At 40.9% G+C, this 72,089-nt stretch overlaps 1 protein-coding gene and 1 pseudogene across 3 annotated transcripts, besides 2 other annotated features; both read left to right on the top strand.

Annotated features, from left to right (window-relative positions):
* Window positions 1-11,699: 11,699 nt before the first annotated feature.
* On the top strand, window positions 11,700-21,360 carry CCDC160 (coiled-coil domain containing 160). Of its 3 annotated transcripts, none has more exons than NM_001353453.3 (3): window positions 11,700-11,861; window positions 13,268-13,358; window positions 19,295-21,360. In NM_001353453.3, the coding sequence occupies exon 3, from the start codon at window positions 19,319-19,321 to the stop codon at window positions 20,294-20,296; it is 978 nt and encodes a 325-aa protein (NP_001340382.1). In that variant the 5' UTR covers window positions 11,700-11,861; window positions 13,268-13,358; window positions 19,295-19,318; the 3' UTR covers window positions 20,297-21,360. The 3 variants fall into 3 exon arrangements, with proteins under 3 accessions (NP_001340382.1, NP_001380925.1, NP_001094827.1); NM_001393996.1 differs by having other exon boundaries at window positions 13,297-13,358; window positions 19,295-20,725; NM_001101357.3 differs by lacking the exon at window positions 13,268-13,358 and having other exon boundaries at window positions 19,295-20,725.
* Window positions 14,556-15,175: an enhancer, noted in NCBI's record as "NANOG hESC enhancer chrX:133374068-133374687 (GRCh37/hg19 assembly coordinates)". NCBI's record gives its function as "activates a minimal SCP1, AML or CMV promoter by ChIP-STARR-seq in primed H9 embryonic stem cells {active_cell/tissue: H9 hESC(primed)}" and the evidence as "EXISTENCE:reporter gene assay evidence [ECO:0000049][PMID:30033119]".
* Window positions 21,806-22,005: a silencer, noted in NCBI's record as "fragment chrX:133381318-133381517 (GRCh37/hg19 assembly coordinates)". NCBI's record gives its function as "represses an EF-1alpha promoter that drives an FKBP-Casp9 reporter gene in an ReSE screen in K562 erythroleukemia cells {active_cell/tissue: K562}" and the evidence as "EXISTENCE:reporter gene assay evidence [ECO:0000049][PMID:32094911]".
* Window positions 46,757-48,279, top strand: NT5DC1P2 (NT5DC1 pseudogene 2; annotated as a pseudogene).

Consider the following 72,089-nt stretch of genomic DNA (forward strand, 5'->3'; position numbering starts at 1 on the left):
ACAAAAATTAGCTGGGCGTGGTGGCACACACCTGTAATCCCAGCTCCTCGGGAGGCTGAGGCACGAGAATCACTTGAACTCTGGAGGTGGAGGCTGCAGTGAGCCAAGATCATGCCACAGGTCTCCAGCCTGGGCTACAGAGAGAGACTCCGTCTTAAAAAAAAAAAAAAAAGGAGATATCACTACATGACTAGCAAAATGACTAAAATAAAAAATAGTGCCAATACCAAATGCTGAAAATGATGCAGATAAACTGGATCACTCATTCATTGCTGTTGAGAATGCAAAATGGTACAGCCACTCTGAAAAATAGTTTGACAGTTTCTTAAAAACACTAAACATGCAATCATGCAATCACCATATGACCCAGCAACTGCACTACTGGGCATTTATGCCAGACAAATGAAAACTTGTATTCATACAAAAACCGCTACACAAATATTTGTAGCAGCTTTCTTTGTAGTAGCCCCAAATGTTAAACAACCCAAATGTCCTCCAAAAGGTAAATGGGTAAACAAACTGTGGTATATATCATGGAATACTACTCAGCAATAAAAAGAAACAAACTATCCACACATGCAACAACCTGGATGAATTACCAGAGAATTATGATGAGTGAATAAAGCCAATCTCAATAGGTTACATACTTTATGATTTCATGTGCATAACTTTCTGGAAATGACAACATTATAGAAATGGAGAACAGATTAGTGATTATCAGGAGTGAAGGGGGTGTGGGAGGAAAATGAGTGTAACTATAAAAAAGCAACAGGAGGGATTCTTGTGGTGATGGAAACTGGTGGGAACTGGGTAAAGGGTACATGGGGCCAGAGGAGGTGGCTCACACCTGTAATCCCAGCACTTTAGGAGGCCAAGGCAGGTGGATCACCTAAGGTCAGGAGTTTGAGACCAGCCTGACCAACATGATGAAATCCCATCTCTACTAAAAATACAGAAATTAGCTGGGTGTGTTGGCCCATGCCTGTAATCCCAGCTACTCAGGAGGCTGAGGCAGGAGAATCACTTGAACCTGGAAGGCGGAGGTTGCAGTGAGCTGAGATCGCACCATTGCATTCCAGCCTGGGTGACAAGAGTGAAACTCCATCTCAAAAAAAAAAAAAAAAAGACACACAGGATCACTCTATGTTATTTCTTACAACTGCATGTAAATGTGCAGTTATCTCAGAATTTAAAAGTTTAATTAAGAAAAACATCAAAATTGTTTGAAGAGTAAGGACTTCTCATTGTATGACTATCTGAAGCAAGCATTTTTTCTACGCCTTGGCGAATTGTCATGGTCATTTATTTATTTATTTATTATTTTGAGACAAGGTCTTGCTCTGCTGCCCAGGCTACAGTGCAGTGGCACAATCATAGCTCACTGCAGCCTTGAACTCCTGGGCTCCAGTGAACCTCCCACTTCAGCCTTCCAAGTAGCTAGGACTACAGGCATGCGGTACCATGCCTGGGTAATATTTTTTTTAATTTTTAAAAAAATTTTTGTAGAGACAGGGTCTTGCTCTGTCGCCCAGGCTGGAGTGCAGTGGCACAATCACAGTTCTCTGCAGCCTCAACCTTGTGGGTTCAAGAGATCCTCCTGCCTCAGCCTCCTGACTAGCTGGGACTACAGGTGCATGCCATCACACCTGGCTAATTTTGAAAATTTTTTTGTAAAGACAAGGTCTATGTTACCCAGGCTGCTCTTGAACTCTTGGGCTCAAGCAATCCTCCTGCCTCAGTCTCCCAAAGTGTTGGGATTACAGGCATGAGCCATCACACCCAGCCATCATGGTCCTTTCTAAGTTTGAATCCACTTTCAACATTTTATCCTCCGTGCTTTCGATATCACTAAATGTCTCCAAAAGTTCCTTTAATGTGGAGGGATTTTTCCCCCTGGCATTACTTCTTCTTGAGCATCTTCATTCCTTTCTCCACAATCACTTTCCTCATTTATGTTGATGAGTTTTTCTTCTTTAGGTTCATCTGGTTGCATATCTAGAGTCTTTGAAATGATGTCAACATTCCCATGATCAACAATTTATTCTGTGACTCCATATATATTGTATTCAAATTTCATTTCCAATATTCTTACTTTCTATTTCTTTGTTGCAACCTCGTCTATGTTGTCCAGTTTTCTCTCTTTTTAATTGATCTTTGTAAAATGTCACTTGTGTTTATCACTGAGATTCATGGAGTCAAAACATCTACATGCTTTGTTGTCTGTGCATGAACTGAATAACAGCTGCACAATGACCAATAGCTGGCAAGCTTTGAATGAAGTGATGTGATTGGCCACTGATCATGATGCATATCTGTTATTTATGTAGTTATCTGTGAACTGATGAGCTAGCAACAAACTCTGTACTTTATGTAATTACAGTTAATATACTATGGCAACTAAAATTTGAACTGTGTTGTTGGGGGACTGGTGTTAACCAAACTGTGTAACTGAAATTTGTGCATATTGAAACCAAGCAAAGTGAGCACTACCTGTAAACATGCTTTGCTTATTAGATTCTACCTTCAAGTGATTTATATTATGCAAGAACTTTACAATATTATACTTCCATTTCTTCCCTCCCAACATTTGTGCTATTTTCTCGTATATTTTATTTTGACATATGTTATAATCTCATAAAATATCAATCATTTTTGCTTTAGACAGTTGACTATCTTTGGAGATTTAAACAATAAGAATAAAGTCCTTATACCTACCCACATATTTACCATTTTCAGTGCTTTGCATTTCTTAGTGTAGATCCATATTTTTTATCTGGTATCAATACTGAAGGACTTCCTTTAACATTTCTTGTACTGCAGGCCTTCTAATGACTAATTCTTTCAGCTTTTGCATACCTGAAAAAGTCCTTATTTTGCTTTAGTTTTGCTGGGTGAAGAAGTCTAGGCTGAAAGTTTTTTTTTTTTTAACTTTCACTTCTTAAAAGATGTTCCAGCCAGGTGCGGTGGCTCATGCCTGTAATCCCAGCATTTTGGCAGGCCGAGGTTGGCAGATCACCTGAGGTCAGGAGTTTGAGACCAGCCTGGCCAACATGGCGAAACCCAGTCTCTACCAAAAATACAAAAATTAGCTGGGCGTGCTGGCACGCACCTGTAATCCCAGTTACTCAGGGGGCTGAGACAGCAGAATCGCTTGAACCCAGGAGGCAGAGGTTGCAGTGAGCTGAGATTGCACCACCGCACTCCAGCCTGGGCGACAGAGCAAGACTCCATCTCAAAAAAAAAAAAAAAAAAAGAAAAAAGATATTGCTCCACTGTCTTCTGGCTTGCATTTTTTCTGATGAGAAATGTCTGCCCTATGTATATAATGTGTTGTTTTTTCCTCTGGCTGCCTTGAGGTTTTCTCTATCACTGATTTTAAGCAATTTGATTATCATGGGCCTTGGTGTCATTTTCTTCATATTTATTGTGCTTGGGTTTGTTGATCTTCTTATTTTTTTTATTTTTAATTTTTTAGAGACAAGTCTCCCTCCGTCACTCAGGTTGGAATGCAGTGGCACAATCATGGCTTACTCCAACCTCAAACTACTGGGCTCAAGCAATCCTTCCAGCTCAGCCTCCTGAGTAGCTGGGACTACAGGCGTGTGCCACCACGCCTGGAAAATTTATTTTTATTTTTAATTTTTGTAGAGCTAGGGTCTTACTCTATTGCTCAGGCTGATCTCAAGTGATCTTCCTACTTCAGCCTCCCAAAATGCTGGGATTACAGGTGTGAGCCACCAAGCCAGCCTGATTTTAGTAATTTTTGAATGCACAGACTTAGCACACTACCTGATGTGTTGTAGATAAATGAATAGGTATTTTCTGAATCCAACCAAATGATTTAGTAAGGCAAATCAACTATATAAATGCATCTATTTGGATTTTCAAATATTTTAATCTGTTAAACAAATATAACTTCACCTACGAGTAGCACCTTTTTCTGTGGGCTCTTACTCTCACTCAATCCCCTCCTAACTCCTGCCTTCCACTTTAAGCTCCAGTAAATCTGAAATAGTTTAAGACTTCTAACCCGTCAAGGCCAGGTGCAGTGGCTCACACCTGTAATCTCTGGACTTTGGGAGGCCGAGGCGGGCAGATCATGAGGTCAGGAGATTGAGACCATCCTGGCTAACACGGTGAAACCTCGTCTCTACTAAAAATACAAAAAATTAGCTGGACGTGGTAGCACATGCCTGTAATCCCAGCTACTCAGGAGGCTGAGGTACAAGAATCACTTGAGCCTGGGAGGCGGAGGTTGCAGTGAGCAGGGATCACGCTACTGTACTCCAGCCTGGGTGACAGAGCGAGAGAGTGAGACTCTGTCTCAAAAAAAAAAAAAAAAAGATTTCTAACCTGTCATGCTGTTTGCTGTTTCGTACTTCTGTGCCTTTACACGTGCTATTCCTTCTGCGTTTACCACCTTTGTATATGTGAACTACTATTCATCTTTCAAGACCCAGCTCAGATGATTCAACTTCCAAGGGGCTTGAGATTTCCTTGACTCAAGCCCCTTTCCCATCTGATGGACCACTCCTTCCTCTGAGCCCTCCTTAATTTGTGCATACACCCATCACTGCATTTATTACATTTGCCTATTTAAATACTTCTAGCTTTCAGTCCAATTCCAGGCACATTGAGGTGCTCAGCAAATGTTACTTGAATAAGCAGGAATTTGGAGAAATTTTTTAAAAGGAATACAGAAATTAAGAGAAAGTGATATGGGGGAGGCTGCCTTCAGTTGTTTTTAAATCGAATTTGTATTGAGGTATGCAAATAAACAAAGAAATAAAAAAGTCCGAAACTTAAGTGTACATTTCCATGATTTTTCACAAAGTAAACAAATCCACATAACCATGCCCACATCAAGAAATAGAACATTACCGGCCAGCCGTGGTGGCTCATGCCTGTAATCCCAGCACTTTGGGAGGCAGAGGCGGGTGGATCACTTGAGGTCAGGAGTTCGAGACCAGCCTGGCCAACATGGTGAAACCACGTCTCTACTAAAAATACAAAACTTAGCTGGACGTGGTGGTGCACGCCTGTAGTCCCAGCTACTCGGGAGGCTGAGGCATGAGAATCGCTTGAACCCAGGAGGCGGAGGAGGCTGCAGTGAGCCGAGATGGTGCCACTGCACTCCAGCCTGGGTGACAGAGCGAGACCCTGTCTCAAAAAAAAAAAAAAGCCAAAAGAAATAGAACATTACCATAACCCCTAAACCTGCCTTGTACTCTTTTCCAGTTACTACCCACCCCACCACAAGATAACCTTTATTACGACTTCTAACATCGGGGTAAAATTTTTTTTATTTTTATTTATTTATTTATTTTGAGACGGAGTTTCACTCTCGTTGCCCAGGCTGGATTGCAATGGCGCGATCTCGGCTCACCGCAACCTCTGCCTCCCGTGTTCAAGCAATTCTCCTGCCTCACCCTCCCGAGTAGCTGGGATTAGAGTCATGCACCACCACACCTGGCTAATTTTGTATTTTTAGTACAGACGGGGTTTCTCCATGTTGAGGCTGGTCTCGAACTCCTGACCTCAGGTGATCCGCCCACCTCGGCCTCCCAAAGTGCTGGGATTACAGGCATGAGCCACCGCACCCGGCCCCCATCAGGAGTAAATTTGTATCACAACTTCTATATTATAGGCAAGACTAGATCAAAATTTGTTACTTACAGAAGACTACTATTACTAACAGTTAAGACCTGTTGAGTACTTTCTATTTACCAAGCACTGTTCAAATTGCTTTACACGTAGTAACTAATTTATCCTTACAGCCACCCTGTGAAGTAGGTATTATAATTACTCCCGATTTATTCAGGAAGAACCTAGGATACAGAGAAGCTAAGCAGATTGCTCAAGAACATATATCAGTTAAATAGTGGAGCTGGTATTTGTACCCAGATAGTTTCCAGAGTTTGTGTGATGCAATGTATAAACATCATCAAACTGCATCTTAGCAAAATATGGCATGAATAGTTTGAAAACTATTACTATTCATCACCTGCTGTTAGAAAACGTGAATGTCAGAACAAGACATAGCTGGGATATAAGGTCTCCCTGACACTAGTGGTCAGATGCTCTCTTATGTGTCAATGCTGCATAGTCATTGAAAGACTCCAAAGCCAGACCTTCCTGAGTTCAAACCCCAGCTCCACTTACTAATTGTGTGACATTAGGCAGGTTACTTAATCTCCGTGTGCTTCAGTTTTCTCATCTGTAAAATATAGGAACAGAGAAATGAAGAGAAAGTGATATAAGGGAGGCTGTAATAATAGTACCTACATCATAAGATTGTTGTGAAGATTAAATGAAACACTCCTGGCACATGGTATGAGCTCAACTCATTAATCCATTCATCCATTCATTCATTAACTGTTCAGTGCCTACCATGTGCCGAGCAGTCTGCTTGGTGCTTAGTATATATCAGTGAACGAATCAAAGATCCCTGCCCTCTTGGAGCTTATAGTGTAGGGCAGACTGGAGGCAAGGGGTGCAGGAAGAACAGAAGATAACATAATGGAGTATGTTAGAAAATAAGTGCTATATTAAAAAAATTAGAGCATGGTAAAGAATAGTGGGAGTGCTGGAGAGGCTATAAGTTAGCAGTAGGTGTCACCAAGAAGCTAGGATTTGAACAAAGATTTGAGGGAGGTAAGGAAGTAAGATATGTGGATGTCTTGGGAAAGAGCATTCAAGGCAAAGGGAACAGGTTGAGCAAAGCCCCTAATGGTGGGAGGGTGCCTGTGTATTCTCCGAACAATAAGGCAGCCACTGTTATTGAGTGGTACCAGCAAGGGTCAAAGGAGTAGGAGAGATCAGAGAGGTATTGTGGGTATGGGTGTGGAGTTAGAGGGTTCTTGATGCAAATCCCATAGAGCCTATTACAAAGGCTTTGGCTTTTACTGTAAATCAAATAGAGAGCCTTTGTAGGCTTTTGAGCAGAGTTGTAACATGATTTGACTTAGTGTTTTGTAATGGTCTCTCTGGATACTGTGCTGAGAATAGACGCTGGGCAGGTGTTGTGGGTTGAATTGTGTCCCCCCAAAAGATATGTTCAAATCCTAACCCCCAATACCTATTAACGTGACCTTATTTAGAAATAGGGTCTTTACAGGGCCGGGCTCGGTGGCTCTCGCCTGTAATCCCAGCACTTTAGGAGGCTGAGGCAGGTGGATCATGAGGTCAGGAGTTCGAGACCAGCCTGACCAACATGGTGAAACCCCGTCTCTACTAAAAATTCAAAAATTAGCCCGGCGTGGTGGTGCGTGCCTGTAATCCCAGCTACTCAGGAGGCTGCGGCAGGAGAATCACTTGAACCTGGGAGGCGGAGGTTGCAGTGAGCTGAGATCGTGCCACTGCACTCCAGCCTGGGCAACAGAGAGTGAGACTCTGTCAAAAAAGAAAGAAAGAAAGAAGGAAAGAAAGAAAAAGAAAGAAAGAAAGAGAGAGAGAGAGAGAGAGAGAGAGAGAGAGAGAGAGAGAGAGAAAGAAAGAAAGAAAGAAAGAAAGAAAGAAAGAAAGAAAGAAAGAAAGAAAGAAAGAAAGAGAAAGAAAGGGGGTCTTTACAGATGCAATCAAGTTAAGATGAGGTCATATTGGATTAGGGTGGGCCCTAGGCCAACAACTGGCATGCTTATAAGAGGAGGAGAATTTGGGCACACAGACACACACAGAAGGAGGATGGCCATGTGAAGACACACAGACACATAGGGAGAAGACCATGGGAAGACGGAGGCAGAGATTGGAGTGATGCATCTGCAAGCCGTGCAGGGTTGAGGATTGCTGGCAACCACCAGAAGCTAGGAGAGACAGATTCTCACTCAGAGCCTCTAGAAGGAACCCACTTCAAACCACCTTAGTTTTGGGCTTCTAGGCCTCCAGAACTGTGAAAGAATAAGTGTCTGTTGCTTTAAGCCACCCAGTTTGTGATACTTCATTATGGCAGCTGTAGGAAAAGAATACAGCGGGCAAGTGTAGAAGCAGGAGGCTATTGCAAGGTCCAGTCAAAAGATGATGAGGGCCAGAGGAGGGGTGGTAAAGGCGGAAATGGTGAGAAGCTGTCAGATTCTGCTCTGTTGCCCAGGCTGGAGAAGCTGTCAGATATTAGGAAGGTACGGCCAACAGAATTTGCTGATGTATAGGATGTGGGGTGTGATAAATGTTAGCTATTATTATTATCTGCACAAATAGTTTATCCACATATAATATATGCTTATAGGCCAGGTGCAGTGGCTCACGTCTGTAATCTGAGCACTTTGGGAGGCTGAGGCGGGTGGATCACCTGAGGTCAGGAGTTTGAGACCAGCCTGGCCAACGTGGTAAAACCCCGTCTCTACTAAAAATACAAAAAATTAGACAGGTGTGGTGGCACACGCTTAAATCCCAGCTTCTTGAGAGGCTGAGGCAGGAGAACCGCTTGAACCCGGGAGGCAGAAGTTGCAGTGAGTTGAGATCACGCCACTGCACTTCAGCCTTGGCGACAGAGTGAGACCCCGTCGCAAAAAAAAAAAAAATATATATATATATAATTATATATATATATAATATTATATATATATATACACATACTTATAAATGTATATGTTTTCATTGCCCCAAATAGCCCAGGTTTGAGGCTACTGAAACTAGGATCATTTTCCAGGGCAATCAAAAGTAGCCTATTTTGCTGCATGATCCAAGAAAAAAATCACATTACTTCTCTGAGTCTCAGTCTCCCACGTGGTGAAATGAGAAGGTTGGGCTCCATTGTATGACTGTATAATTCTATTAATACAATATCAAGTGCTTTGTTGCCTTAGTATTGGTAAATCTTCCAGAGGATAGTAAACGTTTTCTGACTTACATATTTGAAAACCTATCTCCAAGTCTGCAGTAGCTTTGAATAACAAAACTCTCTGTCCTAATCGTTGTTGATCCTCTGCCATTTGATACCGATGGTACAAGGAGTGACCCACCATATTTAAAAAGATAATTACGGCAAGACCAAGGTAATCTTTGTGCCTTTTATTCACGAATATGGGGGTGGTGTGGAGTTGCTTGGTGAGAATCTGAAACTCTACCTGAAATAAAGGTTTGGAATTCTGGGTCTCAAGATTTCTGACTCCATTTTCCAGAACACACCCTGAATTATCACCATCAGTGTGTTTGTATTTATATTTTAGGAAAGTGATGAATGTATAAGGCAATATAATAATAAGAATAGCAAACAGTTGTATAGGATTTATTCTGTGTCAAGTACCGTTCTAAGGGTCTTAAAAACATTAACTCACTTGATCCTCACAACACTCATGAGTTAAGTCCAATTAGTATTCCCATTGTACAAATGAGGAAAGTGAGGCACGGAGCAATTAAGAAAGATTCCTTTATTATAAGGGATCTTACCTCCAGCAGAAATAAATGGGATCCTTTTAAAATAATTAAAACAAATGATAGGCCAGGTGCGGTGACTCATGGCTGTAATCCCAGCACTTTGGGAGGCCAAGGCGGGCGGATCACTTGAGGTCAGGAGTTCAAGTTCAGCCTGGCCAACATGGAGAAACCCTTTCTCTACTAAAAATTAAAAAATTTAAAAATGAGCCAGGCATGGTGGTGCGGGCCTGTAGTCCTAGCTACTCTGGAGGCTGGGGCAGGAGAATCACTTGAACCGGGAAGGCAGAGGTTGCAGTGAGCTGAGATCGCACCACTGCACTCTAGCCTGGGTCTGCACTCCAGACTCTGTCTCAAAAAAAAAAAAAATACATGGAAGATGCACGGCAATTTGGAGACTCAACGTCAAGGAAAGAAGTTCTGTCAGAATCCCACAAATTAATTCTGAAGGAGTCAGTCAATAATAAAACACACATTGACATTAGGACTCTTCCTACCTCCAACCCTTGTTGACTTTGGTTCTCTAAGGAGGAAAAAGGTGATTGAGAACTAGGCCTCAGGGCACCTGGAAGAAGCTTTGCCAGCTCTCAAACACCTGTTACATCCGGTTCCCAAGAAGTTTTGAAGCTTTGAAATGTATCCTGGTATTGTTCCTAAGTCACTCCCTTGCTAGGTCCTTGATAAATTAGACTGGCACGTTTAAAAAATTCTTAAACCTCCTTTCACTTGAGATCCCAAAGCCAATATTTCCTTTCACCCTAATGCTTCCTAGAAAATACTAGCTTTCCTAAGAATCACTCTTGTTACTATTTCAGACACCCCAGACCCACGGTTTCAGGTCCCACAGCCTGGGTCAAGTCCATCGTGGTGATGGAAGAATTAGTACTGGGCAACCAGGCTAATCAAAATCTGAGAAGATATTTATTTATTTATTTATTTAGAGATGGAGTCTCACTCTGTCACCCAGGCTGGAGAGCAGTGGTGCAATCTCGGCTCACTGCAACCTCCGCCTCCCAGGGTCAAGTGATTCTCATGCCTCAGCCTCCCGAGTAGCTGTGACTACAGATGTGTGCCACCACACCAGGCTAATTTTTTGGTAATTTTTAGTAGAGATGAGGTTTCACCATGTTGGCCAGGCTGGTCTCGAACCCCTGACCTCAGGTGATCCACCCACCTCGGCCTCCCAAATTGCTGGGATTACAGGCATGAGCCACCGCGCCCGGCCTATTTATTTATTTTTTGAGATGGAGTCTCGCTCTGTCACCCAGGCTGGAGTGCAGTGGCATGATCTCAGCTCACGCCTCCCAGGTTCCAGCAATTCACCTGCCTTAGCCTCCCGAGTAGCTGGGACTACAGGTGTGCACCACCACGCCAGGCTAATTTTTGTGCTTTTAGTAGAAATGGGTTTCAGCATGTTGGCCAGGCTGGTCTCAAACTCCTGACCTCAGGTAATCCGCCCACCTCGGCCTCCCAAAGTGCTGGGATTACAGGTGTGAGCCACTGCGCCTGGCCTAAGTCTAAGAAGATCATTTATTGATTCAACAAAATACAATGTTTAAAATCTATAACACAGTGAAAAGCATGGGCTTGTCACCCAACCAAATCCTGGAAGTTGTGAGCAAACTTTGAAGTAGGAAGACAGTACTTTGGGGACAAATAAAAGGAAACAATTTCACACTGTCAGTAGTGTGGAACTAGTTGCCCCCAATGGGTTTTAAATTCAAGTAGGGTGCAAGAGTGGTTTAGAGAAATTCCTGAGTGGCAAATGAGGAAACCATGGGCTCTCTGAGATACAAGCCCAGTCTTCCGTAGGGGCATAGCCACGGCACAATGCTCTCCTGACCTAACGTCCTTAAAACCTTGGTCAGAAGTCAGACCATTGTGCTAATGCGTGAGGGTGTGCGTGGGGATGGAGGGTGGGGTGGAACTCCTGCATAGTTAGCAACCCTGCACCAAATCCTGGCAACCTTCCAGAGCAAACCCTCCACCATGTCATGCTAATAACAGCAGACCTAGGAACTGACCCTATGCCACGCCGTCTGGACCCGCATACAGTCATAGTGTCCAGGTGGCTTTGTGAGTCACCCAGACCCTCCGAAATAATCCCACTGCGGGTGGGGCTGCCTTGCAGTTTCTGGCCCCTTCCCACCCTGACTCAGCTTTCCTTCCACGAGCTCCTATTTCTTGCCGGGCAGAAGCCGCCGCGGTACCCGCTTCACCGGGCATGCTCAGTCCTCCGGCCAGGCTTTGACTGCGGGACGCCAGCGTCCGGCCCCCTGCGCGCGTCCGGAGTCCGGGTCCCTTTAAATCGGGCAGGCTCGTTGCTAGGCAACCGCGCGGCCCGCGCTGGCGCTGCACTGCGGTGGCTCAGCCCGGAGCCGGCCCGGCGGGGTCGCGGTGGCCAGAGCCGAACGGGGGGCTGCCGCGCGCGGGTGGTGGTTGTCTTTGAGGAAGAGAGGTTCGGGCTCTCCAGACGGCATCCACGCTTCCAGGTATGTCTGCGGACGGGAAAGCCCGGGCTCCCCCGGGCTCGCCCCTCTTCTTCCCGGACACAGGGGGCGAAGGGGCGGGGAGCCAGGGGCAGGCGCCCAGGTCCGCACCCCAACCCCCACTGCAAGTTATTTCTGTCCTTAGAGCCCCAGGCCGGGGCTGGAGAGCGTTTGGGAGGGAAAGGACCAGGACGTGGGAGTGGCAGTGCGGAAAGAGGAGTGGGGTCAGGCCTCTCCCGCCGCCCGCCAGCGACTAGGTCGGGACTGGGGAGGTGGAAAGTGTCACCTGCAATGGGGACCGAAGCAGCGCCCCGACCCCGAGCCACCTTCTCTCCTCGGGAGGCAACGATGGCAGGAGTTTCAGTTAACAATTTACAGAGAAAACTCCCAAACTATGCATACAAAGATACAGCTTTGTAGCAAGAATGTGACTCTCATACTAATAAAGTCTCAGCCTTCGGAATTAAGGTGACTCCCCGTATCTTTTCTTCTAGAAGGAATAACTTCACACTAATAACAAAGAACTGGGGAGTAATAAGCATTCACGGGGCCCAGTTTTCAATGGTACTTTTCTTCCCCCTCAATAGCTGCCAAGCAATAGAGAAGACAATTTGTCCCGGGAAGTGGACACTTTGGCCCATATATTAGGACCCTGACAGATGAAGGCAAAAATCAGGATGACTTCCCTTTTCGATGTTTTTTTGTTTGTTTGTTTCAAATTAACTACACTCTGAGGGAGGGAGGCAAGGCCTGGGCTCCAGCCTTTTGCTAATGCGGTTCCTGGCGTGCTCATTAACAACAAGCCAGGGTGGCTCCTTTGCTCAATAGGTGCTAAAAGTGAGGAGGTACTGTGTTGAATAAAATTTCCTCATGATTCTTGTCCCATTTGATATCTGTATGGCTTGGGGAAGGAAGACTTAGTGGCATAATAGTTGGGGAAATGGGTTGACAAAAAGAGAAATTACCTCTTAGTGTCTGGTATCACATTTCAGATAGACCAAATGACATTCTAAATATATCACTTGTCTTTTTTTTTTTTTTTTTTTTTTTGAGGCGGAGTCTTGCTCTGTTGCCCAGGCTGGAGTGCAGTGGCGCAATTTCGGCTCACTGCAACCTTCCCCTCCCTGGTTCAAGCGATTCTCCTGCCTCAGCCGCCTGAGTAGCTGGGATTACAGGCGCGTGCCACCACGCCCGGCTAATTTTTGTATTTTTAGTAGAGACGGGGTTTTGCCATGTTGGTCAGGCTGGTCTCAAACTCCTGACCTTGTGATCCGCCCGCCTCAGCCTCCCAAAGTGCTGGGATTACAGGCGTGAGCCACCGCGCCTGGCCATCACTTGTCATTTTAATCTACATCTCAGATATAAACACGGGTTTGGGCATTCTGGTTAAATGTATTTCCTGATTACAGGGAGGGAGGCGGAATTTTCTTTTTTCCAGTTCAAACTGGAGAAGGAGGGCAGAGATATCCAGTAGACAGAAGATCTTGGACCCCAGGAAGTGTAAGTACAGTCGTGTTAGCTGTTATCTTTTTGGGGTGTTTAGAAGCACAGAGCCTTACGCAACATAACTCTTCAGCCTTGTAATTGATCGTCTGCATTGTCAGTAAGCTCTCAGGAAGGCCTCATAAAAATACAAAGGAAAAGTGTCCTGAAGACTTCAGCTAAGCCAAATAAACTTCAAGGGAAAAATAAAAGTGCTTTCTCTAAAATACCATCCCCCAAAACTTTTTAAGCCAGAGGAGAAATTATGTCAAAAAAAATTTTTTTTAAACTAAATTAGAATCAAAGCATTGTAGAGATTTCAGGAAGAATATTAAGGATCATTCATTAAACAAATATTTATTCAGGGCTACTATGTGTCAGGTAACAATGCCAGGCCATCATAGCATATTTGTATAATAAAGGTCTGTGTGAAATGCCACAGAAGCACAGGAACAATTCAGAGTGCAAAATCATCCTTGCTAATCTTCAAACGAATACTCCTGTATTTCTGAGAAGTTATTGGTGCCTCTGAAATACAGTGGGACATTTGGAAAACTCTTGGTAAAGCAATTGGTGATTTTAAATTGCCAATATATTAGGGTGTAGAAAAGACTACCACTTTTTTGCTTAGATAAAATCAATTCAGCTTCAGAAATTTGGGGACATCAACAACTAACTTACAGAAGTTAGGGATAATTTTTCCCTGAAGATGCAGATTAAATTAATCTGAGATTGGAGTTTAGGCTTCCTTATATTTATTTTAATAGTGCCTACTTTTTTTTTCAAACTAACTTTTTCTGAGGTCTGATGACTTCCGGCTGGCCACTTTGGAGTACATATCTCTGGAGAAAGTTTAGGTTGTTTAACTGGCTGGTTTATGTTCAAAGGGAGGGTAAGGAAAACCTGAAAATGAACAAAACCCATTGTTTACAGTACACTTTAAAAGTTGCTTTCATTTCCATTTTCATTCATTTTTCTTAATCACCTGTGAAACAGGTATATTGTCCCTATTTTACACCTGAAGAATCTGAGGCTTGCAGTTCTAAAATGTGGGGGCCAAGATATCTGACTCCTTCAGTCTTTTTTCCACCATAGTCCACACTCAGTTCCTTTCTCAGGAACTTCCTTTTCCTTCTTCCCCACAATGTTGCATGGTAAAACATATTGATCCATCTTAACTTCAGACAGTTCATTTGGGTCCTTCTTTTGGTATTTAATGGTTTTCTGCAAGTCAGTGAAAAAGGGTGGAGAATGGGGAATCTCCCCTATAGGGGGCAGGTCAGAATCTTCTAAGGAAAGAGGGTAATGATGGGAGTGTTTTTGTGTCTGGAAACAGTGGAAGCAGGAAAAAGAGAGAAAAAAAAGGTTGAGAACCACTGCTCTGAAGTGAGAATAAATTGGACAGTTGAGAAGGAAGCAAACCTAGTGATTTCCTTTGTAACAGATTTTTTTCCTATTTTGGTGGAGCAGTTTTTCTAAGAGTCCAGAGAACAGACCATCCAAGAATAAGGGGAGAAAGTTCTTTATGTTAAGAGGAGCCCTTTGTCTTCACCTTACTGCCCCTAGGCAGTGACTAAAAGCCATGCCCCTTGTTGAGAGCTACTAAGCGACTGAGGATAATGACAGGTTACTCAACACGGGTTGGAGATGACCTTTTCCAACCATCATTCCCAGTTTACAAAGTTTGAGAGGAAGGACCCTTGTGAGATGGGAAAGAGCCTTTGGCATTCTTCCAGAACTGTTTTCCAGTCCCTACCTACTCTGCCTGGAAGAATAATGGAATTTTGCAGGCAGATCTAAATTTGTGAAGAGAGATGGTCCTGAAAATTTGAAACCAAATTCTTTTTTTTTTTTTTTTTTTTTTTTTTTTTTTTTTTAGGAGACAGAGTGTCGCTCTGTTTCCCAGGCTGGAGTGCAGTGGCATGATCATAGCTCACTTCAGCCTCAACCCCCTGAGCTCAAGCAATCCTCCCACCTGAGTAGTTAGGACTACAGGCATATGCCACCACACCTATCTAATTTTGTTTTTAATTTTTGTAGACACGCATCTCACTATGTTGCCCAGGCTGGTTTTGAACTCCTGACATCAAGTTATCCTTCCGCCTCTGCCTCCCAAAGCACTGGGATTACAGATGTGAGCCACTGTGCCCGTGTAAATGGGATAAGGCAACAGAAAAAAAAAATTGATTTATGTCATCAAATTTCCCTAAAGCCTGTGATTTAAAATATGAATATTTTAGAAAACAAATAATTAAATTTCACATCCGCTTTAATATGATTATACTCTCTGGGGCCCCAGCTGAAAAATGAAACTGAGATGGTTTGTGGATTTCTCCTTTCAGAGTAAACAGTAGTGTATTATTTTATGGAGCTATTTGAGAATAGATGTGCATTCCTCTAAGATTTTTATGGAACAGTGCACCTATAGGTCCATTGTAAATGACTGTTCTTTGCTTAGCTCTCAACATTTATGTTACATCATGTTATATATAAATTCATATTCAATTTATTTTATCAGTGGTTCTCAAATTCTTTAGGTGAATACAAACCACTTTCATGAGACAAGAGATCTCTCACTCCACAAAAATGTCCTATTACTTTGCCACTGCAAAAAAAAAAGTCACCTGAGGATAAATGATGATGTTTTCAGTGAGACACTAACTAGAACCATCAGGAATCCATTATTAATTCATGTCAGACACAAATGAATAGATGTAGTCATATTGTAGACACATACGCCTTAACAGTGCAGTCCTAAGGGCTTCTGGGGGATTGCTATCTTAGAGGACTACTTGTCCTATGACTTTGTATTGTTTTCCTGTCTGTGTTCTAGATTATTTGCTTCTAAAGAAACCAGTTTTTCATCCCCATTGGGCCTCCTTCCCCTACCCTTCTGACCTTCAGTATCCAGTGTAGTGTTGGGTAGGCACTTATATTAATAAATGTCCACAACTGACCCACTAACAGGCATGCCTACACTTTCAATAATGGCTTCTGGTTTGGTTTGCCTTATGCTGGAACAAATTACCTAGTCAAGTTTATTGAGAACAAAATGGCTACCAGGCCAGGGTAGAGGAGTGTCATTGCCTTAAAGCATATTCCTTGTTCTTGCCAGAGAATACTAATGCCATACTCGTTCTGCATAAAAAAACAAACAGTACAATTTGTGAAGAGAAAATGAGACTGGCAGCTTTTACCCCGAGTCTGGGATTTGCCACATTCTGTGACTAGATTTGGGAACAAGCCCTTAAAGGATATCTTGCCAATGAAAGAGAGAAGAAAAAAAAAAGAGCAGCTCAGAGACTGCTTGACCCTGCCCTGTGTAAGCCATGGGAGGGAAATTCCAAAAGGCTTTTCAAACCTTTCTCTTTCTGTTCTTTGAAATGTGACATGCAGTTCTCCTTACCCTCCCCCCTTCACTTTTCCTCTCTTCTTTTGTGGCCTTTTAAAAGATACCTAAGCTCTGAAAATAGTGAGTTGTTTTCTTTCAATATGGGGAATGAAACCTAGCAGATGAATAAAGAAGAATTTTAGAACAAGCACTGACCTGAGAGACAGGGTCCTCAGTTTTACTACTATGGGCTGTGTGGCCTTGGTCAAGTCACTTAACTTCTCTGGGCCTTAGTCATAAATGGGCTCTTCCCATTTCAGTAGCTATATAGGCTTCACTGAAAGGCATTTCCTTTCAGACACCAGGAAATTATACAGAGGCTCAGGGAAGAGAGACAGTGAAAATTAAAAAGTGTGTGTGTGTGTGTGTGTGTGCATGTGTGCATATGTGTATGTGTTTTGCCAGAGATTTATGGGATGGTTGGATGTAGAAGTAACTTTTTCAAGGAGCAAAATTATTAATGAAAAGAGTTTTTTATTTTAACCTTTATCCATACCCAGACCTCTATCTCAGATAGAGATATTCTTGCTATCTCCAGATATAAAGTGTCCACACTTTACTTGCCCCTGTGCTCACCTCCTTCCTAATCAATCCCACCAATGCCCTTCATCCAGAATTAAGTAAGAGGAATAGTAATCTCTCTGCCATTGCTACCTGATTAGAAGCATTTTTATCATCTATATAATTGTTGGGTAAAAATTTGACTGCTAAAAAATGTGACTGGCAATTAACATCACCCTCTTTTCTCCTCTCTCTGTTCCTTTCCTCTATGATTGCTGTAATAATTCCTACTGATTTGCATTCATATTTCTAGAGATGAGGGAAACCAAGATAATGATATTTCCCTTTAAGAACAGATCAATCAATGATGCTTCTGGATGGTGACTCGTGGAATAATGAAAGTCAGAAAGAACTGTTTCAAAAGAAAGAAGATGATGCTCCAATGGCAAATATATATTGTGAATTTAAAGTCTGAGTTTATCATTGTGGTCTGATTGACCTCAAGAAAGCTTGGCTTCTGGCTTTTGGACCAATCATTTTAGTACCTTCACTGAACTCTCCAAATAGTTCATCTTAAGAATATATGTACCTTCTCCTTTCCTCAAAGCCAAGTAGTTGCCAGTAGGGATGTACTCTTGGGGATGGTGAGTCCCTTCCATCTTTTGTGGGGAAAAGGGGAGAGGAGAGGTATGTTCAGTACCTGTAGGTATCAAGTTTATTCCTTCATTGCTCATAGTAAGGAAAACCTGTGTTATTTAAAAATAAACTACTGTTTGTAAAAAGAAAAGAGAAGATAATACACCAAAAAGTAGTTATCTCAGGGCCATGAGATTATGAAGGAGATTCCTTCTGTTTTCTGTGCTTTTCTCTGTTCTCCAAAATTGTTATAATAATCAAAGAAAATATTAATTAAGAAATAAATGCAACATTTGCCATTTCTCATTACCAGCAGAAAATTACATTTGAGTGCATAGATAAAAGAGATGCAGGCATACTTTGATTTTTCTACATGGTGATACTACAAATATGTTTTGGTGAATTAATATATAAAATGAATAAAGTGACCCTCTCCTTCTTCTCCTCACCCTTTAGGGCTAACTTCAGCTACCAGTTGGTGGCTTCAGGTGCCAGTGGCCCTCCACATACTGCTCTGGTTCTTCTTTCTCCCTTCCCTCAGAAGTAGTCACTTATCAAATATTTCAGTGCTGTGGGAAAGCTGTACATTAAGGATGTACAGCTTTGGGTAGGGAAGACTCTTTTTGGAACAAAATAATCATCCTCATATTTTTATAAACTTGGAAAGTTGGTTGTGATTTAGTATGCTGAATTTTCACCTAAAAACTACACTCAGAGTCAGTATCTTGAGAAAAACACATTTGGTGGCATTAATATTTTCAATTGTTGACATTAGATTCTCCTCATGAAATTGCTGTCAAAATGGATAGAATTCTGTACACTTGGCAGTCTTGCCTAAAAGCAAAGCCCAAGACTGGAATAGCAGGAATTTATAGGTCAAGACAGAAGGGCATTTGGCAGAGTTAGTCATAAGGAAGTCTGCATGGTATACTTTACCAAAAGCAGCTCACATTTCATTAAGCCCTGATGTTTTAGTCACTTTAAAGAATGAATTAACAATAGTCCAATCCAAAAGAACTAGAAAGGCATCAGACACATTGAAAGCACAGGTATTACCAACATTAACCTATTAATTTCAAATCACTTTTTTTTATTTTAAAGCAGTCTGTTTTTATGTGTACAGTTGTTTTCTTATAGAATCACTTTCTCTGTGTACAGTAAGTAGCTAAATGTGTCAGTTTACTAGTTCTATTTCATAGGATGAGAGACTTTTAAAGCTGGAAGCATCTGTAGAACTTAGCTCTTTCAGCCCTTTCCATTTATAAATGAGGGGACTGAGGCCCAAGCCATTCAGTGAGTTAGAGAGAGAGCCAGCCCTCAAATGTTTAGATTCTTCACCCGTGAGCCAGCATTTTTATTTCTTTCTACTATATTAGCTACTAGTGTAAATAATGTGCCTGCCTTGGTTTTAAATTTTGTTTTTCAGATATTGGAAGAGGTGCCTGGAGAAATGGATGCTAGAAGAAAACACTGGAAGGAGAATATGTTTACTCCTTTTTTTAGTGCACAAGATGTTCTAGAAGAGACTTCTGAGCCTGAATCTTCTTCTGAACAAACGACTGCAGATAGCAGCAAGGGAATGGAAGAAATTTATAATTTGTCCAGTAGAAAGTTTCAGGAAGAAAGTAAATTTAAGAGGAAAAAATATATTTTCCAACTAAATGAAATAGAACAAGAACAAAATTTAAGAGAGAACAAGAGAAACATTTCAAAGAATGAAACAGACACAAATTCTGCATCCTATGAATCATCTAATGTGGATGTTACAACAGAAGAAAGCTTTAACAGCACAGAAGATAACTCTACCTGCAGTACAGATAACTTACCAGCTCTACTAAGACAAGACATAAGAAAGAAATTTATGGAAAGAATGTCTCCAAAACTTTGCCTGAATCTTTTGAATGAAGAACTGGAAGAACTTAATATGAAATACAGAAAAATAGAAGAGGAATTTGAAAATGCTGAAAAAGAACTTTTGCACTACAAAAAAGAAATATTCACAAAACCCCTAAATTTTCAAGAAACAGAGACGGATGCTTCAAAAAGTGACTATGAACTTCAAGCTTTAAGAAATGACCTGTCTGAAAAAGCAACAAATGTAAAAAACTTAAGTGAACAGCTCCAGCAAGCCAAAGAAGTCATCCACAAATTGAACCTAGAGAACAGAAATTTAAAAGAAGCTGTTAGGAAGTTAAAGCATCAAACCGAGGTTGGAAATGTGCTCCTAAAAGAAGAAATGAAATCATATTATGAATTAGAAATGGCAAAGATCCGCGGAGAGCTCAGTGTCATCAAGAATGAACTGAGAACTGAGAAGACCCTACAAGCAAGAAATAACAGAGCCTTGGAGTTGCTTAGAAAATACTATGCTTCTTCAATGGTAACATCATCAAGTATCCTTGACCACTTTACTGGGGATTTTTTTTAAAACTTAAAAAAATCCTTCCAGTAGGCAAGTCATTGAGCCAAATCAGTGTTTATTGTATTTTCTTTGCGTATTACTTAAAATATATGTAATAGGATGTTATTTTCATTTTCAGTAAATCACAGTATCTATAAAACATATACATGTTTCCAAGCTTCTGCTTTCTCTTTCTGATGAAGTTATTGCAGGAATACAAATGGAAACGAAGCTTTGGAAATCTCATATCAGAGTGTGTGTGTGTGTGTGTGTGTGTGTGTGTACACACACACATATATTCACTCAAAAACACATAATGATTCACCAAATCATTTATGAATACAAATCAGCAATTTTGTGATCTCGTAAGCAAATATGTCTTTGGCACGTGAATATTTTTCCATCTGTGTTCATTGATGTTAACAATAAAAATCTTGTTTATGTGTATAAGCCTAACATATGCCTGTGGGTCTTATAACTGCCTGTTCAAACTCAATGGGATACCAAAAATGTATCTGCTTACTTTGGGGGTCTAACTTTAATTCGGTACATATAAACATCTCTGGAAAAAAATGTAGTTTTTTTCTTCCCCCTGCTGTTTTCCCCAGGCTTTCTCCTTTGACCTGGCCACGGTTCCCATAGACTACAAGACGACTTAGAGACATTGCTGTGACCTTTTGCTAGAGCCCTGCTCTTGCCAGCAGTGGCTTTTGTGTTTTCTTATGTTGACCAGTAAGGGGCATTGTTTACACAGTTCTTCCAAAACTCGACCAGGGGAAAATTTCGAAGCTTCCTCCCCGGCTTACATCACAAGTTGGCGGGGACTGTGGTGAAGTTGGATGTCATCTGGATAAACTTTTAGTGAGCTGGCTTGATTTTTACAGTAATCCAGCCCTGTAAGGGCTCCAGGTGATGACAATTTATTTTACACTTATACATGGTAAAAATGTACTGCCTCAATCCTTGGGTGGAAGTGATGGGCCAGTTGACTCTTTACCATTTGTTTGTATCAGTCATCAAGATATCCTGTAATAGGAGCTCTATTTGCATGGTGTTTTAAAGCCTAATAAACCAAATGTAATTGCACACTATGAGGATGAGATACAATTGTTTTAAGGGTTTAGGTGTCTTCCCTGTTGGGAAAATCCCTAGACTGGGAGTCAGGACATTTGGCTTCTAGTACCTGCTCTGCCAGTAACTAGTTAACTTTCTTCCCCTAAAAGTCCTCATCTATAAAACAAGGCAACAGATCTATCATCGAGATTCTGTTCAGTTCTAATGTTCTGTGATTTCACCTCAATGATTTTATTTGCAAGTGTAACTCTACCTGTAAGGAAGTAAAACTCCTATGGCATTGGATGCATTCAATTCTTTTTTTGTTTTGTTTTGTTTGAGACAGAGTCTTGCTCTGTAGCTCAGGCTAGAGTGCAGTGGCGCGATCTCGGCTCACTGCAACCTCCGCCTTCCGGGTTCAAGCGATTCTCCTGCCTTAGCCTCCCGAGTAGCTGGGATTACGGGCGCCTGCCACTACACCCGGCTATTTTTTGTATTTATGTATTTATTTATTTATTTATTTATTTAGTAGAGACAGGGTTTCACCATCTCGGCCAGGCTGGTCTCGAACTCCTGATCTCGTGATCCACCCATCTCTACCTCCCAAAGTACTGGGGTTACAGGCGTGAGCCACCGCACCCGGCCTGGATGCATTCAATTCTAATACTTTGGGGGACCTACTTTGCAGACTCCCTTTGAAAGAAAATATAAGCAGGGTCCTTTATATAGTTTGAACATCTCCAAATACTATGAATAATAAATCAATAGAGGTTGTTTCTCTACCTTTCTCTTGTTTCCTCTTTATTCATTAAGGTTGGGGAAGGCACTGAATGGATACTGACTAAGCTGACCTGGAGGCTGAACAAGTCTTGCCTTGCCTGGGAGGACTGGCGTAAATTGGAAGATGCTAATCTTTGGAGCTCTGTGACTTAGTCCTGATAAACCTAACCCAGGCACTGGCAGCCTGCCTTAAAGGGGGAGATGACTTTCAGGTTTTTAGTGGTCACTGGCTTCCCACCAAGGGTCTAGGTACGAAAGCAAACTAGGAACTCGTTGCCCTATTTTACTTTCTTCTTCATCACCCCCTTATAAGATTGCCCCTTTGTACTTGCCTCATAAGACGCTCATTCCCTGAATGCTAATGTGCAGAGCTGCTTACATGTTTAAAAATTTTACAATGTATTAATTAAGCTACTAGGCTCAATCCTTTCAATATAATTTTTTTTTAAGAGAGAGAGGGGGACAGGTTCTTGCTGTGTTGCCCAGGCTGGACTCAAACTGCTGGGCTCAAGTGATCCTCCCCAGTAGCTTGGGCTGCTGGCATATGCCACCATGTCTGGCTAGTATAATTCCATTTTAATTCCATTTTCTTTTTTTTTTTTTTTTTTTGAGACGGAGCCTAGCTCTGTTGCCAAGGCTGGAGTACAGTGGCACGATCTCAGCTCACTGTACCCTCTGCCTCCCAGGTTCAAGCAATTCTCATGCCTCAGCTTCCTGAGTAGCTGGGATTACAGGCAGCTAATTTTTTTTGTATTTTTATTAGAGATGGGATTTTGCCATGTTGGCCAGGCTGGTCTCAAACTCCTGAGCTCAAGGGATCCGCTCACCTCAGCCTCCCAAAGTGCTGGGATTACAGGCATGAGCCACCATGCCCGGCCTATAATTCTGTTTTCAAAGAGGAACTTTTATTCCAGGAGTATTTCTATGAACCAACCATACATTTAAGGTTTTCAGTGACAATTTGGTTTATCTTGCATGAGTGTGTATGTGTGCTTGGGGGCAGGGAAAGAGTGGTGGAAGGAGGGCCAGAGACATTAAGTGTATGGCTTAGACTAGGTCTAGGGCAGGGGGTGGGGTTTCTATTTCTAGGTTGGAACTAGAATACAGATTCTTGGTGAGACAGCCTGAAATACTAAAACCCAGCAAGGCCTGCCCTGTGGAAAGATCCTATGGAAAGCACAGGTCCAGACACTAACCAGGGAGGTAATATATACAATCACTAACTTCAGAGGGCCAAGGAGAAAGGGGAGCTAAGGTCACAGACCCAACAGTTTGGAATTAGGAAGGGATTGCATCAAAATAAAAGCAGGGCAGGAATAAACTGGGAGAAAGCTGTGCTATTATTCCTCTTCATGGGCAGATGAGCACAGCAGTGGGTTGAACTTGTTTAAGGAACTAGAATCAATATATCATCACTTTACTTTCTAGTATATTAAATGGGAGATCTGGAGGTGTCTTTGTTGTTGTTGTTGTTTTAGAGGTGGGGGCTGGCCTTGTTGCCCGGGCTGGCCTTGTTGCCCAGGCTGGAGTGCAGTGGCACAAATAGCTCACTGCAGCCTGGACCTCCTGGACTCAAGCAATCCTCCCACCTCAGCCTCCTGAGTAATTGAGACTACAGGGGCTTGCTTCCATGCCTGGCTAATTTTTTATATTTTTAGAGACAGGGTCTCACTATGCTGTCCAGGCTGGCTTCAAACTCCTGGCCTCAAGCAATCCTGTGCCTTAGCCTTCTGAAGGAGTGGGATTACACACATGAGCCAGCAGGCTTGGCCCTTGCAGGTGTTTATGTGGTTTTTTTTGTTTTTTTTTTGTGTTTTTTTTTTTAACAGGGATGGCACATCAGGCCACTCATCCCTTTAACTAATCTGTTGGGTAAAATATTTGAAATCAGCAATGCAGTCACACACCATTCATCACCAACTTCTAATCTCTTACTTATTAAGAAGCATGGGCTGTCACAGTTCTCTGGAAATATCTGTTCCACCTTGGTTTAATAATTCAGTTCTATAAACATTTGGTGAGCACTTATTGCCACAGTTCATTCCTTCTAAAACACATTTTTAAAATTTTTGACATTTCCTGAATTTGGGACTCATCTTCAAATTGATGGTATGTCATAGAATAATTGTCAGTGTTTTGTTTTTCTTAGTAATTAATGAAATAATGGTGTATCTTACAATTGATGGAGTTTTAGATTTGATGAAATAAGGTATGTGCTAGGCTGGGGATATGGAAATCAAAGGGTTTATGAATAAGACAAGTCTCTGACCTCAAGGAGCTTACTTATGCAATTAATTAAAACAATGTGGTAAGAGCTATACCACCAATGCTAATATAAAGTGCTGTGGGAGCATAAAGGAGGATCAATTAATTCTGCCTGTGGGACTGGGAAACACTTTGTAAAGGAGGTGACATTTGAGCTGGGCCTTGAAGGATATGAAGGATTTTTCCAGACAAAGCATGGGAGTAGGAGGCAGGGACATTTCTGGAATGTGAATATGGAAGGTTTATTTGGCTTCAAAGAGGACTCAGCAGCAATGAATTAGAGCACTGGTATGTTATGTGTTGCTGATTTTTTTGTTTGTTTGTTGAGACGGAGTCTTGCTCTGTTGCCCAGGCTTGAGTGCAGTGGCACGATACCGGCTCACTGCAACCTCCACCTCCCAGGTTCAAGTGATTTCCTGCTTCATCCTCCCAAGTAGCTGGGATTACAGGCGCCTGCCACCACACCCTGCTAAGTTTTGTATTTTTAGTAGAGACAGGGTTTTGCCACATTGGACAGGCTGATCTCAAACTCCCGACCTCCTCAGGTGATCCACCCGCCTCGGCCTCCCAAAGCGCTGGGATTACAGGCGTGAGCCACCTCGCCCAGCCATGTTGCTGATTTTTAATGTCTCGTTTGAGGTTCTACCCTGAAAACTACTGTGAATTCCAACGTTTTTGGTCATTTGCAGATAGACTGGAGAATGATGTTCTCATGACATAAAGACCAGGTTCCAGATAACAAACTGCAGAAAACCATTTTGCTGATGCTACTCTACCTTTGGATGCTATCATTTTTGTTTTGGAAACAAAAGACCTAGGAGATTTTTATCATAAGCCAAGTCTGCCGTGAGTAGGCTGGTTTCAAGGAGATGTATGAAAGAGAAACATCACAGTTGCTCCTCTCTCCAAAGAAGCATAGAGCATAGAGGTTAAGTGCACAAACTTTGGTTATCCACTTGCTAGCTGTGTGACCTTGGGCAACTTGTGTAATTCTCTGTAGCTCAGTTTCCTCATCTTGTAAGACAGGGTACATAACTAGTGTTTTTGAGAGGTAAGATGAGATCACATACGGTCAATAAATGTCACCCTTGTTATTATCATTATTGCTAATCGACAATGGGAAATTGACCAAATCTATCTGTCTCCTCCCAGCTATTACTCTCACCAAGCTTTTTATACCTATTGTGTTCCCTGGAGAGAATATGATGAACTAATTCGTAATATGTGTATCAATGATGTGTGTATATATTTGGGAAGGTGGAACAAGTTGCAGAGAAGACATGTTGGTTTTATTAGTATATGAAGCCTTAAGGCAAAGTAACAAATCTATTGTGATGGCTCTTCTGGCCTCAGGAAGGATCCTGTAGAGGGCATTTCTTGGGTTAGAGCCTACCCACCCCCCCTCCAATCAGGTCTGTGTTCGATTGGCCCCTGGCTCTAGCAGGCAGAGTACCAGAAGGGGGAAGAAAGCCCTGCTCTAGTGCTCCAGAGGGAAAAAAAACTCATCTAGGAAGAGGGAATGGAGACAAGAGAAGCTATTATAGCATTTTTTATTTCCCCTTGGCACAAGGAGCTGTGCAGCTGGGGACCCACTACTACAGCTGCTCAGATAAAAATAAGTCATTGTCTTGTCCTTTGTACTCATGAGACACTGAAGCTATAGTTATCTATGTATTGTAGGTGTACCCTCCTTTCCATACTGAGTACCAAGGTGATGTCTCCCCTGTTTAGTGGTCAGAGCTACTGTTCACAGAGTCTCTCTGTCCCTCCACCCCACTACCTCTCTCTATGAATGACACCTTTGATCACACTCAACCTTCTGATGATTGCTATGTTTCACTGGGTGCAGGTTGTCATTTCCCAGGAGACTGGGTTTATTCCTGGTTCTATGAGGATGTGTTCTGGGGTATCCTCGAAGCATTACTTTTGCCTTTCAACCCATGCCTGTTGACTCCACAACAGGCGTTGTCATGTATGTTTCAGACCATGACAGGAGGCATACCTAAGAGATTCTCCTTATGTCACTAGTACCCTAGCCTGTATTTGGGCTATTGGTTAGAGCCTAGTAACAAAACTTTATCATGTGTCACACATTTCCATATGCGTTGTCTTATGTAGTCTGCTCAAAAATCCTTGATTGCCACCATTTTTTACAGGTGAGGAAACCGAGGCTCAGAGATATGAAATGACTTAGTCAGTATCACACAGGTAGCAAGTGGTGGATCTGGGATTCAAACCAAGCCTGTCCAACTCCATTAGGATGCTTGTCTCATTGTATCAGGCCACCTTTTGTGCTAAAATTAATGAGCCAAAGATTAATCATCGTAGAGATTATTTAACTTTCCCAAAGACAGACTCGTTTAATACTGCAACCTGGACTCAACTTGAGTCAATCATCTAACAAATGGCTGAGATGAGCAGTGAAGATGCAGCTTAATACTGGAAAGACTGTGAAGTGTGCATGTCTTCTGATGGCAGGTTAGTAGGTCTACATGAAGACACAGCATCCTCTTCCTATGGTTATGGAATGGATGGTAACAGTAACATCAACAAGAACAGTTGAAATATGAAGCCCAACTAACAGCTCTCTAAATGAAGAAAGCTCCAGCACTGATGGAGCCAATTCAATAAACATCCAGGACTCTTTGATGAATACTCACTTTAGCTTTGGGGTCTGATTTTTATAATTCAAAATGATTGATCCTTTCACCCAATACTCATTTTTTCCTTAGATTATTTGCCTCCTAAAGTGTTTTCATTGAAAGCTAACTAATTTTTGAGAAAAATAAATGCTGTGAACCCCCACCCCCGCATCTTGCTGCTTAGAAAGTGTTAATTATACTTAATGATTTATATGTTTTCCTCTTGTTCTTTCCTTGACTCCCTGGTAAGCTTCTTAAAGTTACAGTAAAGGAATCATATTCTGCTCACTCATAACTGAAACAATTCTTGAAAAAAATTTTCAGGACCTTTTTATTAAAATATCTTCAATAACAAGACAAAATGTTTCCTTTCAAACTGACAAATGTATTCAAGATTGTACAAAACAACATTTCCCCTTCATGTAATGAAGGAGAAGAAAATCTGGAAAGCTGCTTTTGACTTCATAAATGTGGGTTATGTCAGCTGAGAGCCTGGAGGGCATTTCTGGTTTTGAGGTAATCAACCTTTTAAAATGCATAATATACTTTTATGTGGTTTTAATGAGTACAAAAATATATTTGCATGTAGCATAAGGGCTTTTTCCCCATAAAACATGTGTTATCTTGAATCTTTTCCTTTGGGTATATATTCAGGTATGTTTTTAAATAAACTGCTGAGAGCAAAGGGGCTCCGGTTTCTATGTTTGGGCCAGGGGAGAGTGGTGCACTAGAAAAAGCAGGAGATGTGGAGTTTGCCCACTTTGTTCCTCTGGTAGAAGATACTGAGATGGAATTTGGGGTGGTAGATGTTTATTGCGGATCGACACCTGTGAAGGAAAAGTGGGAGGAAGCAAGACTGGGCAGAGAGAAGTTGAATTGCCATGCAAGCCTGACAAAACCTCAGCAACCCCAGCAGGGACCTCTGGAGTACTGTTCATCAGAGTGCCCCGAATTGGGTAGAAATACCTGGACTTTTGTTTTATTTTATTTTGAGGCAGAGACTCACGCTGTCACCCAGCCTGCAGTGCAGTGGTGCAATCACGGCTCACTGCTGCCTCAACCTCCTGGGCTCAAGCGATCCTCCCGCCTCAGCCCTCCGAGTAGCTGGGACCACAGGCACGCACCACCATGCCCGACTAATTTTTGTATATTTTGTAGAGATGGGGTTTCACCATGTTGCCCAGGCTGGTCTCGAACTTCTGAGCTCAAGTGATCCACCTGCCTTGGCCCCCCAAAGTGCTAAAAATAAAAGCCCCTGGGCTTTTATTCTCCTGCCTCTTTGAGTCGCCAGATGTAAACCGCCTCTGTCTGGAAGGATGTAACCTGGGACCGAGTGTCTCTCTGCAGGTAAGTCAGGCCTTGCAGGAGCTGACAGCTGGAGACTGCCTGCCAACCTCACTCCCCACCGTTGGACAGCAAATCCTTTCTTGAGGTGGTGCATCTTTGTGTCTACCACGGTCCATCGCTTGCATCTCTTTTTCTCAATTCCTTCACGCCTCTCCCAGAAGGGAACCTTGGAAGAGTGGTATTAGTGGGACAAACTACAGCCCCCACTGCTGCAGTTAGTTTTGGGGCTGCAACTGATACTCAGCACCTGCCGCCTCCACTGCTCATTCTAGGTCACTCTCACCCATAGCTACTGCCCTCTGGTGGCCGTGATGGCTTCCTGGCTGGCCTGACCAAGACCCTAATTTCTGAGGGGCGAAGAGCAGCCTGGTCATTATCCCCTTCTCAGGCTGGGGCTGCTGTATCTGTCCACTTATAGTCACAATTTGGCAAGGAAGTACTAAGATATGCCCAGGTGACTCACCTATTTCTCCCTCTCCCCATTGTGCAACAGCAGCCCTACCTCCTCCTGATAATTTGAGTGAATTACTGCTACCAAGTCAGTGACCCCTCTTCTGGCCTGCTGGTCTCTGGACACAAGGAGCCCAAAGTGTCCAGGCTGCAGCCATAGCTTATAATTCAGTAAGACATTGACTCTGGATATGATGTGTCTCCTTTGGAGACCAGTTCCTCTAGCCCTGTAGCATGTAAGGGAGAAAATATTTATTTCCTCACCCATTGCTAGGTTCATACCTGACACCCCTATAACAAAAGACAAATTAACAAGAGAAAAGCAGACAAATTTATTTAATACAAGCTTTAAGTGACATGAGAACCTTCAGAAATGAAGACCCAGAGAAACAGGAAAAACTGCTTCTGCTGTTTTCTCAAATGCCAAGCTATCATAGTTGTGGGTAGTGTGTCCTGAACCCTGTCAAGAGTTACAGAGCACAAAGTTCCTGTATTAGTCAGGATTAAATCAGAGAAATGGAGCCATTAAGAGATATTATTATTATTATTATTATTATTGTTATTATTATTATTATTATTATTGAGACAGGATTTCACTCTGTTGCCCAGGCTGGAGTGCAGTGGCACTACCTCAGCTCACTACAACCTCTGCCTCCCGGGTTCAAATGATTCTCCAGCCTCAGCCTCCCAAGTGGTTGGGATTACAGGTGCATACCACCATGCCTGGCTAATTTTTGCATTTTTTGATAGAGACGGAGTTTCACCATGTTGGCCAGACTGGTCTTAAACTCCTGACCTCAAGCGATATGCCCGCCTCAACTTCCCAAAGTGCTGGGATTATATGAGTGAGCCACCACACCCAGCAAGAGATTTTATTTTTATATCTATACTATCTACATCTATCTATCTATCCATCAGAGATTTGACCTTAATTGTGGGAGCAAGACTGGTTAAACAGCCTCTGCATTTCTTCACATTTAATGCTGTAGCGTGAAGTCTGCAGGGCAGTCAGGAGGGGACAATGAATGGGAAGTGGAGGAGAACAAGGACAAACTGGAACCCAGAAGCATGAGCTGGAACACAGGAGGATGAACTAGGGTCTGTATCAGTCTCTCGTTATCTCCAGCTTGGGTGATGTGGGTATCCTGCAGGGGAAGCTGGTGCCCTTTGCCCACAGCTACACACATACCTGGCCTATATCCAGGAGACTGAGACACTAAAGGATGGTTGGGAGGAAGGTGTAGCAGCAGCTGCTGGCCCAGTTGCTGCTGCACGCCACTGAGGTGAGCCAGTAGATAAGTGACAATGTGCATGAGCTACAACTGCACCTGGTTTCCCCGCACTGATTTTCCAATGTAGAAACTATATGGCTCCTAACTGACTAAGGCCCAACAAATCTCCAAAAGATCTCTGTGACCCACTCTAATTGGAAACATAGAGGTGAGGGAATTCTGGGAAATGTAGTTCAGCTGGCTGTTTCAATGCTCTATCAGACCAGCAGCTTCTGGATGGTGTGGTATGTAATATGATTGGTGGGTCCCATGATCCTGGGCCCACTCCTGCATCTCCTTTGTCGGTCTTCTGGTCTGTCTCAGTGTTACGTGGAATACGACACTGCTGGATCTAATACTACCAAAGTCCTGAAATAGAGGTGCTGCCTGAGACCCTGCAGGCTGGAAAGTTAAATTCATACTTGAAATATGCATGTATTCCTATGAGAATGAACCATTGGCCCTTTCAGGATGGAAGGGGCATAATGTTGTGAACTTGCCACCAAGTGACCAGTTGGTCTCCTCAAGGAATGGTGCCATATTAGGGGCTCAGTGTTGATCTCTGTAGTTGGCAGGCTGAACATTCTTTAGTGGCAATGGCTAGATTGGTCTTCGTAAGTGGGAGTCTGTGCTGTTGGACCCAGGCTTAGCCTCCCTCTCTGCCTCGGTGGCCACTCTGTTCATATGCCCATTGTGCCAATACTGCAGTGGCCAAAGATAGAGACTGACTGGTGTCAACTGCCCAGGTCATTTTGTCTGCTTGGTTGTTCAATGCTTCTTCTGAGCTAGACGCTCTCTAATTGGCGCCAATATGTGCTACAAACATTTCATGCTTAGTGCCCACTTGCACATATCTATCCACATCCATCTACCTCAGATATCATTGTTTCCAATTTTCCAGTCTTTTCCCTTCCAAACGCCTTACAAGCTGATCAGGTCATTCACCAGTGACCACAGCTTCATAAATATTTTAACCTCAGGCCACTTCTCTTTCCACCCAAGGTGGGTGATAAAGTGCATCACCCAAAGCTCTGCCCACTGGGAGGATTTTCATCTGTCACTGTCTTTCAAGCACCTCTGATCTCCCAAGTGAGGCTACAATGCAGCCAGTGTCCATTTTTGGCTTGCACCCGCATACTGACAAAACCCATTCATAAACCAAGCTTTTCCTTCTTTCTTCAGTTGATCTGATAGAATCCCCATAAAGTTGCAGGCATGAGCTAAAGGAGGGCACTGGTATAACAGTGGTGCATGCCATGGTGGTCTAGGCTACCTGATCTTGCACTTTACTTGTGCCCTGTAGTCCTGCTTATAAGCAGTCCTGGAGAGCCCCCTTTTGTCCTTTGATGAATTGTTGCTGGGTCCGCCTGACCTTATGGTTTAGTGGGTCTGATAAGACACAGCTCATGATAGACAGTTTTAGGTCCATGATCACTTGGTGTTCTGTGATCAGGTGTTTCATATTTTTTAATTAATTTATTTTTTTTGAAACAGGGTCTCTCTCTGTCACCCAGGCTGGAGTGCAGTGGCGTGATTTCGGCTCACTGCAACCTCCGCCTCCCAGGTTCAAACGGTTATCCTTCTTCAACCTCCCGAGTATCTGAGATTACAAGTGCCCACCACCACGCCTGGCTAATTTTTGTATTTTTAGTAGAGATGGGGTTTCACCATGTTGGCCAGGCTGGTCTCCAACTCCTGGGCTCAAGCAACCTGCCTGCCTCAGCCTTCCAAGGTGTTGGGATTACAGGCATGAACCACCGTTCCTGGCCAGTTGCCTCGTCTTTACCAGGGCCCAATAGCATACCAGAAGTTGTTTTTCATAAGGCATATGATTCTCTTCTGTAGGCGACATGGCCTTTCTCCAGAACCCCAGGGCCCTGCATCATGATTCTCCAACAGGGGTTTGCCACAGAATCCATACTGAATCTTTTCCCACCACTGATACCTCCAACACCACACGATCTGCTAGATTGTATGGCCCAAGTGTCAGGCAGGGCACTTGCATGACAGCCTGGACCTGATGCAGAGCCCTTTGCTGCTCCTGGTCCCCAGGCATAGCTAGTAACCTTCCTTGTCACCTGTTATAGAGGGATGGAGCAGAATCCTTACATATGGGATACATTGCCTCTAAAACCCAAAGAGGCCCACCAGGTGTCATGATTGCTTCTTTGTGCCAGGAGGTGCAATGTGCAGGAATTTGTCTTTTACTTTTACTTTGGAGGGAATGCCCCAGTATGCCCTGAACCACGGGACTTCTAAAAATTTTATGGATCGGGTAAACCTCTAAATCTTTATAGGGTTTATCTCCCACCCTCAGTGTATGTGTCTTACCAAGAGGTAGCACACTAGTTACCTCCTGCTCATCTGGTCTGATCAACAAAACATCATCAATGTAATAGGTTAATATGATATTCTGCAGGATATCCAGATGTTTTTACTCTCTTCAGACTAAATTATGACAAAGTAGAAGAGCTAATATAGGCCCAGGGCAGAACTATAAATTTATATTTCTTCCTATTTATTTGAATATTTCTGTTTCTTTTTTCTGATTGAGATAGAAAAGAATGAATTTTCCAAATCAACGCCTACACAATATATATTTGAGGCTGTATCAATCTGTTCCCACAAAGATACCATGTCTGACACAGAGACTATGATCAGAGCTACTATTTGGTTGAGCTTGCAGCAGCCTACAGTCATCTCCAAGGATCTATCTGGTTTTTGCAGGCACAACACTGGTAAATTAAATGGAGATATGATGAGAATCGCCACCTCTATATCTTTTAGATCCTTAAGGATGACACTAATCTGCATACACCACTACCCTGAGGGGATGTGATAATTTATTATCTTGGCCAGGGGTGGTGGTGGTGGTTTAGTATCAGAGGCTTCTACTTGGCCTTCCCCATTGTAATAGTTATTATCTCACTGGCCAAAGACACAAAGTAATGGCTGCCCTAACTACCCGATCATACACTTTGAGACTGGGGTAATGACCACTGAGTTCTTGTACCCAATGGACTTCCTGTGAGCTGGAGCTTGGCCAAGACTCAATTTCTTACCTGGTTCCCGTATGTCCCCACTCTCACAGTGGGCCATGATGATGCTTTGGGTCTCTGAGTGTCTATGTCAACTCAGACTCTAGGTCCAACACTCCTTGAAACATCTAAGTATTCCCTTTCTCTAGTGCACAGTTACCTAAATGCATGCCCAGAGGTCTCTGCAGGAGGAAAAAGAAGAATCATGGCAGTGTCCTTTCTCCTAGGGACCCAATCACCTCTTCTGTCAGTGAGTTCTGGGCTTGAAAACTGGCTCAGATCTGGAAACTCTACAAGGGATCACGGCTTTTTTATTGAAGTGACTGCCGTCAGCCTCCCAGATTTTTTCAGCTATTACAAGCTGAGTAATACTCTTTTCAATAAATTTTGCCCCTGGAGATGCTCTGTTCTATTAACCATCTCCATAACTCTCCTGGGTCAGGCTTCCTGAACTGTCATGCTAACTTTGTCTTATAATAGTTGCAACTTCCTGGCTTCTGGAGATTAAGGACCACCACCTGGCCTCTGCTGTCTTGGGTCTTATCATCCATAGTGCTATCAGTGAGCTAAGTTTATAAGGGCTTTTCCTGTTGTCAGTTCTGACCTGCAGAGGAGGCCACTACTGAAATTTTGAGTGATGCTTGCTGGCGATCGTCTTGCCAGTGGATTCCTGATGGCCTTGTTCAACAGTGTGAATCTTTCCATGGAATACAATCTTCTGCTGGGTCTTGTGGCTGTACATAGTGACATGAGTTCCAGCATGCCCACTTCCTTGAGCCTCGAATCCTTCCCTCTGCAATTTGCCTAAGCAATTCTGAAATTCCAACTTCACTCAGCACAGGCTGTATTTCTTACATCTAGGAGCCATCTTAGTAGAAAATTTGCACCATTTCCTGGGGTCTTTGACAGGATGTTAAATCCGGTATCTCAGGAAAGCACTCCCAAGTCAGTAAACTTTTCCAATTGTATGATCCCACTGCCTCCATTCCCACCGCCTTGATCAAGCCCCCTCAGAACCCAGCCTCATGTGTATATTCCCCTTTCTCCTGCTAGTACACGTCAGCTACTTCTTGTAGCTTCTTTGAAGTGTAAGCCCTTTCCTCGCTTGCAAGGCCCAGCATATCCCCAGCACAGCATATCCCCCAGCAGCTATGCTTAAACTGAACCCTGACTGTGCGGCTAGTGCCCTGAAAGGGAAGTGGGAGCGAGCCCTAAGAAGGAACATATGTTGTCATGTGGGAAGAGGCCTCTGCATAGTCTTCTACTGTGGGTGCTAGTAGGGTGCTAGCTCTTGATAGGAATTAGGTGGGCCATATCTACTGGTTCAGAAGGTTTAGGGGAGTGTGGGGAGTCAAAATCTTTGTAATCATTCACCTAGATGACTCCATCCATGTGTTGCTGTGCCTGATTTTCCCAACCAAGGGCCTTACCTTGGTTGGGTATTTAACCTTAGTAGAAGTCCAGCCACTCTGACTATTAAGTCCTAGGTTTAGTTCGCAGAGTACTCTGCCCTCCTCATAGGAGATGAAATAGCTTTTTTAATTTTTATTTTTGTTTACTTATTTATTGTTTTTGAGACAGGGTGTCTGTCTGTCACCCATACTGGAGTGCAGTGGTGTGATCTTAGCTCACTGCAGCTTCAAATTCCTGACTCAAGCAATCCTCTCGCCACCACCTCCTGAGTAGCTGGGACCACAGGCATGCACCATCACACCCAGCTGATTTTTTAAATTTTTTTGTAGAGGCAGGGTCTTGTTTTGTTGCTCAGGCTGGTCCCAAAACCCTGGCCTCAAGCAATCCTCCCACCTCGGTGTCCAAAAGTGCCAGGATTATAGGCATGAGCCACTGAACCAGGCAAAAGAGCTCTTTTGTATATAACCACAGAGGCCTTCTCAGCTTTTGCACCTGGCTTTCAATTGCCTATTACCCTCAGCAGTTCATTAAATATTTAGTCATCCGATCTTGTCAGCCACGTAGTTAATATTCCCTCCCGATATTTCAAATGCCTTCTGTATCACACCCATAATGCATTTCCAGTGCACCTCAGGTGAAAGGTTAAATAATCAGACTGCTGCCTGGTGCCATCTGTACTCCTCACTAGTGAGTGAGGGGTTCTCATTTTCACCTGAGAGGTGAGTGATCTGACTCCAAAAGTCCATCCTATTGGCTGCTTTCTCAGAACACTCCCAGTATCAACTGTCACAGGGTTCTGCAGAAGCAGGCATGGAAATGAAGTTTGGGGTACAAGATATTTATTAGGGATAAACATTTGTGCAAGGAAGGGGGAAGAAACACTGTTGGGCAGAGGGAAAAGATGAACTACTGTGCAGGTCCAACAAAACCTTGGCCAACCCAGCAGGAAACTCTGGAACAAATAATGCTCGTTCAAGAGCCCCATCTAAAGCCAAAATGGCCATGCCTTCGTAGCCCTCCCCCTCTCAGTCACCAGATGCAGGCTGTCCCAGGAAAAGTGTGACCTTGGGGTAAGGTGACTCTCTGCAGCTGTGGAAGGAGCTGACAGATAGATGGAGGATGTTTGCTAATCAAACTTCCCATAGCTGGGCAGCATCTCCTTCCTTAAGGAAGGATTCAGGTGGTAGATCTCAGTGTCTATGACAGAGTTAGAAGTCGAGGGTCTGAGTCCTGACTCTTATCACTTGCTTGCTGTGTGACACTGGGCAAAGTGCTCCACATTGTTGAATCTCTGCTTTCATATTTTGAAATGGAAATACCATGGATGGAACTGGAGATCATTATGTTAAGGGAAATAAGCCAGGCACAGGAAGACAAACATCTCATGTTCTCACTTATTTGTGGGATCTAAAAATCAAAACAATTGAACTCATGCACATAGAAAGTAGAAGGATGGTTACCAGAGGCTGGCAATGGTAGTAGGGGGCTGGTGGGGGAAGTGAGTATAGTTAATAGGTACAAAAAATAGAAAGAATGAATAAGACCTGCTATTCGATAGCACAACAGGGTGACTATAGCCAATAACAACTTAACTGCACATTTTAAAATAAAAAGTGTGACTGGATTGCTTGCAACTCAATGGGTAAATGCTTCAGGGGATGGATACCCCATTCTTCATGATTCTTTTTGCATGCCTGTATCAAAACACCTCAGGTACCCCATAAACTTATATACCTACTATGTACTCACAAAAAATTTTGAAAAATTTTTGAAAGAAATAAATAGGAAAAAATTAAAACGAAATAAAATAAATTGTTGGTCTGTAAAAAAATGGAAATACTTCCCACATGGGGTAGTTATGAGAAGATTAAATAAAGCAATGCACATGCGGCAGCATTTTGTAAACTCTAAGGTGTGTTATAAACATGAGTTTTATTTCAGGAAAAGGGCACATTTACTGGTATTCATAGAGCTTCTTTTTTTTCCTTTTCTCTTCTCTGGCCCATTTCCACTTCTTTCAGCCACCTAAATTAAAACAAGTAATACGCTGGATAAAGTTTATTCATTTTTTCTCTATTGGAGTAAATATCCATTCATGTGAAGATCTATGTGTGACTTATATTTAGATATTTAATAGTGACTAATACAGAACTTTGCACCCCATCATATGGGGCCTACAAAGCCAGAGACAAGTCATTTGATTCCTTGTAACAGGAATGTCTTGTTAGCAAGATTTAACTGGTGGCTTTACTATCAGTTTCATTCAAGTAAGCTTCTGTGTGGATAGACAATATTTCTTGATATTGCATGAGAATCAAATGAGACCCTATATATAAGAAGCTTTGCAATGGACTGTGCACATGCTTTCATTTCCATTAATATCATTTCCTGCCCAATCATTTCCTTCTGGAAAGGTAATTTCAAGCCTCTGTAAAGAAGTCCTGTGCTTAAGGATCTTGCTCAAAAATGCCACTTTCTTCCTGAAGGCTGGACTTTAAGGAATTTCCCCTTCTTTCTTACCAAACAAGAAGCTTCTTGATTATCATAGTACAGATATTTAATAATATTTGTTGAATGATTTAGTAACTGAATGAAATATTTTTAAAAGGCAATAAAAAAGAGGCTTTTCTTGCTAAATGGAAGGCTTCATTTGTCCCCATTCTATTGAATGTGCTGGTTCTGAGAAGAATTGAGTTACTTTAATTTTCACTCTAGGCTTTCCCCAAGTTTGGTGAAACTTTCCATAGAACTGTTTGTTTTGTTATAGTACCATCTTCTGTTTTATTTATGTTACTAGCCTTATATACGTGTGGCTTATATTTAGATATTAAATATTGCCTAACACAGAGCTTGGCACCCAATAAATAAATATTTTTTCAGTGAATGAATGAACAGGAAGGATTGTGCCCACTTTTATAGGAGAAAAACAGTGTTATCAGAAGTGAAGAACTATCTGCAAAATTATACGAAATAATAAATTCAGAATATTTTATTTTCATAATATACCTATACATTATGTATATGTACACAATATAGCTAGATATACATACGTGTATACATATATAGTGTCTATGTATAGTCAATATATTTATGACTTTTTCTATTTAAATTTTCTTTTTAAAATTTTTTTGAGACAGAATATCGCTCTGTCGCCCAGGCTTGAGTGCAGTGGTGTGATCTTGGCTCACTGCAACCTCTGCCTCCCTGGTTCAAGTGATTCTCCTGCTTCAGCCTCCCGAGTAGCTGGGATTACAGGCGTGTGCCACCACACCTGCCGAATTTTTGCATTTTTAGTAGAGATGGGGTTTCATCATGTTGGCTAGGCTGGTCTCAAACTCCTGAGCTCAAGTGATCCACCTGCCTCGGCCTCCCAAAGTGCTGGGATTACAGGTGCGAGCCACTGGCCCAGCTGGCTACTTAAATTTTCTATACAAAGTCATTGCCAATTAATATAGTCATTGATGGCATAGTGCTTAAACAACCAAAATGCACTTAAAAAGCTTCAGTCTTGGACCCCTCCCTCTCCAAAACTGGATAATTAACAATGCCCTAACTTGCATGTAAAAACAGTGTCTGAAAAAATAATTTCCATTAAACTGTACAGTATTTAACATAGAATTTAGTAACACTCATTATTTATTGTTATTTTTGCAGAACAGTGTAACATTACAGAAATTGTTTTGCTTTATTATGGAAATTTTCAAACATAAACAAAAGTAGGCAGAATAAGACGGTGAACCTCTATGTACACATCACATAGCTTCAATAATTACCTACACAGGCTGGGCACGGTGGCTCATGCCTGTGATCCCAGCACTTTGGGAGGCCGAGGTAAGCGGATCACTTGAAGTCAGGAGTTTGAGACCAGCCTGGTGAACATGGCAAAACCTGTCTCTACTGAAAATTCAAAAATTAGCTGGGCGTGGTGGCGCACGCCTGTAGTCTCAGCTACTTGGGAGGCTGAGGCACAAGAATTGCTTGAATCCTGGAGGCAGATGTTGCAGTGAGCCTGGGCGACAGAGGGAGACTCTGTCTCAAAAAAAAAAATCACCAATACATTGCTCAAACTTCTCAAACTTGTTTCACTGATATTTCCCCAATTCTTCTAAACCCCATCCCATCCTGTCCACCTCCTGCTAAACGATTTTTTTTTGAGACAGAACCCCAACCCATCCTGTCCACCTCCTGCTGAACGATTTTTTTTTTTTTTTTTTGAGACAGAATCTCACTCTGTCAACCAGGCTGGAGTGCAGTGGTGCTATCTCAGCTCACTGCAACCTCCACCTCCCGGGCTCAAGTGATTCTCCTGCCTCACCTTCCCCATTAACTGGGATTACAGGCACTCCCCACCACATCTGGCTAATTTTTGTATTTGTAGTAGAGACGGGGTTTCACCATGTTGGCCAGGCTGGTCTCGAACTCCTGACCTCAGGTGATCTGCCCACCTCGGTCTCCCAAAGTGCAGGGATTACAGGCATGAGCCAACACGCCTGGCTGCTGAACGATTTTAGAGAAAACCCCAGACAGCATATCATTTCACCTATCAATACTTCACTTTATTAAAAGCCTTTGAAAGAAGTATTCAGCATGCCTTACTGTTTACTGGTGTGTGTAACAATATTAGTCCCCTTGAGGAAGACATAAAATCAAATATTCTGAACAAGGCACTATTGGTATTTAGCACTGCATTTTTTAAAAAGCAGCTTAAAAGAACACACGTATTTATTATCTCATGCTTCAGGGGTCCAGGCATAGCTTAGCTGCATCCTCTTCTTCAGGGTCTCTCAGAAGACTGCAATCAAGTGTTGGCTGGTGCTGGGGTCTCATCTGAGACTCAAATGGTGAAGGATCCACTTCCAAGATCTCATGGTTGCTGTCAGGACTCAGTTCCTTGTGGTCTATTAGCCAGTCTCACCTCATTTCCTTGTTACATAGGCCTCCCTAATGGCTGCTTGTTTCATCAAAGCATGTAAGTTGAGAGAGAGAGAAAGTCTGCCAGCAAGATGGAAGTTGCAATCCTATGTAATATAATCATGGAGGTGACATCCCATCACCCCTGTCACATTCTATTGGTTAGAAGCAAGTCACAGGTCTTACCCACATGTGGGGGAGAGATTACACAAGGTGTGAATTCCAGGAGACTGGGATCACTGGGGACATCTAAAAGCCAACCTATCACACTTGGCATGCTTGAAGCTGATTGATAGGATCCAGGTTCAAAACAGCTTTCCAGGGCAAGATGCAGTCACTTAGGAGCAGGGCTCTACTAAGATTGAGTGTGGCAGAGAGGTGAGCTGGGTCCAATAAGAAGCCTCTTGATCAAACTATATTAACCCAATCAGGTGGACTAGCAGGTGCTTTCTGTTCTGTCTTTGAACCTCCATTTAGGTTATATGTCTTCCATAAGTCAGCTGAGTTTGTCCTCAAAACTGATAACTCCAGTTATTATAATTACATTATCATATAACTAAATATTACATAAATTGACTACATATGGCTATGAAAAAAGTGTTTTATAAAAATTGACCTTAATATTATAGAAATTATTATTAAATGACTCAAGTTGCTAAAAACATCACTGTCAACTTAGCCATGGTTGAAACATTGGTAAGGATGAGGGAAAGATGAAAATCTAGGAGTCTGCTCTCAGATTTCTTTGCCCATGTTTCCTAAGCTCTTTATCCACTTTAAATAAACAGGAACTGGTAATCAGATGAAGCATACATGTGCTGTGTATATAAGAAGGACGAGGAGAAATGCTCATCAGCATGTTCACACTTGAAGAAAAGTCTTCAGCCTTAAGTCAGACTAGTGCATGTACAAATATAGGTTTTAAAGTAGAATAAAATTTTCATGTATATTTTCAGTTTTTGAATAATTGTGTAGTTAAGTCAGGCCTAGCTATTGATAATCTCCATTCTTATTTCATGGGCATCTCAGGTGAGGGATTGCTTTCCACTTACCTTTTGTTTTGCCCTTTTCTCAAGTGGTACCATCCCTACTTGACCCAGGGACTTTCATTCCTAGCGGGTATTCCCTGCTGGATAGGTGAGTTCATCCACCCATGGGCTTTGGTGGCTGGAGATCCAGCTGATTAACATGTCAACTGAGCATCCTTCTTCTCCCAGCTCAAGATGTTTCCCTATGCCCATGACAGGCTGAAACCGCTAGAGTTGTTCAAATGCTTGGCCAACTATACCTGTGGATCCTTCAAAAACCCAAGGGTCTGAGAATAGAGGCCTTTTAATCCAGCTGTGCTCACAGGCTCAGCATTAGATCTGGTTGTCTCTAGGAAAGCCCCAGCTGTCAGGTCTCCCAGGGACATATGATCATATGCAACCTGCTATCCTCACACTTGCATTCCTTTTACTCATCTATGCCATAATCACCAGGTGTCTGCTTCAAGAACAAAACCAAATTTAATTATTAACCTTATCATAAATAGAATTAGGCAACTAAAAATAACAAAACTAAACAAAGAAGTATACATACATTTTGGATAAATTAGGCGGGCAGATCACATGAAGTGAGGAGTTCAAGACCAGCCTGGCCAACATGACAAACCCCATCTCTATTAAAAAAATAAAAAAATAGCCAGACGTGGTGGTGGGCACCTGTAATCCCATAGCTACTCGGGAGGCTGAGGCAGGAGAATCGCTTGAACCCGGGAGGCGGAGGTTGCAGTGAGCCAAGATCATGCCACTGCACTCCAGCCTGGGCGACAGAACAAGACTCCATCTCAAACACACACACACACACACACAAAAGGAAAGAAATACCCAAGACTGTTTAATTTATAAAGAAAAGAGGTTTGATTGGCTCACAGTTCTACAGGCTGTACAAGAAACAAGGTGGTGGCATCTACTTGGTTTCTGAGCCTCAGGGAGCTCACAATTGTGGTGGAAGGCAAAGGGGGAACAGGTACATCACATGGCAAAAGCAGGAGAAGGGGAGAGAAGTGGGGGATGCCAGCACTCTTTTAAACAACCAGATCTCGTGAGAATTCACTCACTATCAGGAAGACAACACCAAGGGGATGGTGCTAAACTGTTGATGAGAAAAATCCTCCCACATCATCCAATCACCTCCCTCCAGGCCCCACCTCCAACACTGGGAATTACATTTCAACTGGAGATTTGGGTGGGAACAAATATCCAAACCATATCAAACACCAACCCTTTTCCTCACCCTTGTTCTAAACTCCCCTGTTCACCCACAATGATACCACCCATGGAAAAAGGACAAGGGGAAGTGGCAGGGAATACATGAAAGAGTCATTCTGCGGTGGGTTGGCACAACAAGAGAATCTTGAATATCTTCCTGCCTCAACTTTCTAGCACCTAGCTCCAACCTTTCAGTAAGACTATTTAGGTTGTACTCATTTCCTGTTGCTGAGAGAAATTAATCTTTGGGGTTCTGTAATTTCACTAAAGTTTTATCTTAGACGTTTCTTTAAACTGTGTCTACACAGGCAAAACACAAATTAGATGTGAGAGCTACACCGATTATCCTGGTAATTCAAGCAAAACACCCAGTTCTTGGGTAAAATGAGAACTTTTTGTGTTCATTTTTTTCTAATTCTCTATACTACCCAAATACAAGGGATTGTAATGATACCATAGTCCTTAGGATTCGTACTGGAGGCATTATAATTTGGGCCTTCAAGTCTTTTAGTAATTAGAACCCTGCTGATAAAATAAGACTTTTACCAAATCCCACTTGATGTTAAGCAAAACAAAGTTTTACAAACATAGCAGATAATTGCTCTACTTTGCATTTTACTTCATTTTAGAATTATAGTTCGGAGAATTCTATTAAAACAAAGTGAAACTTAACAAATAATATCTCAAGATAATGTCTTTTTTTTTTTTTTTGAGACAGAGTCTTGCTCTATCACCCAGGCTGGAGTGCGGTGGCACAATCCTAGCTCACTGCAGTTTTGACCTCCTGGGTTCAAGAGATCCTCCCACCTTAGCATTCTGAGTAGCTGGGCCCACAGGCACACGCCACCATGCCCAGTTAATTTTTTATTTTTTGCAGAGATGGGATCTTACTATGTTTCCCAGACTGGTCTTGAACTCCTGGGCACAAGTGATCCTCCCGCTTCAGCTTCCCAAAGTGCTTGGATTACAGACTTGAGCCACTGCACCTGGCCAAAATTCTATTAAAACAAAGTTTTAATATTAAAAAGAAAGCAGCTTCCTCCCAGACATATGTCTTCATGTGTCTGAGATGGCAGTGACACTTTCTAGTTTACAATGAACCAGTCATGACAAGTCCCTATGATCTGTTTCAAGCCAGGCCCTCTTCCTTTGATTCTGAAAGGTTAAAAATTTGTATCATACAGACTACAAAATACTAAGAAAGCAGGACCTTCACCTTACAGTTAATTATTTTAGTTTACTTTTTTTCTGATTATAAAAGCTATACATACTCATTGTGTAAAATCTAGAAAATAGAATTTGCTCTTTGATCCACTAATTCCATTTCTAGGAATCTCTTCTTGCATATAAGCTCAATGATTTACGAGTGCATGGATGTTTACTGTGGCATTGTTTGTAACAACAGAAATGTCCACTAAAAGGGAAATAATTTAATTACAGTGTCTCTACACTATGGAATTTATGCAGCAGCTTTAAAAAATGATGTTAGTCTATATGAACTGATATTGAATGGTTTCCAACACATATTTTTAAAAGATTAATTGTATCTTTATCACAACCAGACATTGCTTTTCCTGTTGAAGAGGCTGCGTCTTGGTTGCTTTAGTTAAATATATTGTCTTAACCCAGAACTAAGGAGACAGTTTTGACTAGGAAAACTTGCGGAGTAAACACAGTCCCTCTTTGTGACTAGAAGATAATTTCTCTTTATCCACATAAGCTTCCACTTTCTACCTTCTTTTTGCTGGGTGGGGTAGTGGGATGTTCTATTTTAATTTTTATCCTAGTAACACAGGAATAAGATTAAAAATAAGCAATAGTACAGGTTTTTAATGAAATGCAATATCCACCTGCTTCACTCCTCTCCATTTTCAGACATACTTCCTAGAAGTAACCACTTTTAACCATTGCTCTTTTTAATTCTTCTGATGGTAATCCACTGAATGCCAGATAATCTGCACATCATTTGAAAATTCATATTGTGCCAAAAATGCTTATAATGCTAAAACATCAGCCTCCTGACACATTCCCTCTATTTCTGCTCCTCCAAAGGTAACCACTTTCTTGTCCTTTCTCCCGTCTTGTTTAGTAAGGTAATACATCCACGTGGTTCAAAATTCAGAACTACATACAAAGGTGTACACTGGGCCAGGCATGGTGGCTCACACTTGTAATTCTAGCCCTTTAAGAGGCTGAGGCAGGCAGATCACAAGGTCAAGAAATCAAGACCATCCCGGCCAACATTGTGAAACCCCATCTCCACTAAAAATACAAAAAGTAGCCAGGTGTGATGGCATGCGCCTATAGTCCCAGCTACTTGGGAGGCTGAGGCAGGAGAATCGCTTGAACCTGGGAGGCAGAGGTTGCAGTGAGCTGAGATCACGCCATTGCACTCCAGGCTGGCAACAGAGTGAGACTCCATCTCAAAAAAAAAAAAAAAAAAAAAAAGGTGTACATTGACAGGTCTTATTCTCTCTCACCTTCCATCCAATTTTACCTGCTTTTTTGCATGTTCTTCCAGTGTTTATGCAAATATATATTCTCCTCTCTTTCTGCTTTGTTACACAAAAGTAGAACACTCTAAACACTGTACTACACGTTGCTTTTTAACCTTTAACAAGATATATTTTTACATCAGTACATAGAGAGCTTCCTGATTTTTTAATAGCTGCATAATATTCCACATAAAATTCCACTGGGTAGATAAATCATAATTTATTTAACCAGGCCCTGACTGATGGACACTTGGATTGTTTTTAGTCTTTTAAGAGATAGAGAATGATTTGGAAATAAAATCATACATCTGGCAATTTTTAAGATATGACTTTGGTCATTTACTTAAAAAAATGCTTACAGAAAGAGATAAGGGGAGCAAGTAACTTCCAGGTAGAAGTAATTAATTGATTCTCTTTCACACCTGAGCACAATCTAAGTTTTATCCCATAAGCCTTTTCAGGAGTAGTTTGAGGATCCATAAGAAAGGCAAGCCCTTGCACTCACAAGTAAACACACTTTAAAAGACTGACAATATATATTTGAAAAGCATTTTGAAAGCAGGAGGAGCAATAGAAACCAGGTAAAATATATGATTAACAAAAGACTTAAAAATATATTTCAAAAACAGGAGGAGTCATAGAATTTGTTTAGAAGAATCACGGAGAGGGAGTATGATAGTGAATATCTGCAAAGGTTTATAAATTTTGTTTGAGATAAGGATTATTTTGTTTGTTGAGTTTTTTAAATTAAATATGTAATTATGGTGGCTCTTTCTTTTTTTTTTTTTTTTTCTGACAGAGTCTTGCTCTGTGGCCCTGGCTGGAGTGCAGTGGCGTGATCTTGGCTCACTGCAACCTCTGTCTCCCAGGTTCAAACAGTTCATCTGCCTCAGCCTCCGGAGTAGCTGGGATTACAGGTGTGAGCCACCACTCCCAGCTAATTGTTTTTTTTGTTTGTTTGTTTGTTTTTTGTACTTTTAGTAGAGATGGGCTTTCACCATGTTGACCAGGCTGGTCTCAAACTCCTGACCTCAAGCCTCAGCTTCCCAAAGTGCTGGGATTACAGGCGTGAGCCACAGCTCCCGGCCAGCGGCCAGGTGTTTCTTTTTCAAAAGATAGCCACTTTCAAAAGATTCGAACTCTTCTTGGATATATTTATCTTGTTTCTAAAATATAGGGATATTGTTATTTCTCGATTTGTCCATTTGAGATGTTATCTATGCACTTTTTATTAGAGTAGTTGAGGAGGACATAATCCATTCTGGGTTTGTCTCTCACTAAGTGCTCATAGTTATGGTCTTGAGGCTTCTTTCCTCTGTCATTATGGAAATCCTTTTGTCTCTATTCTGTGTTAAATTACCCTGGTTTCCATGTCTTCCTCTCTTGTTTACTCCTTAATTGCAAAAAGCAAATCCTCCTATTAGAGAAAGAGTGCATAGGAAATATTTTTTTGAAATTTGCAGATGTAAATTAAAAATGTGTGTTTTTATATTTGCTTGTGATAGTTTTGCTGAGTTTGGGATTCTTGTTAGGAAATAATTTTCTTCCTTTTTTTTTTTTTTTGTTTTGAGACAGGGTCTTGCTCTGTTGCCCAGACTGGAGCACAGTGCCATCATAGCTTGCTGCGGCCTTGAACTCTTGGGCTCAAGCAATCCTCCTGCCTCAGCCTCCTGAGTATCTGGGACTATAGGTGCATACCACCACACCTATCTAATTTTTAAATTTTAATTTTTTATAGAGATAGGTTCTCGCCCTGTTGCCCAGGCTGGTCTCAAACTCCTGGCCTCATGCGATCCTTCTGCCTTGGCCTCTCAAAGTGTTGGAATTAGAGGCATGAGCCGCTGTGCCCAACCTTAATTGTTTTAATTAAAAATTTAACCATTTTAATGCATGCAGTGGCTGTAATTTGCATTTTCCTGATAATTAGTGATGTTGAACACTTTTACCCTTGCTTATTGGCCATTAATATTCCTTTTCTCTGTGAAATATCTGTCAAAGTCTTTTGCCCGTTTTCTTTTCTTTTTTTTTTTTTTTGAGACAGAGTCTTGCTCTGTCGCCCAGGCTGGAGTGCAGTGGTGATCTCGGCTCACTGCAACCTCCACCTCCCAGGTTCAAGCAATTCTCCTGCCTCAGCCTCCCAAGTAGCTGGGATTACAGTTGCCCACCACCACACCCAGCCAATTTTTGTATTTTTAGTAGAGACGGGGTTTCACCATGTTGGTCAGGCTGGTCTTGAACCCCTGACCTCGTGATCCACCTGCCTCGGCCTCCCAAAGTGCTGGGATTACAGGCATGAGCCACCGCGCCTGGCCGTCTTTTGCCCATTTTCTAATTGGGTCATTTGTCTTTTTATTGTTGAGTTGTAGGAATTTGTTATGCACCCTGAACATAAGTCCTTTGTTAGATACATAGTTTGCAAATGTTTTCTCCCTGTCTGTGGCTTGCCTATTCCGTGAATTTCCTAATAGTGTTTTCTCACATACACATATTTCATTTTATTTTTTATTTATTAATAGTAGCTTCTTCTTATTACAAAATTAATACATACTCATTTTAAAAAGTGAGAAAAGCTTGCACCCTCCTGGGCCGAGGCGCTCCCCGGTGCTCCCAGTGCAGCCATGGCTCAGCACTTCTCCCTGGACGCCTGCGATGTGGTCGGATTCTACCTGGACCACACCCTGTGTCACTACAACCTGCCCGAGAGCGCCCCACTCATTTATAATAGCTTTGCCCAGTTCTTAGTTAAGGAGAAAGGGTATGATAAGGAATTGCTCAATGTGACCCCAGAGGATTGGAATTTCTGTTGCAAGGGTTTGGCATTGGATCTAGAAGATAGGAACTTCCTTAAACTTGCTGATAATGGCACTGTTCTCAGGGCAAGCCATGGCACCAAGATGATGACTCCAGAGGTGCTGGCAGAGACATATGGCAAGAAAGGGTGGAAGCATTTCTTGTCGGACACTGGAATGGCTTGCCGCTCATGAAAGTATTATTTTTACAACTACTTTGACCTGCCGGGAGCTCTTCTATGTGCCAGGGTGGTGGACTATTTAACAACAAACAATGGTCAAAAAACATTTGATTTTTGGAAGGATATAGTTGCTGCTATACAACACAATTATAAAATGTCAGCTTTTAAGGAAAACTGTGGAATATATATTCCAGAAGTAAAAAGAGATCCAGGCAGATATTTACACAGTTGTCCTAAATCTGTGAAAAAATGGCTTCGACAGCTAAAGAATGCTGGGAAAATTCTTCTGTTAATTACCAGTTCTCACAGTGATTACTGTAGACTTCTCTGCGAATATATCCTCGGGAATGATTTTGCAGACCTTTTTGACATTGTGATTACAAATGCATTGAAGCCTGGTTTCTTCTCCCACTTACCAAGTCAGAGACCTTTCTGGATGCAGAGAATGATGAGGAGCAGGAGGCGCTGCCATCTCTGGATAAACCTGGCTGGTGCTCCCAAGGGAACGCTATCCACCTCTATGAACTTCTGAAGAAAATCAATGGCAAACCTGAACCCAAGGTTGTTTATTACGGCATGCATTCAGATATTTTCCTGGCTCATCACTATAGTAATTGGGAGACAGTTCTTATCCTGGAAGAACTCAGAGGGATGAAGGTGCAAGGAGTCAGAGGCCTGAGAAGTCAGAGCCTCTAGAGAAAAAGGAAAATATGAGGGACCAAAGGTAAAGCCTCTAAATACTTCATCTAAAAAATGAGGCTCCTTTTTTTTTTATTGATTCAGTGTTGGGACTGGAAAATACAGAAGACTCCTTGGTTTGTGCATAGTCTTGTAAGAGAATCAGTACTTACAGCACTATTGTAATTCCAAGTATTGAAATAATCGCAGAATTACCTCTGGACTACAAATTTACAAGATTCTCTTCAAGCAATTCAAAAACAGCTGGGCTACTATCCAAACCCTCCATTGGTCTTATCAAATGATGGGACACTGATAACTAAATAAGTTGTCTTTACTGAAAAATGAAGTGAAGACCCATATATGCAGTAAAAAAAAAATTCAAAAAATACTGTAAAAAGTTTTAAGGAATAAGTTTTTAATGAAAATTGACCAAGAAGTTGAAAAAAAAAATGAGAAAATACACATAAACAAAAAGACTAAACTAAAAAACAGGCATGTTAGAACCCAGAAATATTGTAACCAGGATATTAATACCTTTCAGATACTTTGCTGCATATATTTATAAATTTTTCTTTGCTATAAAGAACATTAGTAGCAAAGTTATTGAAATTTTAACAATCTATAGATTAAATAATAGTATTATATTAATATTAATAAGACTTTGACAATTCAACTACAGTTATATAAGAGAATGTTGTTTAGGAGTAAAGAGACATCATGGATGCCACTTACATTCAAAATATTAAAAATAATATAATAATTTCTATCAATTAAGAGAATGAAAAAGCAAATGCAGTAAAAATGTTAACATTTGGAGAATCTGGATAAAGGGCATACAGGAACTTATTGTACTACTATATTGAAATTTTTGTCTAAGTCAGCTATTATTTCATTATAAAAGTTCAAAAACTTAATGACTAAATTAATTTTAAAAATTAAATTTTTTAATGGTTATTGCTTTCTGTATCCTATCTGAGGAATCTTTGTCTACCCTCACATCCTGAAGGTATTGTCCTGTGCTTTCTTCTGAAAGCTTTACAGTTTAGTGCCTATGTTTAGGACTCTGATCCATCTCAAATTAAATTTTGTATATGGTGAAGAGTGGGAGTTGAGATTAAATTTTTCTTCGTAGGTTATTTTTCCAATTATTTCACTACATTTATTGAAAAGACTTTTTTTCCCTATTGTTTTGCTTTGCTGCTTTTATTGAAAATCAGCTGACTGTGTAAGTATAGGTCAATTTACGGACTCTTATTCTAGTTCATTTATTTAGTTGATTATCCTTAGACCAATGCCACACTATTTTGATTACTTTAAGATTTACAAACTTGAAAGTGAGGAGCGTTAAGTTCTGCAAGTTCGTTCTTCTTCTTCAAGACTGGACTAATCTATGTCACTTACATTTTCACATACATTTTATAGCTGGCTTGTGAATTTCTACAAAAACGTCTGCTAGGAGCTTGGGATTGCATAAAGTCTAAAGATCAATTTGGGGAAGAATTTACTTTTTTACAATATTGAGTCTTCCAATCCACGAACATGACTTTTTTTTTTTTTTTTTTTTTGAGACAGGGTCACTCTGCCACCTAGGCTGAAGTGCAGTTGCACAATCATAAGTCACTGCAGCCTTGAATTCCTGGGCTCAAGAGATCCTCCTGCCTCAGCCTCCCAAGTTGCTGAGACTACAGGTGTGCGCCACCATAACTGGCTAATTTTTAAAAATGTTTTATAGAAACAGGGGTCTCACTGTGTTACCTAGGCTGGTCTTGAACTCCTGGCCTCAAGTGATCCTCTCCACCTCAGCATCCCAAAGTGCTGGGATTATAGCACTGCACCTGGCTCTCCAATTTTTAAGTTTTCTTTAAACACTGTTATCATTTTTCCATAATTTCCAGTGTACAGGTATTAGATGTCTTTTGGTAGATTTATTCTTAAGTATTTTATGTCTTATAACACTATTATAAACTGATTTTTGAAATTTTTATTTTTCCATTTTGCTAGTAGAATCTAAAAATAAATTGATTTCTGTATTGATCTTGCATCTGGAGATGTTGATAAACTCACTTATTAGTTCTAGTAGTTGTTTTGTAAATTCTCTGTAAAAATAATGTCATATGTAAATGACAGTTGTATTTCTTCTTATCAAACTGGCATGCCTTTTATTTCCTTTTCTTGACTTATTGCAATGACTAGGATCACCAGTACAATGTTGAATAGAAATGATGAGAGTAGATATCCTTGCTCTTTTTCCTATCTTAAGGTGGAGAAAAATTTAATGGTGAAATTCACTATTTCATTACTAACTATGATGCTAGATGTAAGTTTTGGGAGATGTCTTTCATCAGATTAAGGAAGTTCCCTTCTATACCTACTTGAGAGTTTTAAAAAATCATAAATGAATATTGGATTTTTCAAACGCTTTTTCTGTATCTATTGAAGTGGTCATGTTTTTTCTTCTTTATGCTGTTAATATGGTTGGTTAAATTGATTTGTTTTTTCCATAATTTTGTTATGAAAAGTTATTTTCAAATGTATGGCCAAAGTGAAAGGATTTTTTGGTGAACCATATACCCACCAACTACATTATACCATTAATCTTTTACTATACTTGCTTTATCATATATCTATTTCTCTATCCATTCCTTTACTCATGCATCTTACATTGTTAATTTATTTCAAAGTAAATACTTTGGTATGAATTGACTACAGTGTATTGACTTGTTTTTGAATGTTAAATTAACTTTGTACCTGAATTCCTTAGATAAACTCATTTGGTCAGGGTGCATTTTTTTATGTATTGTTAGTTTTGATTTCCAACTAATTCTTAAAGGAGTTATATGTCTGCATTTGTGAGTGATATTGGCCTATAATTTTCTTTTATTGGTTTTGGTATCATGATTATGGTGGCCATATAAAATGAGTTGAGAAGTGTCTCCTTCTCCTCTATTTTCTGAAAGAGGTTGTGTATGATTGATAATATATCTTCTCTACAAGTTTGATAGAATTAACCAGTGAAGATATCTGGGCTTGGAACTGTCTTTGTGGGAAAATTTTCTATAACAAATTCAATTTTTTAATAGATATAGGGCTATTTAGACTTACTATGTCATCTTGTGTCAATTTTAATACTATTTTTTTCCAATTATTTGGTTCTTTCATCTAAACTGTTGAATTTATCGGCATCAAGTTTATCATAACAGTCTTCTATTTCCTGTGAGATATCCATAGGATCTGTAGTGATAATCCCTCTATCATTTTTGGTACTGGCTATTTGTGTTTTAACTCCTTTTTTCCTGATCAGTCTTGTTAGGTGTTTATGGATTGCATTAATCAAGTTGAAGACTCATCTCTTGGCTTTGCTAATTCTCTCTATTGCTTGTCTTTTTTCCACTACATTGACTATTGCTCTATATTTTTTCCCTACTTCTCCTTTCATTAGGGTTAATGTGCTCTTCTTTTTCTAGTTTCTTAAGATGAACTTAGATCATGGTTTTATTACTTCCTTTCTAACATAAACATTTCAAGCTATAAATTTTCCTCTAAGCCTTGCTTTAAGTACACCCCACCAATTTTAATATGTTATCAGTTTGGAATATATTCTAATTTTCATTGTGATTTCTTCTTTGATCCATGGGTTACTCAGAGGATATTGTTTAATTTTCAAATATCTTAAGGCCTTTCTAGATATCTTATTGTTTTTAATTCTGAATTTACTGCCATTGTTGCCATAGAACATATTCTGAGATTTTAATATTTTGGAATCCATTGTTGTTTTATGGCCTAGCATTTGGTTTATCTTGATGAATATTCTGTATGCATTTGAAAAAATGTATAGTCTCATTTGTTGGGTGTAGTATTTCATAAGTAGTAGTTATGTCAATGTGGTTGATAATGTCATTCATATTTCCTATATCTTTTCTGATCTTTTTCTATCTCCTCTATTATTTACTGAGTGGGGTATGTTAAAATCTCCAACTATGGTCTTGCCCATTTCTTTTGACCTGACAGATTTTGCTTCATATATTTTGAAGCTATGTGGTTATGTCTGTTCACAACTACATTTCTTTCTGATATATTGACCTCCTTTTTATGGTGAAATATTCTTCTTTCTCTCTGATAATACTCATTGTCTTATAGTCTATTTTGTCTGGTAATATCATCACTCTGGCATTTCTTGGAGTACTGTTTCCAAGGTTTATTTTTTTTCCACTAGTTTACTTTGAAACTATTTATATCTTTGCATTTGAGAATATCCTGGCTAGGCACAGTGGCTCACACCTGTAGTCCCAGCACTTTGGGAGAACAAGGTGGGAGGTTTGCTTGAGGCTGGGAGTTCAAGGCCAGGTTGGGCAACATAGCAAGACCCTGTCTCTACAAAAAATTTAAAAATTCAAGGGGTGTGGTGGCACACACCTGTAGTCCCAGCTACTCAGGATACTGAGGTGGGAGGATCATGTGAGCCCAGGAGTTAGAGGCTGCAGGGGGCTATGATTGTGTGATTGCACCCCAGCCTGGGCAACAGAGTGAGACCTTGTCTCTTAAATAAATAAAGTACATCTTTTGTAGATAACAAATAGTTGGGTCCTACGTTTTTATCCAATCTGACAATCTCTGGCTTTTAATTGGGGTGTTTGGTTCATTTACATATGATGTAATTATTATTATTTTGTTTAATTATACCTTCTTTCTTTTTTCTAATTGTGTCATCTGGTTTCAGTTCTACTCATGCTCCTTTCATGCCTTCTTTTGATTAAAGAAATATTTTTATATTCCATTTTATTTCTTCTATTAGTTTTTTATCTATAACTGTTTTTTAGTGGTTCTGGGGATTACAATGTGAATCTAACTTATCACAAGCTAATGGATGTGTAGTGGAATCTTATGGTTTTAATTTTCATTTCCCTAATGGCTAATAATGTTGAATGTCTTTTCATGCGCTCATTTGCTATTGCATGTCTCCTTTGGTGAAGTGTCTGCTCAAGTGTTTTGACCATTTTTTAAATTGGGTTTTTGTTTTCTTGCTGTTGATTTCTCAGAGTTCTTTACATTGTAGATAAAGTCTTTGTCAGATATGTGCTTTGCAATTATTTTCTCTCAAATTGTACCTTGTCTTTTTGTTCTCTTAGCAGTGCCTTTCTAAGGGTAAAAGTTTAAATTTTGATAAAGTTCAATTTCTTGATTTTTTTGTGGATCATGCTTTTGATGTCATATCTAAGAACTCCTTGCCTAACTGTGATCAAAAATATTTTCTCCCTCCCTCCCTCCCTCCCTCATTCCCTCCCTCTGTACCTTCCTTCCTTCTTTCCTTCCTTCCTCTCTCTCTTTCTTTCTTTCTTTCTTTCTTTTTTTGTTAGACTGAGTTTCGCTCTTGTTGCCCAGGCGGGGGTTCAAGCAATTCTCCTGCCCCAGCCTCCCAAGTAGCTGGGATTACAGGCATGCGCCACCATTTCCAGCTAATTTTTGTGTTTTTAGTCGAGACGGGGTTTCACCATGTTGGCCAGGCTGGTCTCAGGTGATCCACCTGAGCGGAACTGAATTCCTGACTTCAGGTGACCCGCCCACCTCAGCCTCCCAAAGTGCTGGGATTACAGGCATAAGCCACCACGCCTGGCCTCTCCTATGTTTTTCGATAAATGTTTAATACTCTTACATTTGACCTTGAGATGTATAATCTATTTTGAGTTAATTTTTGTATAATGAGGGGAGTTTAGGTCAAGGTTCTTTTTTTCTCTTTTCTGTCTTTTTTTGTTTTGTTTTTTGTTTTTGGCATAAGAATGTGCAATTGTTCCAACACTATTTGTTGGAAATGCTATAATTTCTCAATTGAATTTTCTTTGCCCTTTATCAAAAAATCAATTGGCCAAATTTCTCTGGGTCTATTTCTGGACTTTATTTTTTGTTCCTTTGATTTATACATCTAATTTTTCACCAATACTACCCTGTCTTGATCACTATAGCTTTATGGTAAGTCTTAAAATCAAGCAATGCTTGGGAGGCTGAGGCAAGAGAATCACTTGAACCTGGGAGACAGAGGTTGCAGTGAGCTGAGATCGCACCATTGCATTCCAGCCTGGACAACAGTGCAAGACTCCAACTTGGAAAAAAAAATCAAGCAATGTGAGATCTTCCACTTAATTATTCTTTCTCAAAATTGTTTTGAATATTACAGTTTCTTTGATTTTTCACATAACTTTTAGAATTGGCTTCCCTATATCTACAAGATTTCTTGTGGGATTTTGATTGAAATTGTGTAAAATCTATAAATCAGGTTGGGGAGAACTGATATTGTATCTCTCTCTCTCTCTCTCTCTCTCTCTCTCTCCATATAGAGAGAGACCAGTTGATCAAATTTCTCTGGGAAAGAGAGAGAGAGAGAGAGAGAGAGAGAAACAGATAGTATCAGTTCTTTCCAACCCAATTTATAGATTTTACATAATTTCCATATATATATATATATATATAGAGAGAGAGAGAAACTAATACACACACACACACACACACACACACACACACACACACACACACACGACTCATGATTTAATCATGAGTCTTCCAACACATGAGCACAGTATTTCTCTCCATTTATTTGGGTCTTCTTTTATTTCTTTCATCAGATTTTATACTTTTCAGTATATAGATCCCATGCATATTTTGTTAGATTTCACTTTTGAGGCAGCTATTGGAAATATTATTGTCTAAAATTTTCAGCTTCTATTTGTTAACTATTAGTGTATAGAAATGCAATTGATTTCTGTGGGTTGACCTTCTATACTGCAACCTTGCTAAAATCACTTATGAATTCTAGGTGCTTTTTGAGTAGATTACTTGGAATTTTCTATGCAGACAATCATCTGTCACCTGTGAATAAGGATATTTTATTTCTCCATCTTTCAATCTGCATGACTTTTATTTCTTTTTCTTGTTTTATTGTTCTGGCTGGGACTTCTACTGCAATGTTGAATAGTAGTGATGAGAGTGAACATCCCCTACTTGTTTTTTTGGGTTTTTTGGTTTTTTGTTTGTTTGTTTGTTTGTTTGTTTTCTTAGGGCTGGATATTCATATTTTCTTTTTTTTATTTAATTTAATTTTTTATTATTTATTTTATTTTATTTTACATTCCAGGATACATGTGCAGGACATGCATGTTTGTTACATAGGTAAACATGTGCCATGGTGGTTTGCTGCACCTATCAACCCATCCCTTAGATATAAAGCCCCTCATGCATTAGCTATTTATCCTGATGCTCTCCCCCCAGACGGGTCCCGGTGTTTGTTGTTCCCCTCACTGTGTCATGTGTTCTCATTGTTCAGCTCCCACTTATGAGCTGGATGTGAGACATGGAGTCGAGATTATTTCAGAGTTTTAAGATTTAATTACTGCCTCGTTGGATTTCAGACTTGCATGGGGCCTGTAGCCCCTTTGTTTGGGCCAATTTCTCCCATTTGAAATGGGTGTATTATCCAATGCCTGTACCTCCATTGTATCTAGGAAGTAACTAACTTGCTTTTGATTGTATAGGATCACAGGCAGAAGGGACTTGCTTTGTCTCAGATGAGACTATGGACTTGGACTTGTGGGTTAAAGCTGAAATAAATTAAAACTTTGGGGAACTCTTCGTAAGGCACAATTGTGTTTTGAAATGTGAGAAAGATGGGATTGGGGGGGCCAGGGGGCAGAATGATATGGTCTGGATCTGTGTCCCCCACCCATATCTCATCTTGGATTGTAATCCGAATTGTAATCCAAATTGTAATCCCCATGTGTAAGGGGAGGAATCTCGTGGGAGGTGACTAGATCATGGGAGTGGTCCCCCCATGCTCTTCTCATGATAGTAAGTGAGTTCTCACGAGATCTGTTGGTTTTACAACAGGCTTTTCCCTCTTTGCTCAGCACTTCTCTCTCCTGCCACCTTGTGAAGAAGGATGTGTTTGCTTCCCCTTCCACCATGATTGTAAGTTTCCTATGGCCTCTCCAGCCATGCAGAGCTGTAAGTCAATTAAACCTATTTTCTTTACAAATTACCCAGTCTCAGGTATTTCTTCATAGCAGCATGAGAATGGACTAATACAGCATCTAAATTGGAAAGGAAGAAGTAAAATTATCTCTACTCACAGATTACATGATCACATATGTAGAAAACCCTAAAGACTCCACATCACACTTCCTGATGTCAAAATATATTACAAAGCTACAGTAGTTGAACAGTATGGTACTGGCATAAAGCTAGGACTACAGAACAGAATAGAGAGCCAGAAATAAACCCATGCATATACTGTCAACTGATCTTTGACAAAGTTGCCAGGAATAGACAATGGGTTAAGGATAATGTCTTCAACAAATGGTGTTAGGAAAGCTGGATAGCCCTATGCAAAAAAACAAAATTAGACCCTTATCTTAGACCATACACAAAAATCAAGTAAAAATGGACTAAAGACTTAAATGTAAGACCTGAAATATTATAACTCCTGAGGAAAACAAGGAAAAACTTTCATGGCATTGATCTTGCAATGATTTCTTGGATATGACCCCAAAAGCACGGACAACAAAGGTAAAAATAGACAAGTGGGACTACATCAGAATAAATATTTTCTAGACAGCAAATCAAACAACAGAGTTAAGAGGTAAAGAGGCAACTTTCAGAATGAGGAAAAATGTTTACAAATCATATATAACCTGATTTGAAATGCACGAAAGACTCGAATGAATATTTTCCCAAAAAAGACAAGTAGCCAAGAGCTACATGGAAAGGCACTCATTATCACTAATTTTCAGGGAAATGCAAATCAAAACCACACTGAGATATTGCCCCACACCTGTTAGGAGGGTCATTATTAAAAAAATAAAATAGTTATTGGTGAAGATGTAGAAAAATTGGAACTTTTGTTGGAAAGTTCCAATTGTAGAAATGTAAAATGTGGAAATGTAAAATGGTGCTGCTGCTATGGAAAACAGTATGCAGTTTCCTCAAAAATTAAAAACAGAAATGCCATATGGTCCAGCCATCACACTTCTGCATATTTATCCAAAAGAATTGAAATCAGGATATCCAAGAGATATTTGCACTCCCATGTTCATTGCAGCATTTTTTTTTTCACAACAGTCATGATGTAGAAACAAACTAAATGTCTATCTATGGATGTATGGATAAAGCAAATGTAGTACACAATGGAATATTAATCAGCATTAAAAAGGAGGGAAATTCTGACATTTGTAACAACATGGATGAACCTGGAGGACATTATGCTAAGTGAAATAAGCCTGTCACAAAAGACAAATTCTGCATCATCTTATTTACACATGGAATCAAAAATAGTCAAACTCATAGAAGCAGAGGGCAGAATGATGGTTATCAGGAGCAGGGTGAGGGGAAAGTGGGGAGACGATGGCTAAAGGGTAGAAAGTTTCCATAATGCAAGATGAGTAAGTTCTAGAGCTCTGATGTAAAACATTGCATGTTGCACTCAACAATACTGTACTGCAGGGATCCCCAACCCCTGGGCCATGGACCAGTACTGGTCTGTGGCCTGTTAGGAACCAGGCTGCAGAGCAGGAGGTGAGAAGCAGACAAGCGAGTGAAGCTTCATCTGTATTTACAGCTGCTCCCCATCACTGGCATTACCGCCTGAGCTCTGCCTCCTGTCAGATCAGTGGCAGTATTAGATTATCATAGGAACACAAACCCTATTGTGAACTGCACATGTGAGGGATCTAGGTTGCAAACTCCTTATGAGAATCTAATGTCTGATGATCTGTCACTGTCCGTCTTCCATCACCCCCAGATGGGACAGTCTAATTGAAGGAAAACAAGCTCAGGGCTTCCACTGATTCTACATTATGGTGAGTTGTATAATTATTTAATTATACATTACAATGTGATAATAATAGAAATAAAGTGCACAACAAATGTAATGCACTTGAATCATCCTGAAACCACCCGCCACTCACCCACCAGTCTGTGGAAAAATTGTTTTCCACAAAACCAGTCCCTGGTGCCAAAAAGGTTGGGGACCACTGCTGTACTGTATACTTGAAATTTTGTTAAGAGGGTAGATCTCATGTTATGTGTTCTTGCCACAAGTTTTAAAACCCACTGAATTGTACACTTAAACAAATAAATTGTATGGTATGTCAATTATTTCTCAAGCTTTTAAAAAATCTTTAGCATCAGAAAATAGATTAGTGATTGTCTGGGACTAGGATGGGAACAAAGATGAACTTTAAAAAATCACAAGGGATTTTACTGGGGTGATGAAAATGTTCTAAAACTGGATTGTAGCAAAGATTGCACAACTCAGTCGATTTACTAAAAATCATTTAATTGTACACTTAAAGTGGGTGAATTTTATGGGATGTAAATTCTACATCAATAAATTTGTTTTTTAAAAAAACAATGGGGAGTGTGAGGACACAATGAAATCCATGATGACAATCTGGATCTCCCCAGGCCATACTAGAGCTTGTGTCTGTCTTTCACCTCCTCTAACCTAATTCATGTAGGTAACGTGCTAAAGAACTTGGTGCTCTTTGCCATGGAGCTGCAACATACCTGGCCCAAGACTTGGAAAAGCTAAAGGAGCACATCTTGCTAGAGGTGAGGGACCAGTCAACCCACATGCTTCCCCTTCACAACAGAGTCAGCTAGCAGATTAGTGACAAATGTGCCTGAGCCATCACATCCTTGCCAGCATTTGTTATTTCCTGACTTTTGGAAAAAAAAGCCATTTTAAGTGGGATGAGATGGTATCTCACTGCAGTTTTGATTTGCATTTCTCTGATGATAAATGACATTGAGCACATTTCCATATACCTGTTTGCCATTTATATGTCTTCTTTTGAGAAATATCTATTCAAATCTTTTGTACAGTTTTAAATCAGATTACTAGATTTTTTCCTATAGAGTTGCTTGAGCTCCTTATGTATTCTGGTTATTAATCCCTTGTCAGATGGATAGTTTGCAAATATTTTCTCCCATTCTGTGGGTTTGTTTCCTTTGCTGTGCAGAAGCTTTTTAACTTGATGTGATCCCATTTGTCCATTTTTGCTTTGGCTGCCTGTGCTTGTGAGATATTGCTCAAGAAATCTTTGCCCAGACCAATGTCTTGAAGCATTTCCCCCAATGTTTTCTCTAGAGTTAATGTTTTATATGGTTATGATAGTTAATTTCATTTTCCAATTTGAATGGGCCAAGGGATGTGCAGATATCTATCTGGTTAAACATTATTTCTGGGTGTCTGTCAGGGTGTTTCCGGGAAGAGATTAGCATTTCAATTGGTGAAATGAATAAAGCAGATGGCCCTCTTCAAAGTAGTTAGGCATCCTTCAATCTGTTGAGGGTTTCAATGTAACAAAAATGTAGAGGAAGATTAAATTCACTCTCTCCTTGACTACTTGAGCTTTATCATAAATCTCCTCCTGCCCTCAGTGCTCTCAATCCTCAGGAGGCTTTCAGACTTGGACTGGAATCCATACCATAAGTGCCCTGGCTCTCAGGCATTTGAACTATACTGCAGGCCTTCCTGAATCTCCAGCTTACAGATGATAGATCATGGGACTTCTCAGCCTTCATAATCACATATCACATGAGCTAACACACACACACACACACACATGCATACATGCATGCACATACACATAACTAGATAGACTGACAGATAGATAGATAGATAGATAGATAGATAGATAGATAGATAGATAGACAGACAGACAGACAGATAGATATTCATTCCCCTGGTTCTGTTTCCCTGGAGAGCCCTAATACAATGGTGTGTGAGAGTCCACACTTCATTCTTTTGCATGTGGATATCCAATTTTCCCTACCACAATTTGTTGCAAAGGCAATCCTTGGCACCCTGTCAAAAATCATTTAACCATATAGGAAGGATTTATTTCTGGGTCCTCTATTCTATTACATTGGTCTATGTGTCTATCTTTATCCAGTACCACACTGTTTTGATTACTATAGTTTTGTGGTAAGTTTTGAAATCAGGAAGTGTGAGGCCTCCAACTTTGTTCTTCCTTTTCTTTTTTTTTTTTGTAGTTATTGATCATTCTTGGGTGTTTCTCGGAGAGGGGGATTTGGCAGGGTCATAGGACAATAGTGGAGGGAAGGTCAGCAGATAAACATGTGAACAAGGGTCTCTGGTTTTCCTAGGCAGAGGACCCTGTGGCCTTCCACAGTGTTTGTGTCCCTGGGTACTTGAGAATAGGGAGTGGTGATGACTCTTAACGAGCATGCTGCCTTCAAGCATCTGTTTAACAAAGCACATCTTGCACCGCCCTTAATCCATTTAACCCTGAGTGGACACAGCACATGTTTCAGAGAGCACGGGGTTGAGGGTAAGGTTATAGATTAACAGCATCCCAAGGCAGAAGAATTTTTCTTAGTACAGAACAAAATGGAGTCTCCCATGTCTACTTCTTTCTACACAGACACAGTAACAATCTGATCTGTCTTTCTTTTCCCCACATTTCCCCCTTTTCTATTCGACAAAACTGCCATCGTCATCATGGCCCGTTCTCAATGAGCTGTTGGGTACACCTCCCAGACAGGGTGGGGGCCGGGCAGAGGGGCTCCTCACTTCCCAGACGGGGTGGCCGGGCAGAGGCGCCCCCCACCTCCCAGACGGGGCGGTGGCCGGGCGGAGGCGCCCCCCACCTCCCTCCTGGATGGGGCGGCTGCCGGGCGGAGACGCTCCTCACTTCCCAGATGGGGCAGCTGCCGGGCGGAGGGGCTCCTCACTTCCCAGACGGGGCGGCTGCCGGGCGGAGGGGCTCCTCACTTCCCAGATGGGGCGGCCGGGCAGAGACACTCCTCACCTCCCAGACGGGGTGGCAGTGGGGCAGAGACACTCCTCAGTTCCCTGACGGGGTCGCGGCCGGGCAGAGGCTCTCCTCACTTCCCAGACTGGGCGGCTGGGCAGAGGGGCTCCTCACATCCCAGACGATGGGCGGCCAGGCAGAGACGCTCCTCACTTCCCAGACGGGGTGGCGGCTAGGCAGAGGCTGCAATCTCGGCACTTTGGGAGGCCAAGGCAGGCAGCTGGGAGGTGGAGGTTGTAGCCAGCCGAGATCATGCCACTGCACTCCAGCCTGGGCAACATTGAGCACTGAGTGAGCGAGACTCCGTCTGCAATCCCGGCACCTCGGGAGGCTGAGGCAGGCAGATCACTCACGGTCAGGAGCTGGAGACCAGCCCGGCCAACACGGCGAAACCCTGTCTCCACCAAAAAATACAAAAACCAGTCAGGCGTGGCGGCGCGCGCCTGCAATCCCAGGCACTCGGCAGGCTGAGGCAGGAGAATCAGGCAGGGAGGTTGCAGTGAGCCGAGATGGCGGCAGTACAGTCCAGCCTCCGCTCGGCATCAGAGGGAGACGGTGCAAAGAGGGGAGAGGGGGAGGGGGAGGGAGAGGGAGAGCTGTTCTTCCTTTTCAAGGTTGTTTTGGACGCTTGAAGTCCCTTGAGATTCCATACAAAATTTAAGATGGATTTTTCTGTTTCTAAAAAAAAAAAAAAAAAAAAAAAAAAAAGCATCGGGATTTCTACAGGGATTACACTGAATCAGGAGGTCCTTTTGGGTAGTATTAACATTTTAACAATGTTTAAGTCATCTATAAACATGGGATATGTTTCTATTAATTACTGTCTTTAATTTCCTTCAGCAATGTTTTGTAGTTTTCGGTGCACAAGTCTTTCACCTTGTTGGTCAAATTTTTTTCCCTCAGAATTTCATTATTTTTGATGCTACTGTAAATGGAATTGTTTTCTCAATTTCCTGCCCAGATGGTTCATTGTTAGTGTATATAAATGCAACTGATTTTTATATATTTCTTCTGTAAATTTACTGAATTGTTTATTAGTTCTAACAGTTTTTTTGTGAAATCTTTTGGGATTTCTACATAGAAGATCATGCCATCTGTGAACAGAGATAATGTTACTTCTACCTTTCCTATTTGAATGCCTTTCTTATGGCCTTATTGCCCTGGCTAGAACTTCTAATACTATATGTAATATACTGTATATAGAATAGAAATAATGAATGGAGCATCTTTGTCCTCTTCCTGAAAGAGAAAAAGCTTTCAGTCTTTTGCCATTGAGCGTGATGTTAGCTGTGGACTTTTTGTTATGGCCTTCATTATGTTGAGGTAATTTTGATAGCAGTAGCGTCCTGTCTGGAGCAGCTGCTGCAAAGATGCCAGCTGCAGTGGGGGGGTGCGTGGCTGGGGGCTGTGCATTCCATGGAGCTGCTGGCAGCCAGGAACTGGTAGTAGCTCTGCTCCCTTCTGAGTTGATGGGACGGGAGCCCTGTGCTCCCAGGAGCAACTGCAGCTGCCCAGCTGCAGCTGCAGACCTGGGCATCCCTGTGCTCTCAGGGGCCCAGAAAGCTCCCCTGCCCCCACAGGCTCAAAAGTGCCTGCTCCCACTGCCTGGCCTCTCCCCACTCACAGCAACCACTCCAAGTTTGGAGCAAAGTTGTGGCTGAGCCTGGGCATTGTCACAACCCGGCCAGGTGTGCATGTGCTTGGGGCAGCACTGACATACCAGCCCCCTGCCACCTCAGCCCCCTCTGGACTTTGGGTGCCAACAAGCATGGGAGGGAGGCAGAGGGGGGCTGAAGGGGGCTCAGCGCAGGCCTGCAGGCACCCCTTGGCACACACAGCCTGGGCACCATGAACCGCAGCAGGAGGTAGACAGGCTCCTGGGCAGAAAGGGGCAGGTCTCTGGTGAAACCCCACCTTCAGGCCAGGGATGGCCTAAAGCCTGGGGGTTGGGCTGCCAGTTCTGCAGACCAGAATGAGAATTTATGATGCTTTTTCTCAGCCCACCCATGGCCACTCGTGTACCAATCAGCACACACTTCCTCCTCTCTGAAACCCATGAAAACTCCAGACTCAGCCAGACTCAGGAAGACAATGGGGACAACCTGCCTACAAATAGGAGCTACCCACTCTGGGTCCCCTCTCTGCTGAGAGCTGCACTCATCAGGAGGACCTGCCTGCAGAAAAGAGCTACCCACTTTAAGTCTCCTGAGAGCTGTACTGTTGCTCAATAAAGCACCTCTTCACCTTGCTCACCCTCCAGTTGTCCACGTACCTCATTCTTCTGGATGTGGGACAAGAACTCAAGACCTGCCAAATGGTGGGAGTAACAAAGCTGTAATACAAACAGGGCTGAAACACGCCCCTCGTCCACCACATTGCAGGTGATGAGAAGGAGAGAAGAGAGAAGGAGAGAAGAGAGAAGGAGAGAAGAGGTGCAGCCCTTCAGGGAGCCCAGACTTAGAAGCTCCCAAAGCCAGGGCTATGACATCCTCTTTGGGGCTCTGTGGTTCATGGCGCCACCATGTTTCCTAGTGCCCACAGTGGAAGCTGCTTGTGGTACACCTGATCCAACTGCAGCAGGGAGCCAGCACCTGTGCCAGTGCCTGGAGCTGCCTGCCCCACCACAGCAGCTGGTGTGCCTGGCTGTGCACAGTAGCCAGATTCCATGCTTGCTCATTCACACATCTCTTACCACTCCATGCCTGGCTCACCCTTGGCAAGCACGGGATCCGGGCTGGTAGCATGAGCCGACCACAGCCTGCCAGGCCAAGTGGGCGGAATGAGCCCAGTGGGCCTGAGCAAAACTCAGGCAAAGGTGCCACCAGCCCCAGAGGCTTCTGGCTGGAAAAGTGACACCCCAAGGATCCCGTGACAATTTCCTTCCTAGTTTGCTGAGGGTTTTTATCATGAAAGGGTGTTAAATATTGTTACATGTTTTTTCTGCATCTATCAAGGTGATTATGTGATTTTTATCTTTCATTCTAGTAATGTGGTGTATTGCATTTATTGACTTGCATATATTGACCCACTCTTGCATCCCAGGGATAAATCCCACTTGGTCATGGTGTATAATCCTTTTAATGTGCTGTTGAATAATGTTTGATAGCATTTTGTTGCAGATTCTTGCATCAGTATTTATCGTGGATATTTTTCTGTGGTTTTTCTTCTCTTGTAGTATCATTCTCTGGCTTTGGTATTAGGGTAATGCTAGCCTTAGAGAATGACTTTGAAAATGTTCCCTCCTCAATTTTGGGGAAGAGTTTGAGAAGGATTTGTGTTAATGCTTCTTTAAATATTTGGTAGAATTCACCAGGAAAGACAACTCGTCCTGGGTTTTCCTTTTTGTGGTGGTGCTGGGGGGGGATGGTTTTTTACTGATTCAATCTCCTTACTAGTTATAGGCAATTAAGATTTTCTATTTATTTATAATTCAGTCTTTGTGACTGTGTTAGTCCATTTGTGTTACTATAAAGGAATACCTGAGACTGGGTAATTTATAAAGAAAAGATGTTTCTTCTTCTGATTCATGGTTCTGCACGCTGTACAAACATGGCACCAACATCTGCTTGGCTCCTGGCGAGGGCCTCAGAAAGCTTACAGTCATGGTAGAAGGCAAAGAAGGAACAGGAACATCACACGGTGAGAGAGAAAGAGAGAGAGGGGAGTTTCCAGGCTCTTTTTAAACAACCAGCTTTCATGTAAACTGATAGAGTGAGAACTCACTCTTCACCATGGGGAGAGCACCAAGCCATTCGTGAAGAATTCACCCACCATGGCCCAAACCTCTCCCACCAGGTCCCACTTCCAAAACTGTGAATCATATTTCAACACGAGATTTGGAGGGGACAATATCCAAACCATATCAGTGGGCTGTGTGTTTCTAGGAGTTTTTCAGTTTTATGTAGGTTATCCAATTTGTGAATGTACAAATGCTCTGAGTACATTCTTATAATCGTTTTTATTATTATAAAGTCAATAGTAATGTCCACTTTTTCATTTCTGATTTTAGTTATTTGAGTCTCTCTCTTCTTCTTCTTAGTCAATGTAGCTAAAGATTTTTCAATTTTGTTGATCTTTCAAAAAAACATAATTTGTTGAGTTTTCTATTATTTTTCTATTCTGTATTTTACTTATCTTTTATTTAATCACTATTTTCATAGTCTACTACTAGTCTCAAAATATTATCCAATTTCCCCTATCATTAATTTTTTATCCATTGGGTGTTTATGAGTGTGTGGTTTAAATTCTTATATTTGTGAGGTTTATAGTTTTAATTTAGCATAATAATGTCCAATTTCATTTCATTGTGAACAGAAAAGACATTTTGTATAATTTCACTTTTTAAAAATTTATTAAGACTTGTTTTGTGGCCTAACATATGTTCTATCCTGGAGAATATTCATGTGCACTTGAGAAAAATGTGCAACCTGCAGTTGTTAGATAGAGTGTTCTATGCATATCTGTTAGGTACAATTGGTCTATAGTTTTGTTCAAGTCTTCTATTTCCTTATCGACCATCTGTGTGGTAGTTCCTTATCCAATTTTTAAATTGAGTTATTTGTCTTTATGTTATAAATATGTAATAATTCTGTGTCTATTCTAGATACAAGTCACATATCAGATATATGGTTTGAAATTTTTTCTGCTATTCAGTGGGCTGTCTCTTCACTTTATTGTAGGTGTTCTTTGATATATTTTTGTTGCTTATGCTCTTGGCATCATATCTAAGAAACCATGTCATAAAGATATTGGCCTATATTCTAAGATTTTTACACTTATAGATGTTACATTTAGCTTTTTGATCTATTTGACATATTTTGCGTATCATGTTAGGTAGGGAAACAAATTCTTTTTTCTTTTTTTTTTTTTGCATGTGAACATCCAGTTGTCTAAGTACATTTATAGAAATTCTATTCTTTCACCATGGATTTTTCTGCGCACCATTGTCAAACTAGGCATTTTCCGGCTGGGAGGACCAAAATGGTCATCACAGAAATCCAGAATGTGTCAGGGAGATCAGGGAGTCGAAAGTGCTTGAAAAAGAGACCAGTAAAGTATTTATGAACTTCTAGGCATAACCTTGACCTGCACGTGCATAGATGGGGTACAGTTAACATAAGGGAGACTTTGAGAACTTCTGCTGACTTTGGTCAGCATTCTTTTTAATGTTTCCTTGAGGTATAAAATTAGGTTTTTTGAGATCTTTCTTTGTTCTTAATATAGATACTTATCGCTATATATTTTCCTCTTAGTACTGTTTTTGCTGCATCCCATAAGCTTTGGTTTTATTTTTTTTTTTTCATTTTTGTTTCTCTCAAAATATTTCCTAACTTCCCCTTTGATTTTTTTTTTTGATCCATTGCTTGTTCAGGAACTTGTTATTTAATTTCCACATATTCATGAATTTTCCAGTTTTCCTCCTGTTGTTGATTTGTAGTTTTATAATCATTATGGTTGGAAAAGATACTTGATATGATTTTAGTCTTCTTGAATTTGTTAAGACTTGTTTTGTGGCCTAAATTATGACCTATTCTGGAGAATATTCCATGTGCACTTTCTTTGTGTTTTTGTTTTTGTTTTTGTTTTTGTTTTTGATGGAGTCTTGCTCTGTCTTCCAGGCTGGAGTGCAGTGGTGGTTATCTCACCTCACTGCAATCTCCACCTCCCAGGTTCAAGCAATTCTCTCACTTCAGCTTCCCGAGTAGCTGGGATTACAGGCACCTACCAACATGCCCAGCTAATTTTTGTATTTTTTGTAGAGACTGGGTTTCACGACGTTGGTCAGGCTGGTCTCAAACTCCTGACCTCAGGTGATCCGCCTGTCTTGGCCTCCCAAAGCGCTGGGATTACAGCTGTGAGCCCACCACGCCCAGCCCCACGTGCACTTTTGAAGAATGTGTATTCTGCTGCCATCAGATGGAATGTTGCTATATGTGTCTGTTAGATACATTTGGTCTAAAGTGTAGTTCAATTCCAATGTTTCCTTATTAATTTTCTGTCTGAATAACCCATCCATTGCTGAAAGTACAGTATTGAAGTCCTCTACTATCATTTTATTACTGCCTATGTTCCCCTTCAGATCTATTAATATTTGCTTTATATATTTAGCTGCTCCAAAGTTGGGTGAATATATTTTACAGTTATCATATCTTCTTCATGAATTTACTCCTTTATCATTATATAATGAACTTTTGAATCTCTTTGTATAGTTTTTGATTTAAAATCTATTCTGTCTGATGTAAGTATAGTCACCCATGCTCTCTTTTGATTACCATTTGCATAGAATATGTTTTTCCATCCCTTCTCTTTCTGTCTGTGTGTCCTTAAAGCTTAAGTGAGTCTCCTGTAGACAACATATATTTGGGTCTTGTTTTTTTATTCATTCAGCCACTCTATGTCTTTTAATTGGAGAATTTAATCCATTTACATTCAAAGTAATTATTGCTAGAGAAGGACTTGCTATTTCCATTTTGTTAATCATTTTTGTGACTGTCTTGCAGAACTTTTGTTTCTTTTTTTCTCTCTTGCTGTCTTCCTTTGTGAGTTGATGATCTCTAGTAGTATGGTTTGATTCCTTTCTGTTTGTCTTTTGTGTATCTACAATAGGCTTTTGCTTTATTACCATAAACCTTACATAAAACATCATATAGTGATAACAAGCTATTTAAAGCTGATAACAACTTAACTTCAGTCACATTAAAAAACTACATTTTTACTACATACAGATGTAATTGTATGTAATTATGTTTTTGATATCATGATTTACATCTTTTTATATTGTGAATCCACTAACAATTTATTATAACTATAGCTATTTTTAATATTTTATTTAATATTTTATTTTAACATTTTATTTTAATAACCTTTATACTAGAGTTATGAGTGATTTATATACCACTATTACAATATTAGAGTATTTCTATTTGTTTATATATTTATTTTTACTAGCGAATTTTACACTTTTATATACTTTCATGTTACTAATTAGCATCCTTTCATTTCAGCTTGAAGAAGTCACTTTAGTATTTATAATAAGGCAGGCCGAGTGGTGATGAACACCCTTAGCTTTTCTTTGTCTGGAGAAGTCTTTATCACTCCTTTATCTCTGAAGGACATCCTTGCTGGGTAAGGTATTCTTGGTTATAAGGTTTTTGTTTGTTTGTTTGTTTGTTTGTTTTGGCACTTTGAATATATCATCCTACTTTCTCCTGACCTGCAAAGATTCTGCTGACAAACATGTTGATAGTCTTATGGTGTTTCCTTGTATCTGAGAAACATATTTTCTCTTGCTGCCTTCAAAATTCTCTCTTTGTTTTTGATTTTTGACAATTTGATTATAACATGTCTTGGTGAAGACTTCTTTGGGTTGAACCTGATTGAAAACCTTTGAGCTTCATGTAACTGGATGTCTAGATCTCTCTCCAGATTTGAAGGTTTGGGGCCATTATTTCTTTAAATGAGCTCTCTGCCCATTTCTTCCCCTCTTCTCATTCTAAAAATCCTATATTGCTAATGTTAGCTCCCTTGATGTTGTTCCATAAATCTCAAAGACTTGCCAATTATTTTATTTATGAAGGGAAGGTTAGGCTCCTGATAAAGCCAGTATATAATTGAAAATGGCTATGCTCCAGGATTCTGCAGGAAAAGTTTTAATAACACTCCTGTAATAGTTAATTTAGTAATTTCTTCAGAAACTTGTGCGATATGTTCTGCTTTTCCCAACAATTTCTGTTATAATCACAATATTTTCTGTTCCATGTTTTATCCAAAGATTATCAAATGCATAGGTTGTTACAGAAAGAAGTTTTCCTATCCACCTAGGCTATAGACATGTCAATGAGCTGATCATGCCTTTGACAGGAAGCTGAATCTCACTTACACAAGTTGCTGGTCTATGAAAGAAGAGGATTAATGCTATGTCAGTTAAGTGGCATGCTCTAGTTTGTAATGTAAATCCCATAGAGTTTTTAAATCACAGCATTTATTTTTACACTGAAATGGGAGAATATAAATAGTTAGATTTCTATGTAATGACTTCACCAACTATTTTGCCAGTCAGTGAAAAGTTCTTCCTTCACTTGTTTGTTATGAATGATACTAGATTCTCTGCCAATTCAGTAACAATTACCCCACATTGCCATCTAAAAGAATCCCACTTATAATAGATTATGAACAAACGTGAACTGAATTAATGAATGATGTGTTTTTCTTGTTTATTTTTCATGGAGCGTACAGGGTCATAAATAAATAGTTTATATCACAATCTGGCCACCAAGAAATTAAATCCATCATCATTAAAGTGATAAGTCAGATGCCAAAAAGCAGATGGACAGTGGCATGATGAGGCCTTTTATGAACGTGGCTTATATTTATTCCTAGCCAAAGACATGATATGTAGGAGTTCAGACCAAAAAAGCTTGGCAAGAGTGAGGATTAGACCATTAGAAGTAACATGTCTTCCTCTGCTCAATTTCTTTATTTTCTCCTTTAAGCAATTGACCTCCTCTTAACACCAATTCCTGAATGAAGTCTTTATACTGGGATGTAATGTTTTTTAACAAAGCCACAAAGCTTGGGTTTGTTGAGACTGAGCTAAATACTTATTGCTCTCTGTTGCCCCTTGTGGATAGACAGAGGGAATATGACATAGATTTCCTGATAAATTAATATAAGAAACAGCTTCATAAAAGGAGATGAAATAATCAGGGATTGAAGAGTCTTAGCATCTGTAGTAGCCAATAAACAAGGGCAGAATCAGTGTTAGGTTTAGATAGCTTGCTTAAGGATGGTAGGGGCTTGGGCCACTGGAGCCCTTGCCCTGACTACTTTCTCTTGTCTTCTTTCATAGACTTTGTCAACCCTGTTTTTCTCTCCTTCTTCAGAAATGTGTTGAAACATCTATAAACTCCAACCTGAACAGCCCACACACTTGGGTAACAGTGTCTGTTCCTGGCATACTCAGAAATTACTGGACAGTCTTTGTAGCAGATTCAAATTCCTATCTTTCTGCAGTCTTCCTGCTGTCTAAATTTCTTAACTGAATTTGAAGAATTGTGTGGATTCTTATGATCTACTACAAAACATGGCCTGGTCCCAGACCCCAGCACTACCAAGTTCTGATGTAACTTACCTCATCTTAAAGGCCAAGTCTGCTTCTAAGCCTGCTTCCCATCAAGTCTTTTTATGTGTGCCTTATTTGTACCAAAAGTGGGTTGTCAGTATTGGAGCCACGAGATTTCCATGCTGACTGGTATGCAACTAACAACATAGGAATTATTCAAGAAAAAAGAAATTAGGGAATAATAGACACATCCTGAACTTCATTTCTCCACATGTTTCCGTAGGACAGCTATCCCTATACTTCCAACTAGTGAAGCCTCTACACCTAATAGTAAAAAACAAATATGGGCACCGTTTATTGAATAGGTACTAGGTGCTTGGCACTTAACACAAAACCCTATGAGGTAGATAATATGAGTACCACTTTAATATTGGAGGACATGAAGCTCAGAGAGGGTACAATACTTGCTGAAGATTACAGAGTTAGCTTGTGGCAGAACAGGGATTCAAAACTACGTCTGTCTGATTGGTGACATTAGCAAGATGGTAGACTAGGAAGTCCCATTCTTTGTCTTGCCATGGAAATAACAAAAAGCTATGATATTTAGGCCAAGATACCTTTAGGAGAACTCCATAGTCAAGTTAAGAAGTTACAACAACTCAGATGAGCACAAAACCAAGTAAAACTGTTTTGAAAGAAGAGCAGTTTCACTTATCTGTGTCATGCCATCCTACAAGCCTGCACAGCTCAATGTCATAAGAAAGCCGCTCAGCCCATGATTTCTCCCCATGGTAAATAAAGTGTGAAGTAGACGTGCAACATCCTCAGCCTTTCAGGGCACTGCCAAGAGATCTACTTTTGTCTTAACTCACTCACAATGGTGAAGCAACTAGCATAGCTAGAATGCTTAAAGAAAGCTAAAAAAGAAAAGAAAAGAGAAAAGAAAAGAAAAGGAGGTCTCATTGGCTAGAAGGGCTCTGCAAGATTGAGAGAAGGTGTACAGTCTTGAGACTTCTCCCTCAGGAGAAAGAGCGAGAAGTGGAATTTACACCAAGCCTCCAAGTATTCCAGTGTTTCCTTGTAGGAAAAGGTGGGTGGGTAGCTCTCAGCAGCCTGCAAAGCATTGCAAGATTGAGAAAACATGCACAGTCCTGAGACTTCTTTAGGAGAGAGGGAGAGAAGTGGAGCTTAAACCAAATGACCTGGCATTTTAGGCGCTGTCTTAAGGAAGAGGGGAAGGAGGGCCTCAGCAGTCAGCACAGCTCTGTGGGATAGACAGGAAGCTCACAATCCAGAATCTTCTTATTCAAGAAGAAGGGAGATAAGTGGAATTTATACAAAGCATTCCAGTGTACTCACCAAGGGAAAAGGGGTGGGTGGCTCTCAGCAGCAGACATAATTCTTCAGGATAGGTAAAAGGCACACAACCCAGAATCTTCTTCAGGAGGAAGAGAGAGAAGTGGAGGTTGAACCCAACATCCTGGCATTTTAGTGCACTGCCTTAGAGAACAGGAATGGAGGTTTACAGCAGCCTTCATGGAATGACAACATTTGGAGAAGGCAATAAAATCCCTGAGGCTTCTCCCCCAGGATGGAGTGGAAAAAGTGGAGCGTGCACACCCATAGAGAATGTTTGAGAGGCTTCCAGACTCTCTAGCCAGGCTGACTGGTGAAGGTCTTTACTTGATTTCTTTTTTAAGTTCATAAAGACTGGAAGAGGTGGTTGCTTCTTCAAATGTGCATATACCAGGGCAAAGGTACCAGGAATATGAAGAATCAAGGAAATATTATACAACTAAAGAACAAAATAAATCTCCAATAACTGACCATAAAGAAATGGAGATCTAATAATTGCCTGACAAAGAATTTGAAATAATTGTATTTAAGAAAGTCAGTGAGCTACAAGAGAACACAGATAACTGAACATAATCAGGAAAACAAGACATGAAAAAAAATGAGAATATCAACAAAGAGATAGAAACCATTAAAAAAGAATTAAATAGAAATTCTGGAGATAAAAATACAATAAGCAAATTGAAAAACTCAGTGGAGAGATTCAACAGAAGATTTGATCAAGCAGAAAAAAAGAATCAGTGAACTATAAAATGGGTCATTTGAAATTATCCAGTCAGAGCAGAAAAAGAATTAAAAAGAGCAATAAAGCGTACAAGACTTATGAGGCACAAGCAACCCAATATATGTATTATGAATATCCCAGAAGAAAGGGCCAGAAAGCTTATTTACAGAAATAATTACTGAAAAATATAGTAAAGGTAAATATATAAACAAATATAGAGATACTATAATACTCTAATAGTGGTATGTAAATCACTTTTAATTTTAGTATAAAAGCTAAAAGATAAAAACAT

Source organism: Homo sapiens, chromosome X (genome assembly GCF_000001405.40).
Source record: "Homo sapiens chromosome X, GRCh38.p14 Primary Assembly".
In the NCBI taxonomy this organism is placed as follows: Eukaryota; Metazoa; Chordata; class Mammalia; order Primates; family Hominidae; genus Homo; species Homo sapiens.

What these genes read in the sequence shown, in the direction of transcription:
- CCDC160 (NM_001353453.3), top strand. Translation starts at nt 19,319, where the DNA reads ATGGATGCTAGAAGAAAACACTGGAAGGAGAATATGTTTACTCCTTTT.